We start from the raw sequence: 69,915 nt of genomic DNA, 5'->3' as shown, positions 1-69,915 counted from the left end.
ATAGCAGGGCTCAGGCAGGATCCTTCAGCGAAAATAAACAAAGTCACACACACCCGTCCTTCACACCCCTCAGCCCCTTCCCTGGAGAGGGGCCCGGCCTGGCTCTGCCGACACAGGGACGCCCACCGCCCTGGAGGGGCTGCAGAAGCCGCTGCCCGGATAGAGAGAGGGAGGTCGTGGGGGGGGGGGGGCTCCTGGGAAGGAGACAAAGGTCCCCTAGGGCTGGTCCAAGGGGGTCTGGGAGGAGAGGGGTGAAACCTGAGGGCCCCATCGCACAATCTGGACCAGGGTCTCGGCCTCCGCATCTGCAGAGGAGTCAGATTCAATTCAGGTTTAACCCCGCTTTTCTAAATGCCTGCCACTGGCCAGACGCTGTGCTTGGAGGTTTCAAACACACTTCATTTATTCCTCATCGTTGATCCCAGTAGAATTCAGTTCGACAGATTGCCATTTTGTGTCCACTGCTGCGTGCCCTGCGTCAGGTGCACACGGGACGCGGGACCATCCACGGGGGGCTTTCCAGAGGGGGAGGGCTGAGCTCTGGGACCCCAAGAGCCTGAGGTCGTGGGGGTCATCACGCTTACTTTGCAGATGAGAAAACCGAGGCTCGAATGAGATAGAGAGACGGGTCCAAGGGGAGCCTGGGCCTGGGAGATCAAGGGCATTGGCCGTCTCTCGGGGCATGTTCCTGCTCGGAGGAGGAGGCGGGCAAGGAGCCTGAGCAGGGATGGGGGTCAAGGCACAACTCCACGTCCAGCTTTCCTAGGGCCCCAGAGCCCCACATTCCAGACCTAGAGTGGGGCACACACGCTTCCCAACCCTTGAGGGCAGGCAGGCTGGCAGGCGGGCGGGCGTGAGACCTTAACCAGCTGCCCAGAGAGGAACCTTTCTTAACTAGGTTCCCTGTAGTCTCCTCAAAGCTCCTTTGAGGCAGCCTTGGGTTAAAAAGGCTTCATAAATCAGGCGCATTCCCCGCTGGGCAGGACAGACGTACACAGCCCTCGGGCATCCTGGTCCAGGGAAGGCAAACAACCCACGGCCGCGCCTGGCCGGGGAGTCCACCCAGGCCAGTCTGCCCGCCCTCGGCGGCGCCTGTCCCTGACTCGGGGCAGCCCTCCCCCTGTGGACAGTGAATTCCAGATCGCGGCGTCCACACTAATGACCCTTCCGGAGGAGGGAGTTTCAAAGCCGCCTCGGCCCGGGTACTCATTCTGCTCTTCATGACTAATTGTCCCCAGTTCAGAAGTTTCACGTATCAGCAGGTCGCCTTCTAGTGAGTTCTTGAAGAGCCAGAGGAGCCCCAAATCACCCATTCTGGTATCTGTACTCCCTTATCTCTGAAATGGAGCGAATGATACTTTGGACGGGGTGTTACTAAGAGCTTCTAGATAGGCAGGGATTAGCCCAGCGCCCGACACCCAGTGAGGAGGTCTGAGCTCTTGCTGGCTGGCCTTGCCGAGGACCAGGCTAAATATCCATTCATTCTGCAAATGGTTGTTGAGCACCTGCTTGCGCTGAGTACCTGCTGGGGCCAGGCCCTGGGGGTTCAGAGTCCCCCGAGGCCCAGCTTCCATCCCCCAGGAGTTCACGTAATGGAGGCTGTTCAGACCTCACCTCTGGGGCTCCCAGGGTCAGACAGGAGACGCTGGGGGCCCTTCCAGGACCCAGGGCCTTCCCTTCCCAGCTTCAATACAGGGCATCCCCTTTGAACCCCCTGGTTTGCTTCCCACCCCCTCCCGGGTCGCTGTTTATTATTTTCTTTGAGCGAGGGGCTGACCTCAGTATGGTTTAATGGCCTTTTCCTCCCGCAGCCACTCTCATCTGACACCTGGAATGCCGCTCTGAGCTGCCTCGGGCCTTTCTGTCACTGCTAATGAGGTTTGCGAACAAAGCCATGCATGGCTGGAGTCTGCTCACAGAGGGACCGCTGGACCGCCGCCTGGGGACCCGGGCTCTGTGGGAGGAAGGGGGTGTGGGGGGAGGGCTGAGGGAACAGAGGGTTTCTTTCAGAAAAGGCCTAGGACTGGGGTGGGGGTGTGGGGAGGGAGGGCAGGCACGCTGCTACCTCCAGGCAGGCTGCAGGGTGGCCACAGTTGCTGGAGAATTCATCCCAACCCCAGGCTCTGGAGCTGTCTCTGTCATCAACCCGAGCAAGGGCTGAGGGGCCAGGCCCTGGACCTGTAGGGCACACCCAGCACAGAGCCTGGCAGAAGGAGCCTCTGGGTCAGTGCCACCTGGGGGCCTCTCTCTCTCCCCGCCCCGTCCAGGCACATGGCCTTGCATGTACCCAGGCACTGTCCTGTCTCCACCCATCCGCTCTGGGAACGTCTCACGTGCCACCTCCCCTGCCTCACCCGTCCCTGGGAAGACTCCAGCTATTCTGCCAAACTTGAAAGATAAGAGGTAGGTAGATCCACAAAGAGCCCTGGAGACTAAAGATAACTCAGTCCAGAGAGGAGAAGCCCATGAGACGGCCCAGAAATAGACACTCTTCAAGCCTCCAGAGGGTCCTTAGACCCAGGAAAGGGAACTTGGCTCTCAGGCTCCATGGAGCCTGTGATCAGGAGAGTGTGTAGAAAATACAGCCCAGGACAGCCACGATCAATCAGCCAACATCTATCAAACCCTCCCGGGAAAAGGAGCGCCTAAAGGCTGCTCTTGGCAAGAACTAAACTCAAGTTCAAGGAGGGTGCAGCCCCTGCCATCTACTTGCTGTTCCCGCGTATCTGGTGCTATGCCCGGAGCGTCTCATTCTTCCAACAAATCTTCGAGGAGGTTGATGTCACTGTCATTACCCAGTTATTACAGATGAGGCGATTGGGTAAGAAAGGGTAAGACACTGGCTCAAGGACACACAGCTGGTAAGCAGTAGTGCCGGGATCAGACCTTAAAGCCTGCCCAGGAGCCTTATGCTGTACTGACCGTCCTCTCGAGGGAGAAGGTCTGGGGCCCCCAGAGGAGGTTGAGAAGGAGCAGGACAAGTTGGAGTTCCCTTCAGTGAAGCGGTGTAAGCAGAGGGGAGGCCAAAGGCGGGAGACAAGTTGTCCAAGGAGTGAGTACCCTGGGCCTGGGGCAAAGACTGGAAGGATGGATTAGGAAGGGCTTCGAGTGTCAGGCTGGGGAGTCAGCCTCCTTCCTGCAGGCCAGGGGGACTCACAGAGGGCTTCTGAGAGTTTGAGTGAGACGCGATGAGAGAAGCATTTCAGCACAGCAAGTCCAGCCAAGGGCAGACCACAGGGGACAGACAGAACCACCACCCACAGCTGTGACATGTCCCTGGAGCTCTTTCGACACAGAACAGCCCCCTTTTCTACCCAGCCCAGGGTGGGACCCTCCTGGTTAGATCAAAACCTTGGCCATCAGGCTGCCTTGTCCAGGAAGCTTTAGGTGAGGGTTGCCATCAAGAGGGCAGTGTTCCCAGATCAGCGTGTCGGAGCCGAGGACCCCTGCACTACTTCCCATCATCATTTCCTTAAGTCAATGCTCTCATTCTCTTCCTTTTTGTCTTTTTATGGCCACACCCACAGTATGCAGAGGTTCCCAGGCTAGGCGGCTAATTAGAGCTGTAGCCGGCAGCTTAAGCCACAACTCCAGCGACGCAGGATCCCAGCCGTGTCTGCGACCTACACCACAGCTCACGGCAACACCAGATCTTTAACCCACCGAGAGAGGCCAGGGATCGAATCCGCAACCTCATGGTGCCTAGTTGGATTCATTAACCACTGCGCCACGACGGGAACTCCTCTCTCTTTCTTCTTTACTCAAGTTTGCTTGAAAGGAAAACTCTCTCTCATGGCAACAATGGTCTAGCTTTCCCTCCAATGCACATTAAAATAGATACATTACCGAGTTCCCGTTGTGGCGCAGCAGAAACAAATCCAACTAGTAACCATGAGGTTTCGGGTTCGATCCCTGGCCTCACTCGCTCAGGGCATTAAGGATCCTGTGTTACCATGAGCTGTGGTGTAGGTCGCAGACACGGCTTGGATCTGATGTTGCTGTGGCTGTGGTGAAGGCCAGCAGCTACAGCTCCGACTTGACCCCTACCCTGGGAACCTCCATATGTCACGGGTGCGGCCCTGAAAAAAAAAAAGAAAAGAAAAGATACATTGCCAAAATGTATATCTATTAAAATGAAAAACGCTTACCCACGTTCCACCTAAAATCACCCCAGGGACCTGTGCACTTAGGAAATATTAGTGACCCTCCCCTGGCTCCCCAACTGGAAGTGATCTCATTCAAAGATTTCACATTTGGAAAAAGCCAGTCAGAAGTCACTCAGAGCCAAGGGAGGGGAGGAGGCCAGGCAGGAGGTGGGAGTGCGGCTCTAAACCAGGCCCCACAAGGGATGCTGCTGGTGGGTGTGAGACAGAGGGGCCGGGGGCTGCCCAGGGAGCTGCCTGGGGAAGTGAATGAGGCCTTGTTGAGAGCCATGGCAGCTGGGCCGTGTGCGGAGTCCGTACTGCAAATGTAAAATTTCCCATAAATTTCACGGATGATTTCTTAATAAACACTTGAGCCATCTGTCTGGACGGGGCCATGGATGGTCCCGGGCACCTGGAGATGGGGCTGGGCGAGGGACCGCGGTCTCCTGCACCCTCCCACGAAGTCCCCTCTCCCCGCCCTCACCTTGTCCCCTTGTTCTTTTTTGTCCTACGTAGAACAGCTTCCATTTTCTGAGCGCCACTGAGCCCAGCGAGGTCCGTGATGGCCCACAGTCCCTCTTTCTTTGTTTGTTTTGCTTTCCTTTTTTGGCCACCCTGTGGCAGCTAGAGTTTCTGGGCCAGGGATCAGATCCTAGCTGCAGTTGGAACCTAAGCCAAAGCTGAGGCAAGGCTGGATCCTTAACCTGCTGTGCCAGTCTGGGGACCGAACCTGTATCCCAGCACTCCCAAGATGCCATCAATCCTGTTGCACCACCGCGCAGGTGACACCCAACATTCTGTCTTATTTAGTGCTCATAATTTCCTTATAAGGCAGGTGCCACTTTCCCATGTCAGGAAACATGTGAGCACAGCAGGTTGCAGAACTGTTAAGTGGCAGGGCCTGCCTAGCTCTTTGGGCCTGGATCTGTGTGACCTTTAAGCCCATGCTATGAGCCGCTGCACCCGGATAATTTGTACTGTCTTCCTCTTCCTCGCCCACGTAAGCACACTGCCCGCCCTTCCCTCTGCATCTCCTTTCACAGCCAGTCTCTGCTGGTGTCTCTCCTCTCAAACGTCAATACCTCATCCCCACGTCACCCTGTCAGAACCGGCGCCCCTCAGGAAGACAGCAGGTCAGTCTGTAGAGCCGCTGACCTTTCTGTGATAAGAATTATTATTATTATTACGTAGGATCTGAGCCGCGTCTGCGACCTACACCACAGCTCATGGCAACACAGGATCCTTAACCTGCTGAGCAAGGCCAGGGATCGAACTCGCAACCTCATAGTTCCTGGTCGGATACGTTAGCCACTGAGCCACGACAGGAACTCCTCTGATAAGAATTATTAATCTGATGTTGAGAAACCCTCTTAGCCACTAGGATTATTGCTCTGGCTTCAAACAAGTAGGATAAACTTCAGCCAGAAAGGAAATGGTTTCTGGGAGCTTTCTCTGAATTTGGTACATCAAAGCCATCCAAGTTCTAGTTGAACTAGAACTAGAACTAGCATGAACAACCAGCCAAGTTCTAGCATGATCTTCTTACAAGCACCTTCCAGCAGCGTCCCTTGCTTTGTTTAATTGACGTGTACGAATTGTTAATAGTTTTCTCAAAAAATTGTCCATGCTCAATGGCCTTGTTGGGTCTCTCCAAAGATAGACTGCTGTAGGAGAGGAAAACCCCTCGAGAAGGAAAGTTCCTGGGTGTCAAAAGGCGGGAATGGCAGCCTTAAGCCTTCCGTCGTCGACAGCCCTCGCAAATCCTCAATGCGTAGCTAGCACATGACAAATCAATCCGCTTCTTTGCACCTAATTCGTTAGAACTTACCAAACTGATTTCAACCTGTTTCTTGGGTTTGGAGCTTTGGTAGGGACCATTCGATCTGCAAATATTTAATTTTCAAAATACCTCAGTGTGGAAGAGGCCAGCTGGTAGTTATAACCCACAAATAGGAATTCTGATCCTCTGTGCAGAAAAAAGTCAATTTAGATTATTCAAAACCCTGGATCGACCAATGCAGGTGTGTGTACATCCAAATGCTGCCTCATGGCCTCTCATTTTATATTTGCACGTCGATTACAACCTCCCTTGGGACAGGGACCATAGACTAGAATATCCTTTTCCTTCCATGACGGAGACCAGGGCAGAGAGGGCTTCGGGCTACATGGAGGGCCGTGTCTACACTTCGCGCTCTGAGTAGCATCTGGCTCTCTGGGCTTGGAGCGCCCACGTTTGTCCCACCCCAACATGGTTGAGAAAGAGAAAAGACAGATAAAATGTCAGCCAAGGAATCTCAGCAGCTGATGAGCCCAGGGACCAGCCACCCACTGGATGGAGGTAAAGCCCCAGCCAGGAGGCAGCCTGAGAACTGGTTCAGTTCCTGCCCTCGCCTCACCTGTGAAGGCTGCTCAGAGGGAAGAGGGGTGGACCCAGGCTTCCCTGAAGGACAGAGAGCGCTTGTTACCAGCCGTTCCTCAGGGTTGAAATTCCACTTCAGGTCTCAGCACCGAAAGTCATTTTTCTTCCTTATTTGTGTTTCCTGTGGAAAGTCTGAAGAAAAATCGGTGGAGCATCTTTTGAGCTTGCCTTTGGAAGGGAGAAAATATGCTCCCTCTCTGCTGGACAAACACGGCAAACATTGGTGCTTTCACAACCCAGACACAAGCTGGTTTTCAAAGCCTCCCGCTTGGCAGCCCCGCAGAGCTGGGGAGCTGGTTGGAGGGGTGAGGGGGTGCAGCACCTGGCTGAGGAGGTTTGCTTTGGGAGCAGAGCTTGGAATTTGTGAATTTTCTACTCCAAGCACATCCAAACAGAGCAGCCACAGCCTCCTTCTGCAAAAGCTCCCTCAGGCAACTGGGGCTCCTTCTGCCTGGGAGGGGGCTGGAGGGCCAAGGGCCTTGGATGACCGGCTCCCCGCCCCCACGAAGCTCATGCTGGGGTGTTGGAGGCTTAATAGAGAGGACACAGATGAGCACAGATGGCTTCAGGGACTCTGGTCCCTCTCTCTGGGTGATGCTGAGGATAGAGGGTGGAGGTGAGAGGGAAGGGGACAAGCTTCTGCACCCGCAAGTGTTTCCAGATTTCCAAATGCTAATTAGGGAAACCACTGGGCAAAAGTTATTGCTGTCAAGCTAGCACCGTGACACTGCAGGTACCCCCTGTGGCCTGCCTGGTTCTTTCAATGTGTCTCTAACAAGGATTTCCTCCCTCCCTCCCTCCCTCCCTTCCTTTTTTCCTTCCTCCCGCCCTCCCATGAGAGAATAATATAATAAACTCCCAAACACCCCCTGATCACACTAGCAAGCATCAAATCAACTCAGGGCCACTCTTGTTTCATCCATAATGACACATACCATACCCACTCCATGGCCTCCAAATGGAAAGTTCTGAAGCAAGTCCCAGACATCGTTTTATCACGGGGACCTAGGCTTTCTTTAAGTGTTGCACTCGGGTGAACGTCAAGGACCCTCCTCCCCCAGGCCCGTGTATACATTTTGCAAATCACTGCAGGGGTTCGGGGAACCTCTGAAGCACATCCGAAGGCCTCGAGTTTAAAAGCTCATTTAGGAGTTCCCGTTGTAGCGCAGTGGTTAACGAATCCGACTAGGAACCAAGAGGTTGTGGGTTCGATCCCTGGCCTTGCTCAGTGGGTTAACGATCCGGCGTTGCTGTGAGCTGTGGTGTAGGTCGCAGACGCGGCTCGGATCCCCCGTTGCTGTGGCTTTGGCGTAGACCGGCGGCTACAGCTCTGATTCCACCCCTAGCCTGGGAACCCCCATATGCCGCGGGAGCGGCCCTAGAAAAGGCAAAAATACACACACAAAAAACCCCCTCAGTTATGGGATACTCTCTATCTCCACATCTCCGTTTCCTTTTGAGACTTTGGAGCTATTAGCTATTAGCAGTTCCTTCTCAGGAGATTTACTTTCTTCTTCTTTTTTCCTTTTAGGGCCACACCTGCAGCATATAAGAGTCCCAGATTAAAGGTCAAATTGGCCCTGCAGCTGCCGGCCTACACCACAGCCACAGCAACACCAGATCCTTAACCCTCTGAGCGAGGCCAGGGATCGCGTCTGCATCCTCACGAATGCTCGTCAGGCTCTTCACCCGCTGAGCCACAACGGGACCTCCAGGAGGTTTACTTTCTGGTTTTATTTGCCGTGGCTGCTCATTGTGTCTCGAGGACGTGCTGGGTGAGGGGAGGGTGGAAGACACCAGGGCAGGCAGCTATCTTCCTGGTGTTTTCTGTCCGGTGATGGAGGCAGGAGCGGGGAGCCATGGGAAGGAGCCTGGGGGCCGAAGGAGCAAGAACTCAGCCTTGAGATGGGGAGGAAGCTCTTCTGGGGGTTGTTTATGGGCGGGCAATAGTTAGTCTCTCAGGGCTGTTAATGTGTTTGTTTAGGGTCTGTTGTAAGGTCGCTAAGATAAGGACCGGCTCAGTTTACACTCCACCTTCAAGTACTGGGCTCAGGCTGCAGGGACCCTATGAGGGAAGCAACTGCACTGATCAAAGGCCGTCCCTGGCTCCTGAAATTGGGACGATGCCTGAGAAATCAGGGGAGAAGGGCTTCTCTCCCGGCTGGACAAATAGCCAGCTATTTTTAATGAGGACACAAACTTCTTTGTTCTCTTTTTGATTTTCTTATGAGAGGCGGTATGGGAGTGAAGTCATTTTTGATGCAGGGTTCTTTGGAGAGAGCTAGAAGCTTTCTGACCTTAATATCCGACCTTTTGCCATTCCGCCACCCCGCCCCTCCCCAGTGTCGGCAAACCCAGGGACCTGCAGTCAAGTCCAAGTGGCCCCTGAAGGGAAGACAGAGCATGGGGCTGGTGTTCAGGGCCCTGGGCCAGGGGGGCTGCAGGGGAAACGCCGAGACAGGTGCAGACACGCTCTGCAAGTGACCACAGAGTGAAGACGGCATTTCAACCAGGGAGCAAAGGTAGAGACTTCATAAAAGTTCTGGAACAACTGCATAGACATGTGGAGGAAGAAAATAAAGTCAAACTCATACCTCACACCTTAAAAGGAAATAAATTGTATGTGGATCAAATGTTTAAATGTAGACCTACTCTATAGCACAGGGAGCTCTACTCCACATTCTTTTTTTTCTTTTCTTTTTAGGGCTGAACCTGCAGCATGTGGAAGTTCCCAGGCTAGGGATCAGATCGGAGCTACAGCTGCCAATCTATACCACAGCCACAGCCATGCCAGATCCGAGCCACATCTGTGACCTACACCACAGCTCATGGCAACTTCAGATCCTTAACCCAGGAGCGAGGCCAGGGATCGAACCTAAATGCTCATGGATACTAGCAGGGTTCTTAGCCTGCTGAGCCACAATGGGAACTCCCAGTGAGAACATTTTTAATGTGTCCATATGAAATCATTTCCAAGAGCCCCCCCCCCCCAAAAAAAAAAAGAAGAAGAAGTTCCATGTAGAGCAGGTGTGTGGAGTGTGTTGCCATTTGTGCTAAGAGACGGGAGGGATGGTATTTCCCATTTGTGATGGGAGGGGAGCACAGTTGCTTAGCTACAGCTTGGAATCTCTCCGGAAGGATCCCTGAGAACTAGTCATGTTGGTTCCTTCTGGGAGGGGACGTAGGTGGCTGCAAGGGAGACTTTACTTCTTGTACCTGTGGAATTTTGAGTCATGTGAATGAATTACCTATTAAAGTCAAATTAAAGTTATGGGTTTTTTTTTTTCCTTAAAAAAAAAAGAAGAGAGGGAGGAAATGGTACAATAAAGGAAGAAGAGAAAAAGCAAGTGCCCTTTCCTCTCTTTGGAGCTGATGCAAAGCTGCCCCAACCTGGTTCAGGGGACGATGGCCCCTCTCCTTCTCCCTGGGCTCTCCCAGCAGCCGTGCTCACAGAGATTTTCTGGGAACAGATGCCTGCAAAAGCTCATCACCAAACCATGATTTCCATACATTTGGGTTTCCCAGCCTTTCCTTTGAATGGGCCACCGTTGATTCTATAGCTGGAGACGTGAAACGCAAGCAGCACTGATTCTGGGCAGGGGCTGTGTACTCTGAGAAAAATGCATGCTTTACATGACTGAGCCATGGAGACCCAGGAGAGGCAAACGAGGGGCTTATCCCCAGCCAAAAAGTTAAGGGGGAGAGAGAACAAGAGATGGGGGGTTGGGCAGAAGGAAGGAGAAAGAAAACACAAAGAAGCCACCGAGTGCCAGCACCTGACTGGGGCGCCGCGTTGCATCCGCACAGAGGCACGCCGCAGTGAGGAATCCACACGGAGAAATGGTCACACAACAAATGAAGAGGTGATCCCGGGTGCCCAGTGTTGAAACTGTCCACTCTCCATGTGCCCAAGCCTGTGCTCTAGGCCACAAGCATGGGGTGAGTAGAACCACAGGTATGGGGAGGCTTGATCAAAGAAACACAACCCTTGAAGCATGCCAGCTTGGGTTTGGGAAGGCTGGAAGGGGTTTCCCTGCTTCCAGAGTAGTGCAGGGGAGAAGAGGGCTGGACGGGGGAACTGGTCCACATTTTAGCCTGTGTTCCTATGTATCTTGTTACCTCACTGCTCTATTGCTATTTTGATGCTATCATCAACAGCAGTCTCTTATTTAGAGAATCGCTTTGCAGTTTCTTTTCTTTTTTTCTTTTTGTAGCCATACGCACCACATGCAGAAAGTCCCGGGCCTGGGCTCTAACTCCAGCCATGGCAGTGACAACACAGAATCCTTAACCAGTAGGCCACCAGGGAACTCCCACTTTTGCATTTTCTTGAATTTGCAAATACTGCTTCTCTGATGGGCAATAAACAAGGAAGAGTGTTATGATTCCACAAGTACAGCTACCTGCCCTCTGGAGTGCTCCACTTATTTGGAGAAACAGAAGCTTGCACTTGCATTCGGCAGAGAAGAAAGAGGCAGACATAGCTGGAAGACCCAAGCCCTCATTTTGCCTCTGGTCAAAGCACTGCCCTGGGCAAGTTCCTCCCTTTTGTGCCAGGGCCAGCCTGGCAAGGGTGAGAGTTGAACAAGGCATTTGCCTTTAGTGCAAACTTTGGAGACACACAAAATAAAAATTAATGCAAAAAATACATGGTGAACATAATGTCACCCTTTTTTTCTTTATCACATGAAAGCGAATCAGAGCCACAGCTGCTGGTCTATGCCACAGCCACAGCAATGCCATATCCTTAACCCGCTGAGTGAGGCTAGGCATCAAACCTTCATCCTCATGGCTTCTTAACCCGCTGAGCCACGATGGGAACTCCAGAATGTCACCATTTTAAATAAAGATGGAAGCAGCATTACTGATTTCTCCTTTAGCTTTAGGCTCTGTTATGGCTCACAGCACTGCTTCCTAGGCCTCATTCCTCCATCTCTAAGTCAGGAGGGTTGGACCATTTGACCTCTTGGTAGCCTGCTGGGCCCTGATGCTTTATGGCTTGGTAATGAAGTGCCATCGAAGAATTAGGGAGCATTTAGCAGAGTGCTAATTGTGCAGCCTAGACCACAGTAGAGTGGGTGACAGGGAGTCTTCATCAGGACAGAGGGACAGCAGTGGAGTTGAGATGTTGGAGGAAGTAACATTTAGCCAGCTTTCTCTCCCGCCCTACTCCTCTCTCTCTCTCAACACTGGGCACAACCTAACCTACATAGTCACAGAGGGAAGAAACCCTCCCCTTGCTTCTTTTCCTGATTCTCCTCTGGGAATGGATTCTCATCCTGCTGGAGCAGAGAGAGCTTCATTCAGATGTGGCTTGTGGCCAGGGCCTGCTGGCCGACAAAGTTGCTGAAGGAGGTCAGGGTGTGTGCAGGGTGCTTGCTGACCTGCAGGTGGAGGTGGGCGTGGAGGAGACAGTAGCAGAGGCACTTGCTGGGGCTCTCCTAGGACACCCCCCAAGCCGGCCCTCTCTCCTCCCCTGCCCGCAGGGGGCAGAGCATCATGGCTTGTTCTTTCTCTTTCCTTTTGTTTCACTTATTTGCCATTTATATCCACATGCAAAAATTTGTGGCTATTATTTTCTATTGCTGAAAGGAGTCCATTCTAGAGCGTCTCTATCCGACTTTTTTTTTTTTGTCTTTTTTGTCTTTTTAGGGCCGCACTCAAGGCATATGGAAGTTTCCGGGCTAGGGGTCGAATTGGAGCCATAGCCCCTGGCCTACGCCACAGCCACAGCAATGCCAGATCCGAGCCACATCCACGACCTAGGCTGCAGTTTGAGGCAATGCCAGATCCTTAATCCACTGAGCGAGGCCTGGGATTACACCTGCATCCTCATGGATACTAGCTGGGTTCTTAACCCGCTGAGCCACAATGGGAACGCCACTCTATCTGCTTTTCTACGGATATTGTATTTTACAAAAACTCACCTGCCTTCGTGTGCACACATCGTGTTTTCTGTTTGGGCTGCATCATGATCCCTGTAGTCCTACCTCCCCTTGCATCCTCAGGGTATTCCCATCAGACCTACATCCCTGGCACTTTCATTGCTGGTGATAAAGCCCTGAAGCAGTCATTTGAGGCGAATGGGCTCTAGTCAGTTCAAGAATGTTTTGACCACTAACCTTCAGTTTGAAGTTTCAGGGGACTGCAAACTAGCCTAAAGGAATATTGATCTACCTCTACGAAATGTGTCTTAAAGAGGTTTTTAAACAACTGATGCTCTGCGGATGTTGGGATAGTTCCTCTTCAGTGTTTCTAACTTAACAAATTACATGTAAAAGCCATAAACTCTTTTATGTGATCCATAAACATAGTAAAAATGTCACACCCCATAACTGTGATTTAGTCTATAATTCCAGGCTCAAAGCTTGTTTTCTTGTAACCTTCGTGAGGGCACCCTTGACTTGACGGAGTCTTCTAAGGCCAGCATGGAATGCACGAGCAGAGTTATGGATCCAAAGCTTAAGGGAGTCTATGGATGTGTCGGCACAAAGGATCTAATAATCATTGAGCTGTGGATCCTATTTGTTCCTTCCTTCCCTCCCTCCTCCTCCTCCATTCTCTTTCTGGGAGTCGGTGAGGTCTTCTTCTTTCTTGTCTTAGGGCGGGAGGGAGGAGGAGGGGGGGGGGAGCTTTCTGGATTGCTTTCTTTCGGCCTTCCTTCCTTCTTCTGGCTTTCTTCTTTCTCTCTCTCTTTTCTTTTTGTTCTTTCTTTCTTTTCCTTCCTTCCTTCCTTCCTTCCTTCCTTCCTTCCTTCTCTCTCTCTCCTTCTTTTTTTCTTTCTTCCACACCAGCAGCGTGTGGAAATTCATGGACCAGGAGTCGAATCAGAGCTGCAGCTGAGACCAACACCACAGCCACAGCAACACTGGATCTGAGCTGCATCTCTGACCTATGCTGACGCTCACGGCATCACTGGATCCTGAACTCACTGAGCGAGGCCAGGGATCAAACCCATACCCTCAGAGAGACAGCATAGGTCCTTAACCCACTGAGCCACCATGGGAACTCCTGCGGATCCTGTTTCTACACTGCATCACTTGCGTCTCCACATCACCCAAGTCAAGGATGCCCCTCCTTGGTGAGACGTTAGAAGTCAATGCTCCACGCAGGAGCTGCAGAGCCATCACTTGGGACAGCCATGCTGCTCAGGGGACCCAGTTTTCTCAGAGCCTGATTTCAGATGTGCTTTTCCTAAGGCCTTGCCAGCTGGTCTCATCTCTGAAAATGTCCTTCATCACTAGAAAGTGGCTGAGGCCTTTGAGGTCCGATTCGAATCACCAGGATGAGAGAGTCCGGCTCTTCAGGAAAACCCACCTTTTCTCTTTGGCCCCAGTGACCCTCAGATGTTTGCTGTGCTGCAGGGAAGGGCAGCTGAAGACAAGTGGCATCAGAAAAACCAACCGCCTCCACCCTGGATGGGAAGAATAGCTCCCTTCATGGCCCTGCTCTGGGAGGCCGGGGTCATCCAAGTCCAGGGGTGAGGAAGTGAATCAGCCCTTCCCAGCCCTTCAGTCACCAGGTCTGTTCAATACCCTCTGGTGGTGTGGCATTTGGATGTGTTTTGTCAAAAATTAATGAACATCTCACTTAGGCATTGGAAACAAACACAAGCCCCGGCCAGTTCTTACACTTGCTCAGGATGAATAACTCCCTTTGGCCTCCCAGCCAGTTGGGCCCAACAAGTGAATTTAGAGGCTGAGAAGTGAGTCGCTGGCCCTCACACCAATTCATCCATCAGCCCACGACCCAGGCTGGCTGTAGGGCCCAGGCGCAGCCATTCCCAACCCTGGGCGCACATCAGTATCACCTGAGGAGGAGGCTTAAAAAGCATGGGTGTGTGGGTCCCACCTCCTAGAAATTCCGATTTAGCTTTTCTAGGGGGCAGTCACAGCATCGGGAGTTTTAAAAGCTCTCCACATTAGGATCTTAACATACAGTCAAGTTTGGGAAGCGCTGCTCTGGACTAGTGCTTCTCAAACTTAATGTGCAAACACGTGACCTTGGGGTTATGTTAAAATACAGATTCTGACCCAGTAGGTCTGGGATGGGGCCTAATGTTGTGTATTTCTTTTATTTTTTTCTCTTTTTAGGGCTGCTCCTATGGCTTATGGCTGTTCCCGGGCTAGGGGTCGACTCAGAGCTGCAGCTGCCAACCTATGCCGCAGCTCACAGCAATGCCAGATCTTTAACCTACTGAGCAAGGCCGGGGATCGAACCTGCATCCTTGCAGATACTACTCAGGTTCGTTACCACTGAGCCACATTGGGAACTCCACATTCTGCATTTCTAACAGGCTCCCAGGTGACATGATGCTGCTGGTTTGCAGACCACAATTTGAGTAGCAAAGATGTGATGCGTGGTCCAAGATGGTAGCTACTAGCACATTTAGCTAATTAATTAAAATTAAAACCAATTAAAATTAAGCAAATTTAAAAAGTTGGTTCCTCAATTGCTTTAGCCACATTTCAAGTTCTTGATCATCACAGGTGGCTAGTGGCTAACATATTGGATAGCACAGACTAGAATGGTTCCATCATCATAGAAAGTTCTGTGAGGCAGCTCTGCCTTAGAGCATCTCTTTGTTTCTGAGGCCATGTCAGAGCAGCCTTCTTTTGAAATGCGGCTTGAAGCTTTCTTGGTGTGGGGACCACAAAATTCCTCTTTTGCACTCCTCACTCCCATGCATTGGGCCTGTGGAAGGTGCTTGGTTAACTCAGGTTAGTGAACTCATGCTTTTGTCCACAAACAAGTGTCACAAAAACACTGGCTGATTGACTGATGCTACTTGGGCATCAATTAGCATTCTCATGGAGCTGTATCCAGGATAGCTCAGTGGGCTTGACAGGTCAATGACCAGGTTGCACTGGGAGTGCCTCCCCTACCTCTGGCTGGCCCATGATGCAGGCAATAAATGCAAGGCCTCGAGTGATCACCTCTCAGACCATTATTATAGCCTGGAAGGTGGGCTGGAATGAAACTGATGGGGCACTTTGTCTTCTAAGCCCAACTCAGAGGTGACAAATCTAGACCTTTCTTTTAGGGCGTTTTTCCTGGGTCTTGGGAGAGGGAAGTGCTGGAGATGGACTGCTTCCTATTCCTGGGTAAGTGCTCTGCTCTTCTTTGGGTGACTGGCATGGACCCAGGACACAAATGGAGCTGGGAGACTTAGCCCACAGGGTTAAATTAAACCCTCAGCCGGTTGATCTGTTATCTTCACAGTGGTTGATTTTCAGATTCAATTGATGGGTCGCTGATAGTGAAACTAAATTCTGCAAGGATTAGTGTGAAGTAGTAGAGAAAAAGAAATTGAAACTGATGCCGCTCATCATGAAGATACCTCGTTTTACAGGTGAAGCATCTCAGGCTCATGGAGTAAAGCAGTTGTATCAAAATCACCAGGCAAGTTAAGGGCATGGGTAGGTGTAAGCTTATGTTTCCTGACTCCAAGGCCAGGGTTCTTTCCACTGCTCCATGCCCAAGATATTTGCAAGGATGCATAAGCCATTCGAGGGAAGAAATAGAATTTAACCTAAAGGTTTATCTCTAGTACGTAATATAAGGTAGGTGTTCTTTAAATGTTTCCTAGTAAGGATGATAATGAAATCGCTTTTTTCTTTGTCTTCTCACTCCCAGCCTCCACATCCTACTGCTGGATTCACCTTGTGCATATTGCTTCTAGGATAACTAAACTTCCCCCCTCCTCAAGCATATGTCAGTAATAAAACAGCACTTTTTTTTTTATGGCTGTACCCATGGTATATGGAAGTTTCCAAGCCAGGGATTGAATCTGAGCTGCAGCTTAGAGCCACATCACGGCTACAGCACAATGGATTTTTTAACCCAATGCACTGGGCTGGGGATCAATTGAACCCGCACCTCCACAAAGACCAAAGCCACTGCAGTCAGATTCTTAACCTACTGTGCCCCTGTGCCAGTGTGTTTAGGAAAAGGAACTCCTAAAACAGCATCTTTAGTGAGTAAAACCCTATGCATAAAGAAAGGTGAGGTGATGAGACCATTACCACAGGAAATATTTCAAAGATGGTAAAGAAATTTCAGATACAGCATCCTCTACATTTACAAGCCATGCAGCCCAGGGCACCAAAGTGGTAAAAAGTCTGCTCTTGATAAATGCATGAACTTATATCAGCCAACATTTCTCAAAATCTCTCTACCTCCTCCCAACCCCAGCCCTGATCATATTACTCACCAGTTCTCAGGTTAGAAAACTATGCCAGAGTTATCATTATTCAGTGTTATTGCCACTGAGAATCAGTGAAGACAAAGTAATAGCTGTCTTTTAATGTCAAGGACAAACATATCAAAGTGGAAAGACACACATTATTTTAGGGGAAACTAACATTTCCTAAGTACAAGCATTTAATCAAAATCAGTAGGTGCAATCTCACCAAGAGTTAGCATATTAAGTAAATTCCCAAGTAGAATATAAGTATTTACAACCCATCTAGAAAAGGGAGGGATGTGCTGTGCCATTAGCGTGCATTTGCCAAATCCCTGCTCTTCAGGAGATTGGCTTCTGTGCACTTTGCCTGCAATTGTGCCACCAGGTGGCTGCTGTCCTATCTGTGGACAGTCTTGATAATCTAGAACAATAAATTTTCTACTTAGTTAGTTTCTGGGTGTGCCCATGACATGTGGAAGTTCCTGGGCCAGGGAATGAACCTGTGCCACAGCAGCAACCCAAGCTGCTACAGTGATGCCAGATCCTTAACCTGCTGTGCCACAGGAGGACTGCAGAAGGTTTGTTTGTTTGTTCTTTTTAGGGCCGAACCTCCAGAAGTTTTCTATTAAAAACTTCTTCTTTGATGAACTAGAACCCTTTATTAACCCAATTAAATATAAAGATCACAGAGGACCAGTCCTTTATAAATGAAGTTACACAACTCCAAGCAAGCTGTAAAGAGATAGAAATGCCTATAAACAACCAGGTATCTTTTTCACTCCTTCTGAACTGTTCTCCCTGGCTGGGAAATATAGTTAACCTTTGAACATCGGTGGGTCTGGACCGCACAGGTCCACTTAGGCATGGATTTTTCTAACACTGTATACTACTACACAATCCGTCGCTGTAGAGGAGCTGCAGATGAAGAACTGAATGTATGGTGTTCCCATCGTGGTTCAGTGGGTTAAGAACCCAACTACTATCCATGAGGATGCGGGTTCGATCCCTGGCCTCTCTCACTGGGTTAAGGATCTGGCATTGCCGTGAACTGTGGTATAAGTCGCAGATGTGGCTCGGATCTGGCGTAGCTGTGGCTGTGGTGTAGGCCAGCAGTTGTGGCTCCAATTTGACCCCTAGCCTGGGAACTTCAATATGCTGTAGGTGCCCTAAAAAGACAAAAAACAAACAAAAACAAACCAAAAAACACCCAAAGAACTCAATGTGTGGAGAAATCGCAGATGCGAAGGATCAGCTGTAAATTATACATAATTATATTTTCAGCTGCCAGAGGGTTGGTGCTACTGATGTCTCTCCCCTTCAACTGGAGAGCGTTGGTGCTACTGTAACCGGAGAAGAACCAGGTTTGCTCTCATGTCCTTGAGTGAGATCCTCTGAAGCGTCTCATCAAACTGGATCAAAAAGACCTGCAGGTAATTTCTCCCCAAATCTTGGTCTTCCCACAGTTATGTCAAATGTCTTTTTGTTTAAACTGGTAGTTATTTGAGAAGGTTAATCACTATCCTAGTCTTCCTAGTTTTCATGATAACCTTAGATGCTCCTGTTCTCCTTCTCAGGGAGAAGCTGTGCCCAACTATAGGGTCCACGTATCCCCAAGTTTCCCTTTCAGGTAAGAGTAAAAGTTTGTGAATCTCGAGTTTGTGTTACTTCAAAACAATGAAAACACCGTCAATTCTATACTTCATCCATCAACTAAATTAAAAACAGAGAAATGAGATTATTTCTTAATGGTACGGAAGGCAGGTGGAGCACATGTCAATAAATCGGGTGGAGACCACAGAAAGCAGGGCTGAAGATAATGAACGTGACCCTGAGCCTCCTCTGCAGAGCCAGCTGCCGAGGCTCCACATCTGCACTTCATTCACCCTCACGATGAGCCCGAGAGCCAATTGCTGGTATCCCTGTTGTGTGGATGAAGTAACTCACCCAAGGGGACAGAGCTGGGAAGTGCAGTTGCCATGTCTAACCCGGGCAAGTTAGGGTTCGTAACGGCAACAGTGAGCATATGTGTGTTTGTTTCTAGGAATTTTTAGGATGAAGTTAGACAGGCACCTTGACGGGCTGGCATAGGAGGGAAGCCGGGTGCAAGTAGGAGACTTCACTCTTGTTCCCATGAGGATGGAGCCCTTGAACCACAGGCTGAGGATTCCTGGGCAGGGTCTCCATGTGAACAACGCCAGTGGGGGGGCCTCACTGGCATCTTAAGCTGCCAGAGGAAGAACCTTACAATTGGGGATGGAGAGTGGGTAATGGCAGACTCTGGAGAGTCTAACGACTAGTTACACTGGGCCTAGATGTGACCAAGCCACCGTCGCCAGCCAAAGCTGCATGAAGAGCTATTCTCCGTTAAATGCCAGACAGAGTGCTTCGGTTTGTGGTGTTGCACCGCGCTGGTGTGATACGTTGTATTGCAACTTGTTCACCTCGGAGTCTGGCTCTTTCTGTGTCTCTCTCTTCCCTGAGGTGGCATCTCCTTAAGGGCAGGGTCCATGTCAAATAGATCTTTCGATGTTGGTGCTCAGCATGGGCAATGGAAGGAATGCTGGCCAAGGCACCAGAGGGGGAGGGGCACAGAGTGAGGGGAGACAAAGAGGAGGCCCTGGCTTTGAGCCCAGGAGCCTGGGGGTAGGTGTCAGGGGCGGTGGGTGGGTGTTGGGCAGAGGGCCTGGCCTGCAGACTGGAGCCGGGAGCGGGCGTGCAGAGCGGCGTGGTGCCCTGTCTGGCCCTGGACAGGTGCCTGGCTCAGTAGGGCAGATGAGGTGCCTTCACTGGGTTTGCGGATAGGGAAGGGCGCACACATGTCCGTCTGCTCCCTCCTGAGGTTGTTTTTGGCAGAGGAACCCACTAGAAGCTTACCACATGTTCCCTGGAGCTTTTCAAGGACTTCCTGGAGGGCAGGTCCACCCCACCCACCAGGGTAGGATAAACTTGGTTTCCAGGCAGCAGGCTTTCTCGAGGTGGGGGTGCGGGGTTATGTACCCTGTTAAGCCCAGGGGCATCCAGTCCAGCTCCTTGCTTTCTGTGATGCTTCTCACCCAGGAAAAGTTCACAAGTCATGAGTCCCCGAGAGACGAGAGACAGGGCTGGTGAGAAAGAGCCTCCACCCCAGTTCCCCCAGCACTCTCCAAGGGGTTTGGAACTCGGGTGCTAGAGGGGGTCCATCTCTTCCTCGCCTGACCCCACTTCCCATCAGAGAAATGGAACATAAGGAAAGTGACCTCCCACCTCCTGCAGGAGGAAATGGCCTTTGAGACGTGACACACACACACTCCAGCAGCAGATTTTCCAAAGTCCCGCATCTGTCACCTCCTTGGCAACCCTCTGTCTACCCTTCTCCTTCATCTCACTTCTCCTTTCTGCTACCTCTTAACTGGAGCCCCTTCCCTGCCATGCCTGCAGTGCATGCAGGATCCCAGCTGTCTGGAACTGCAGATAACACCCGCTCTATTAGCCAGGGCCACAAAAACTATCCTCAAACAAATATTTAGACTATTACTTCTTCAGCCCTAATGGGCACATGAGTTATCTGGATATCTGGTAATGCTAATGCTTTTTTTTTTTTTTTTTTTGCTGCTCCTGTGGCAAGTGGAAATTCCTGGGCCAGGGATTGAACCTATGCCACAGCAGCGACCTAAGCCACTGTAATGACAACACTGGATCCTTAAACTGTTGGGCCACCAGGGAAGTCCCTAACATGCCAACCCTGACTGAGTGGATTACATGGGCCACTCTTCCAGGAGCAAAAATTTAGACTACTTAATCCACGACAGCACTCTGCTAGATAGACTTGGGTGCTTAAGACTGGAAATGTAAAAATAGAGCCCCTGTTCTCAAAGAGGTGTGCAAATACACGCACAGAGGCTTTTTCCACATGGTTGTGGGATAGATGGATGAATGAATGATTGAGGGCATAACCCCATGGTACAGGCCATGTGTTAGTGCAAAGAGTTTAAGGGAGGAACCTATATGGGAGATAGAAGCCACTCACTTTCGTACATCTGACAGGTGGTTGACCCCTCAAGGCGTTTCCCCTGAAGCCACTGTGCTGGGCCATTGCCTGAAGAGTGCCCAGAGCAAATGCTCCCTGGCTCTTGGGGACAGCTGTGGCTGGACAACCATGATTGCTTCACATATGACCTCTGTTGGGGGTGTTCTGATATGTGTGCGTTGAGGCACTGATGTTTTCCCCTTCACCCTAGAACCATCAAGAGCTGATGAGAGACACACATGTTCCTTAAAGCCAGAAAACCTCGTGCTTAAAGAAAATACCAAGAGTTTGCCTGAAAGGGTTTGGTTGGTTGGTTTGTTTAAAAAAAGTGAAATGGGAAGGCCATTTCTGTATAAAAGTACAGCTATTTCTTCAAAAAGTAAGCCTTTAGAAAATGCAGACATGTTTTTCTTTTGTCCCAAAGGCCTATCTAGTAGGAGATAAGTAGAAAAGGGAAAAATGAGAAGAAAGGCAAGTCTGAATCAGACCCAGGGACAACTAATGACATTCATGGAGTCCTCTGAGTCTGGCCTAATTCTCACCTCTAGTGCTATGCCTTATTCCCACTGGACCCATGGCTGACCCCACACTGTTTGGGGGCCCCTGCCACATCTTCTGGTTCATCTGTCCTTCTTTGCTTTCTTATAGGTGCCATCCTGTCCTCTTAGTTACCTCCACATTTCAAAGCTCCGCTCATCCTTGGAGACCTAGTTCTCCTGTGAAAACTCTGGAAGCTCTATGGCTTCCAGAATGCTGTTCTTTCTCATTTTAATTTGTCCTGTGTTATTTTATTTTATTTTATTTTATTTTTAGGAGGGTACCTGGCTTGCAGCATTTTTCACAGTCTTTTTTTTTTTCTTCTTTTTTTTCTCCTTCAGAGTCAAAGACAGTCTTTTAATCCTCCCTGAATCCCCATTTCATACAGAAATGGGCATTCAGTCTGAGTGCTCAACTGAATTCGTATGGTGCTGGGACAAGCCTGAAGAGACAGGGTTGGATTCTAAATGCTGTTCATGTTGAGAATACATAGTGACACGTTTGTGCTCCTGTGTTGGAACAGGCACCATAAATCTAGAAACCCTATCCTGGACAGTCCTGATCCTGTTCCTCTGCCCCCAAAACGCCAAAGGAAAACATAAACACATCTTGAAAGGATGTCTGACCTGAGCCCAACCACCAACAGAAGCTGAATGACATTGAGTGAGCTGGCCTGGCTCTCCCTCCACCTTGGCCATCTGTGTCAAGTGTGTGCATTCACCACCTGCCATATTTGGGGCAGGCTTACCTCTTTGGAATGTGACTCCTTCCTCACTTTATCACTATTTTTAAATGGGATTTGTGTAGAGGGAGAGAAAGAGATATTTTCTTTACGGTCTACCTACAAATATCTTTCCCAATAAGGCTGGGTCTATACGACATCTAAATTTACTATCCCCATAGAAAAGAGAAAAACAGTGAAATACTTACTTTGTCCATGCAACACGACTAGTTTAATCCACCTGTCTCACTGAGTTGGTCTGATTTGGGGTAGATACACTGATTGTGTCTGTTTAATTTCTTTCTCTTTCTTTTATTTTATTTATTTTTATTTTTTTATTTTTTGGTCTTTCTAGGGCTGCACCTGCAGCATATGGAGGCTCCCAGGCTAGGGGTCGAATCCGAGCTACAGCCAATAGCTTACACCACAGCCACAAAAACATGGGATCCGAGCCACGTCTGCAACCTACACCACAGCTCATGGCTCATGGCAATGCCAGATTCCTTAACCCATTGAGTGAGGCCAGGGATCGAACCCCAGTCCTCACGGATGCTAGTCAGGTTTAACCGCTGAGCCACGACAAGAACTCCAGTGTCTGTTTAATTTCTAACTGTTCTACCTGCTGTGAGGCCTGCTGTGCTTAAAGGCCTGCTGTACTCCTGTAAGTGAATGAGGAAAGCCATGTGGGACCTTCATCCTTAGCCACTGGTGTCCTTCCACGAAGTGGGGGAAAACAGCAGCTCCTTGTTTCCAGGTCTAGAGAGTTCTAGACATTGCGGTTCTTCCTCATCTATTGAACACTGCTAGGATATAAGATTTTTCACATTAAATGAATGAACATTTATTTTCATTATGTTTAGTGGAGATCTTTCTAAAATGGAATACAGATTTCCCTGTCTCCCCGAAGAGACCATATTAAACTTGAGTTAACAATTTATTGGGCATTTAAGTTCATCATTATGGACCACAGGGATGGCAGCCGATGCTATAAACCAGGATACACCCTGGCACTATTGAGGACTGTCGGGCTCTTGATCCCTATCCTATTGCCCCTGGGTTATCCTGGTTTTTTTTTTTTTTTTTACTTTTCTGTCTCCTCTCTTATTGTCCTTTCCTGCTTTTCCTACTGTGTTTCATCAACTGCTCTCCTCTTACCTCAATGTTTCTGCATCTAATTGGTGAGATCAGATGACTACCTGTTAATACAAGCTCTAAACTACGAATTGATAGACACAGGGTAAGAAGGACACTCCTACACATGAAATACATAAGCTTCAGTACATAACGCAAATTCTGGCTGCTCAGAATTCCGAGTGTTGCTTCTCCCTCAGCTCACAGGTTTATTTCTCCTTCTTTTCTGTTTCTTGACTATGTGCTGGCTCATAAGATTGCCAGGTAAGCAAGCCCCAAATCAGTGATTTTTTTTTTTTAATTATTGAACCCACATATAGTTTCAAACCCAGTCTGAGTCACAGATTAGAGGTTTTGAAATTGTAGTTTTTGGATTCATGGGTGGCTAAAATACTAATATTGGTGTTTAGTTGACTCTAGAATTTAAATAATTTCTATCATTTATTTTGGTTTTGCCAATTTCAACTTTAAATTTTATTTTGCTTTTGTCAGTTCTTATCTCTGATGAAAAAACTTTTTTCCATGGGGAGTGGAGAACTAAATTTTGTATTCACAAACAAACCATGATTATTGGAAAGACTCTAGAGCTCTTACATGTAGATGTAGTTCACTGAAAAGATGAATCACAGAGTCTGAGGATGAAATCAAGAGCAACTTAGCAACAGATGTATCATTTTGTTGCCCACTGGAGTAGATCACTTTGAAACAGGTTTCAGTTTTTTCACATATTTTAGTGTTTTCATCAAAGCTCTTTTTTTGGTTGAATTTTTAGGGCCACTTCGTTTTTCCTTTTTCTTTTTTTTTCTTCCACACCCATGGCACACAGAACCTGGGTATCAAACCTGCAAAACAGCAGTGACAATGCCAGATCCTTAACCCACTAAGCCACCAGACAATTTCATGGCCACTTGTATTTGAGGTCATTTGTATAAATGTCTAGCTTTATAGCTGCATATATATTGCTTGTATCATAAAATAAATTTTATTTTGCATCTAAATGCATTAGTCCACAGGGGTTTACCTAAATCCTCCTTTGTGCTAAAATTGTGCCAGGCATTGTTCTTGTCCCCAAGGAGATTCTAGGCTCATTGGTAAGATAAGACAAATGAATATGGGGTACAGGGGAATCAAAACAGCACACACAAATATATGGCTTAGAGTATAGCTGTGGATACAGTCTATAAATGCCAGGGGGATTCAGAAAGGCGGGGAGACACTGTATCCTAGAAATATTAGAGAAAGCTCTCAGAGTAGCTTTAATGCATGGGTCTTAAGAAACGTGTGAGATTTGGTCATTCCACCTTCCAGGTGGGGAAAATAGGACCTGTGGCTTCAATGAGGGCATAGGACACTATGTGAGTGAGGCTTGTTTTCTCCTGGCAGAGACCAGGGCTGGGGAAAAGTTCAGAGCTTAATGCAAAGCCTTGAGCAGGAGGATGGGAAAAGAGTGAAGGAAGGAATCGTAGGTAGAAGAGAATTTGGAACCAGTGCTTAAATCCTTCACCAGCCTCCATCCAGACCAGACAAAGCATGGAGGGATTTCTTTAAAAAAATGAATGTTCCTTCACTTTCCAGGCAGCACACTTGCACAGTAGTTAAATTTTGCACACTTGGAATTTGGGGCTCTACTCTGAGAAGCTTAGACTCAGGGGCGGGTGGAGAGAGGGAGGAGAAGCCTAGAGCCCCCAGTGAAGCCTGGGTGGAAGCAGCGGCTTTTTAGTGCTTTCAGCTTCAAGGAGCAAAGCTCTGCAGGAGCCCTACTGCTGGAGAGGGGAGTTCTGGTTAAGTCAAACTCCGAATTCTGAGTTTCATGAAAGTTTGCGTTTTGCCAAAATTCTTTGGGGGGAATGTTACAATCCTCAGGGACAGAGAACCATTTACTCAAGAGGAAGAGGTTCTCTTCAGGGGCTTTTCCTTCCTGGCATTAACGGAGACACCTGGAGCCAAGAGAGGAGGACAGCTGGGCCAAGGTACCAGAAGGCGCTCGCTGGGGAAGGTGAGATGAGGTGGGAAGGGATGCCTGGGGGCCAACTAGGAAATTCTGGCTTCTTCTCTGGCTCAAACAACTTGGTCCTGCTGGAGTGGCCTCCTCCCTCCCTATGGTCCCTGGCCAGAGCTGTTGGAGCCCGGAAGGCAGCACCCACTCCCCCCACCCCACCCCGACTCCCCATCGACCGGGGCCACGAAGAGCAGACACGGTGTCTGAGCCTGGAACTAGACCATCCCCCACATCTGTAGCGCGCATGGTTTCGTCTGGCCTCTCTCCGTCCTCAGTGTCTCCTGCAGCCCCTTCCCCCGGTCTGCCCCCGCCCCCCACACCTTCGCATAGGTCTCCCTCTGTGGTGGGACACTCAGGCCCCTTTCCTGGCTCGGCTCCTCCTGAGGTTCCAGAGGAGGCTCCTTCATTGCACAGCTGGATGGGGGAGGAGGTGGGGGTGGGGTGGGGTGGGGGCTGTCTTTCTGAGCATCCAGGTGGGCGCCCTGGGGCCAGGTGCTCCGAGAAGGGGCTCGAAGAAGGTCAGGACGACTCCACCCCTTCAAGCTTGGCCCAGCTGGCCAGCCTCCAAGATTTAGAGCTCTAGGTACTTCGTGGGCTCCCCCGGCTCTCTTTTCCTCGCCCCCCTCGCCCCCGCCCAAGGTCCCAAGGTGCTGCCCCTCTCTCCCTCCCCCGCTGCTCCTTTCTACCGCTTCCCCTCCTCCTTCCCAAGTCTTTTCCGTCCACCGTCTAGGGCTCTCGGCCTGCGCCTCTGCAAACACCCCCCGCCCCTCCAATCCGGGCAGAACTCCGAGGGGAGGGGCCGGAGGCCCCCCTTCCCGCCTGCGGTCGGAGAGGGCAGCGCCGCAGTCCTGAGTTCGGGTTGTGGGGGGAGCATAGGGGCCGCCTCTGCGCCCCGCCCGATCAGGCCACTCGGCACACTAGGGGTAGGGGGCGGGCGGCAGGGCTAGCGGAGAAGGGGGGGTCCAGCCCGGGCAGGTGCGGGCTCCGGCTGGGCCCGGGCGGGCTCCAGGGGCGGGGTCTCAGGTTACAACCCCGCGGGGGGCCTGGGGCGGCCCGCGGTTTGGGCGAGTTCGCCAGCCTCGAGAGGGGCCGGGCGCATATAACGGCGCCGCGGCGGAGAGAAGACGCAGAGCGCTGCTGGGCTGCCGGGTCTCCTGCCTCCTCCTCCTGCTCCACGGGCTTCCTGCATGAGGGCGCGGTAGAGACCCGGACCCACGCCGTGCTCCTGCCGCCTCGCTGCGCTCCGCCCGGGCCCGGCTCCGCCAGGCCCCGCGGTGAGCCATGATCCGCCTCGGGGCTCCCCAGACGCTGGTGCTGCTGACGCTGCTCGTCGCCGCTGTCCTTCGGTGTCACGGCCAGGATGTCCGTAAGTCGCCCACCGCCCCTGCCTGCCACCCTTCTGTGCCTTCCCTCCGCATCCTCTTCCCAGGCCCTCTCCCCCTCTGGAGCCCGCAAGTCAGTGTTAGAGAGGTTTCCTGGGCCGAGGCGCGCCAAGACGGGCGCAGGATGCCCAAGGGCTCGCCGCGCGGATGTCTGCAAGTCAGGGGCTCTGTTCCAGCGTCCTCCGCTCCAGTCGCGGTTGGAGGCATTTGCAGGTCCCTACGTTGCGCAGGAATATTAAGCAAGCAAAGTATTGGGTCCGAGTTTTGCGCACAGATTTAAGCGAGCTTTTTTCCCATCAGCTTTGATAACTAAGCGCACACGCACCCAGCTTGCGTCTTCGAAGCACTCAGAGTTCAGCAAAACTGGTTGTGGCCCATCAATCAGGAGAAGTAGAGCGAAAGGCACGAGCGAAGGAGCCAGCAAGGGCCAAAGGGTTGCCTTGGCAGTCGTGTCCAGGGGTTACTGTCTGGGGGTTCAAAGGGGAGTTAGACAAAGGAGATGCTCTGAAACTAGTGGCTTGAAATTCGAGGCCACAAAGAAAGGCTTCAGAAAGACGCTCTGGGACCTCAGCGCCTCTCGCGGGTTCCCTCCCCCTCACGGCTGGCCCAGGAGCCAGGTGCAGCCCTGTTCATCTCGGCTTTCCCCTTGCCTCTAAAGGGTACAGAAACTTACTGTAGGAGAGGCCATCTGAAAGGCGATAACATTCCAACCAGACTGTGCTTTTCAAACGCCCCGGAAAATAGCGCCCCCTCCCAGCAGTCTTCCCCCAACCCCAACCCCCACCCCGGCCAGGTACTACAATGAGTTACTTTTCTAAAAGTTTCTGGAACTAACCGAGGCTCTGCAAGAGGGGTGTGTGTGTGTGTGTGTGTGTAGCAGAGGAGGGGGACATGGTCGGTGGATTACTTTAACAGTTTCAACCGAATATAGTTAGAGATGGCAGTTTTACAGTCCAGGCCAAAGGCTATTCGAACCGTACCTTTCCATCCCTTTCCATCGCCTCCTTTGGTAAAGTCCCACTGTCTGGGATTATATTTAGGACAAATGAAGCCTGGAAAGTGTATTAGGTAGAGAAGATTTTTTTTTTTTTCCATGTGTTTGGGCACGTTTCCGACGGCTGGGATTCCAGCCCTGTCTTTGTATGTTACAGATTGTAAATCAATCGCAGGGGAAGCTTTTTTTGAAGGGGTCAGTGTATGGGAATTTCAGTCCCTCTGCCGCTGGAGGCTCCATGCAGTCTCGCTTGCCACCAGGCTATCTCCAGAGACAGTTTAGAAGGCTGCGGGCCCAGAAGACTTTCCGTTCATTAGAGTAGCTGACTGGGGCAGGGGCAGGACTGGAGCGGGTGGCACAGCGCAAAGAGCCGGAACAAGGGCGGGGGCCGGTGGCCCGGAGTGTCCAATGGTGCGCTAAGCTGGAGGCGCGCTCCGGGCACTTGTTGGACTACGGTGTGTCTGTAAGCGGCTCCAGCTCGGACTGACTGTATATTTGTCCTAAATTTGCATGTACACACTTAAAAATCTGTCTTCTTTGCTGACCACTGCCTTAGTGCCCAATGGAATTAGCTAGGTGACTCTAAAATAACTTCCAAATTCTCCATCTGGTATTAGAGGTGCTCACTTAAGTGGCAGAGCGTTCTCCGTGTCGCAGCTTTCCTGGGAGGGAATGAATTCCGCAGTTTCTTGGGCCCAAATCTTACAGTCACTCCTCCTTCCCCCAAGGGGAGAGTCTTGGAGCGGCTGACTTTGCTCCCTGGCGCATCCCAGCTCTGTAACCCTCTCCCCTGGGTCAGCGGACCCAAAGACGTGACGTGGGGGAAACGCAGCCTGCGTGGAAGTCAGGAATGTCAGAAACCTAGGGCTAGGGCGCGCCCCTCCTCCACATCTTTCCACGAGTTTGAGAAACATTGGCGGCGGAATCTTTGACCCACATCTGCATTTCACAGTCCTCGCCTCCGAAAGTGCCCCTCAGCTCGGAGGAGAGACCTCAATCCTCCTTTGTGAGGCTTGTTTGCGTTGGGAGATTGGCAGCGATGGCTTCCAGATGGGGCTGAAACGCTGCCCGTATTTATTTAAACTGGTTCCTTACGGAGACCTGTGAATCGGGCTCTGTGTGCGCTCGAGAAAAGCCCCATTCATGAGAGGCGAGGTCCGGTGGGTTCCCCTGGACTCCCCGACCCCCTCTCCCACAATGCCCCCCTGTGCCTGCCCGCCGCCACCTCCCGGGCTCCAACCCTGAGCAAGGAGGCTGAGAAGCAAAACAGTTCCCCGAAAGAGGTAACTTTTTAATTGGCCTGCTACAAAGAATCACTTATACTGCGTTGCGGTAATGAAGGGAACCCGATCAGGCGCGCGGGGATGCTATCGGCAGCAGTTTTTCGAACAGCAATTATGGTGGCGCTGGGCTCTTCCATCCACACCTAGGAGATCCGGTTACGGGGCTGGCTCCTTTCTGGGGCAGTCATTTAATCCCACTTTTCACCCTCCCGGTGTCTGTGGGCAAGCCGTGGCCAGAATCAAAGCCACAAAGAGTCACCAAACGGCTCTCACACCCAGCACTGCCGGGCCGGCCCATACGCCCCGCCTGCGCATCCAGGGGCGGCCCTTCGGAGGGAAATCCGATCCACATTCGGGGCGTACCCCCTTCTCCCAGCACTTTGCTCTCCTCCCCCTCGCCCCTTCCTCTAGAGTGAGGGTGGATTCTTCGTCGGGACTGGTGACCAATAACCTCTCCTCCCTCCCCATCGCTTGCTTTCTACAGCTCCACCTATTTTAGCGGTGGGTGTGTCCCAGCAACATCTGTATAGACCCTCGGACCCCTCTACCCTCCCGTGATTATCTCGCCTAAAGGCTGAGTGGGATTTTTCTAGTGGAAAAGAAAAAGAGAAAGGTTTAGCTTTCAGCGCCTCTTTAAAGAGCAGGGGACAGGCGGCTTTCTTTCTCCGCCCACCTGGTTTGTGGCCCTTTCCTATTCTTCATCCCCTGCCGCCGCCAGTGCTTTGGGGATTTTGATGAGAAAAACAGCACTGGGCGCTCCCTAGCACGTGGTGCGGGCTCTGCAGTGCTTGGCGCTCTCCGGAGCGCTCTTGTCAGCACAGGCTTCGTTTGCAGGGTGAATTCCAGACGGCAGGGCACTCGTGGAGAGGGACTCGTCCATGCCATTCTTGGTCTGCGTTCTTGGAGGAGGCCAGGCACGGACTGGCTAATTTTAGCTGGCACCGGACAGTCAAAGCCCTCTTCTGTCCCCTTGACACGACCCCGCCCCCCCCCCCCAAATTGGGCTTTGGTTTTTAGGTGGAAGCGAGGTCGCTCCTTTCAGAAAGGGCTACAGCTGGAGGTCAAGGCAGGCAGATGGGAGGGGTTCTTTGGCCCTCCTTGCCTCCCAGGGCATTTTATTAGCATCCTTGGGTCCAAAGCGGTGTTATTTGACTGGGCCTATCCCCCTTCCCCAACTGGTTCTAATCTGCTGATTTAAAGCATGGGACAAGATCCTGATTCTCATAGCTCCTCCTTCCACCCCCACTCCCACCCGCATATGTGCATATCCTCTTTTGGAGCCTGGCTGTTTGATTTATAGAGTCTAATTTTTGTGAGGAGAATTTTCCACATGCCTTCTGAATTTTAGCTGTCAGTTGTACGTAGCAAATCCCATAATTCCTAGAGGAAGGCAGAAAAAAGCCGGCCCCTGTTCCTGTGCTGGGGGAGAAGGGGTGTCTCCCCCTTTCCCCCCCCCTCCTCTATCTTGACAGTCCCCAAGTTCACGTTCAGAGGCTCATCTCAACCCAATCTAACTTGCCCCCGACCCCCACATCCTGGGGCACAGTCGGCCTGCTCACCTTCCCTGCTGGGTCAGGACGTTCGCTGGTGAATAGACAGCAGAGGGCAAGGCGCACAGCACATAGCCATTGACTACATGGAAGCATGGGTGATATCTCAAGGGGAACAGCGCTGGAGTTCTCTCTATTCCGGCGGCCCCAGCCCCCATTCTTCAGCCTTTGAATTATGCCAAGTTGACATGCATCCCCTTTCTCTTTTTCTCTTCTGGCTCCTCACCCCCGCCTTCCCTGGGCTCTCTGCTTCCCCCGCCCCCACCCCTGGTGCAGAGAAGGCTGGCAGCTGCGTGCAGGACGGGCAGAGGTATAATGATAAGGATGTGTGGAAGCCCGAGCCCTGCCGGATCTGTGTCTGTGACACTGGGACTGTCCTCTGCGACGACATAATCTGTGAAGACCTGAAGGACTGCCTCAGCCCCGAGACCCCCTTCGGAGAGTGCTGCCCCATCTGCTCCACCGACCTCGCCACTGCCAGTGGTTGTAATTTATTTATTTCCTATTCCACATAAATAAATTACTTGCCAGGGCAGCAAATGCCCTGCCATGGATGCCGGTCACCTCTGTGAAGCCGAGGCCCTGGTTATCCATGGCACCCCAGCAGCCGAGGCTGAAAGGAAAGGCCGCTTCTCGCTTGCAGGTTGAGACTAAGGGAGCCTGATGCACTTAGAGGGGTCCCTCCTCCCCTAAGACCTCCGAAAAATAGGCTTCCAAGAGCTGGAGCATCCTGTCTGGAACCACCTCTCCAAATGACCAGAGCCACCGTGGTCATTCTGGCCAAACCAGCTCTATTCTCCTCTGTAACCCACACCCCTAGGGGGCCTCCAGGTCCAGGGCCTTCAGAGCAGAGAAGCCTCTGCTGGTTTGAAACCTTTGAAACACAGAACATGGGGCGGCGGGGGGCGGGGGGGGGGGGGAAGTTTCCTTTTGTTTTGGCCTCTGTTGGAGGCAAGTTACTAGGAGGAGGAGGCATTGAGGAAAAGGGTGGAGATGGGGCCACCTGCCCTCTGCTGGGTTGTTGTTAACTCCCAGCTGGCACAGGGGCTGGCAGCCCTCTCCCCAGCACTCCAGCATGGACCCTGTCCCCCTGTAGTGTGGGTGGTGACACATGTCTAAGCCTCTTGGGGACCCTCACTGTTCCCTTCCTGCTCAAAGAGAGAAGACAGTTGAAAGGGAAGCGAGCAGTGGCCTTTCCTTCAGCCCCCTGCTCCCCCCACCGCAAAGCTGCTTGGGGAAGCTGCCTTTATGGGCCAGATTCCCCAGCTGGTTTCTGGGGGGCCCTATGAGTGAAGCGTTGACAGCCTTTACTCCTCCGCTGCTACAAAGGGGGAGGGGGTTCTGATGGGGGTGGCACTGGCCCCCACACCCTCTGTAACTCCTGTGCTCTGCTGTTTTTCTGTGCTTGCTTCACGGAGACCCAGCTTGAATGTAAGACCTTTCTAACTACCTATCTCTTTTTCTGGGGTGGAGAAGGGGAGGAGGTAGGGAGCTTGGGCTCTGGGAAGGACTTCTTCCCCTGTGGGGAAGAGGAGAGAATGACTCTCTCAGTTTCTCAGGTTCAAGTGCTTTCTTTCTTGGTGGCTGATTAGATCTTGAGTTCTTCATTTTCTCTTTGTAGCCCCCCCCCCCATTATTTTGCATGCTGACAGCTTTTTGAATAACAAAGTCTGGGTCATCTCTGTTCCTCACGGGACCTCAGCGACTCCAGGACCCTAACACCCTCAACAGAGGGGTTCACCGGAGTAACAGGAAGCTGCCTCCTTCCCTGGTTGTGTCCCTTTCTTTGTTTGAGCCCTTGAAGTGTGCTTGAGTGACAAGAAGTTGTACTCACCCATCTCACAAATCTTACCTTCTCCTTCTGTTTTTTCCCATTTGCAGGGCAACTGGGACCAAAGGTGAGGATTCTTGTTGTTGTTTGCTTTTTCTTTTGCCTTTATATTTCCTTCTTCAGAAGCAATGCTATGCTCATCTAGCCTGTGGTTTTCGACATCAACACAGATCAAGGCCACCTCGATGCAGGGGCTGCTGAGCAGGGTTTTGTGCTTGGGGCTTGGTGGGCTTGCTTGGTTCAGTCCTGACAGTGTTTCATATTTCAGGGACAGAAAGGAGAACCTGGAGACATCAAAGATGTAAGTCCGAATTATACACCCGTGGAGCATCTATTACTCTCCCTGGGTCTTTTCCTTGTGGTCCCCTCTAACTTGCCACCCTGGGGGGGTGTGTGTCTCTCTTTTACAGATTGTAGGACCCAAAGGACCTCCTGGGCCTCAGGTAAGAGCAGGAGACGTCCCTTCCACCATGCCTTCCTTGAGTTACTGATCTGCAGGCCCCTGGTCTTGCTGTCATCTCAACATTTTCTTCATCTTCAGGGACCTGCAGGTGAACAAGGACCCAGAGGTGATCGTGGTGACAAAGGTGAAAAAGTAAGTAGAGAATGTAAGAATGCTCCCTGACCCTTGTGGACAACCGGGCTCTCCAAGCTCCCTCCCCCAGATGCCCGACCACCTCCTCCAGGGCGGTCTGTGGACAGATGGGTCTTGCCCAAACACTGCTTCACATTGGGGCCTCTTTCTCTTTCTTCCAAGGGTGCTCCTGGACCTCGTGGCAGAGATGGAGAGCCTGGAACCCCTGGAAATCCTGGGCCCCCTGGTCCTCCTGGTCCCCCTGGTCCCCCTGGCCTTGGTGGAGTAAGTATCCTTGTGTCCCCCCTTCCTTCAGGCTGTCCCCCCCAGAAGCGTGGCTTCTAAATTACTACTCACACTTACCTGGCTGGCTCCCAGGGCCGCCAGCCGTGTGAGCACAGTCTGTCCTTGGGCTTCTCCCCCAGGCCTGTAATTTGGTAGAAACACAAGTAGGCATGAGCCTGGGGCGCTAAGGGACTTTTTTCACTCACTGGGGTTCTGCAAAGAAAGTCTTCAGTTACCTGGCTTCCTGGCATCTCTACTGTGTGGCTGAATCTTGGGAGTGGGTGTGGGGTTAGGGGAAGGATGACTAGGCACTTAGAGTTCCCTGGAAGAAGAGTGACCACTGTCCTTGGAAAACATTGAGTTTTCATCTTTGCCAAGTACATTCCAAGCCACTCTTTATTCTCATGAAAGAGCCCCTGTGAGTGGAGGTGTGTGGCTAAAGTCATTTTTGGAATCAAACCAAACAACAAATTATATTATTGCCCAGTTTTTGCAGGTTTGCCATCTTGATGTTTGCTATGATGTAAATTTTTAAACTCAAATGGCCCCAGATGCCTTATTTCATCCCCTGCTAAAATACTTCAGGACTGTTGATTTTAGTCTTTTTGCAGGGCAGTAAAGTCTTAGAAAAGAAAAAGAAAAAAAAAACTTTAAAAGTGATATTTTTTAGTTAGGTTTCTCAATTTATATTAAATAATGTACCTCATATTTTAGAATTTAGGAAAAACCTTACAGAGTTAAATGCAAGCAGTGGATACTCTTCCCAATAACACTTCATCTCCCAGGGAAGTGATTATGCCACTGTCATCTAATAACCCATTTCCCAAACTATTTTTCAGGAATCATTAGTAATTTTGCTCAATGCTAGGTTAGTCTCCAACAATTAGAGTTTATCTAAATAGAGTTGGGTTTTTGTTTGTTTGTTTGTTTGTTTCTATCCAGATATGGCTTACCTAGTCGAGTAGGAGAAACATAGGGCCTCTCAAGCTTTTCATGTGGTTGGGTTTATTTGCAGAACTTCGCTGCCCAGATGGCTGGAGGATTCGATGAGAAGGCTGGTGGCGCCCAGATGGGAGTCATGCAGGGACCAATGGTAAGAAGAGACGCCAGTTCTTTGCAGCCAAAATGGCAGGAGGTGGCCCTGAGCAGAGCCAGAGACTCTGACAATCTCACTTGATAGATAATTGCTGAGAGCAGCTCGTCCCCATCAGTTACATAACCTCCCGTTTAGCTAGCCCAAAGCATTTGGTTTTTAATGGTGACGGATGCCAGTTTTAATGATGCGCTGGAGTGACTAAGAAGAATGAGGGTGGAGAGAAGCATATAGGCTGATCTGTTAGAAGGCCAGTTGCTATTGCTCTTGGAATGAGAACTGAAGAATGCAGACAGCAGCCACTGTTCTCCAGCATCCACAAGACTTCCAGCAGGAAATCTCAGCCCTGCAGCTCCCACTTGGCACATGCTAAATGAAACTCAGACTTTAGTAAACATGGCTGCTGTCCAGGAGAAAGCCAGGCCAGCTTCTCCATCCAAATGGTACCTATCAATAAAAATAGATTGTTGCGCGGGGAGCGGGAAATGAGAGGGAGCAGTGGTGGCAGGCCCCCTGCCCAGAGAGTCACTCCTTGTCCATTGTCTGGGCTGTTAGCTGGGAGGAGGTGGCACCCTGGAGGCGGAGGGGGAGGCATTTCCAGTAAATGCCCTCATTTTCTGTCCCAATGCAGGGCCCCATGGGACCTCGGGGACCTCCAGGCCCTGCTGGTGCTCCTGTAAGTACTGGGTCTTTGCTCTCGGGAACTGGAGACAACAGATGCTTTCAAGCACCCTGATATAGCTTGTGGGGATCAACTGGGTGTCCTCACTTTACTTTTTAGGGACCTCAAGGATTTCAAGGCAACCCTGGTGAACCTGGAGAGCCTGGCGTGTCGGTGAGTACCAGCCGGGGCCCTGCCCTCCTCCATGGGGGCTTCCCGCATGTACCACTCAGACCCCGGTCCTTTCACCTCCCTGGCTCTGCCTGGCTCTTTCCCACGGTGGAGGGCCCAGAGGAAACCCAGACGTCCCCTCTTAGCTCTGGGAGAGCTCTGACAGAGACCCAAATGTGACAAGGACGACCCGGAACTCTGTCATCTCCGTCCTCTTTCTGGGTCACCCCTGGCCCGTGCTGTCCGCGGCCTCCCTCTGTGATCCGCTCTGTACCTCTGCTCTCTCTCGGCACAAAGTGGGTTCTTTCATCTTTTATTCCTTAGAAGATAACTCGCTTCCAAAAGCAACAGTCCCAAAGTTTTGTCCATGGATTAGATGTTTTCCCTCTCCAACACTCTCTTTTTAAAAAAGTTTTTTTAAATTAAAATATAATTGATTTATAATGTTGCTCCAATTCTTTTTCTTCTTCTTCTTCTCTTTTTTTTTTTTTTTTTTGGCCATGCCTGTGGCGTGTGGAAGTTCCCAGGCTAGGGATCGAACCATTGCCACAGCAGTGACCTAAGCCACAGCAGTGACAGTGCCAGATCCTTAACCGCTTGGCCAGTAGGAAGCTCCTTGCTTAAACTCTCTTCTTTTGTTTGTAGGGTCCCATGGGTCCCCGAGGTCCTCCTGGCCCCCCTGGAAAACCTGGTGATGATGTGAGTACACCTGAGAAGTCCAACACGTGGCCGCCGCACTTGAAGGGCCCTGGAGAGGGGGTGCTGGGCAGTGACGCAGAGGCACCCTTGGGGCGGCCCGGGGTGCAGGCATCCTAGGGGTGCAGACTCGGACTCTGACTACTGTCCACATGGCCACCAGCAACTTAGCTTGCAAGTGCCCTGGGGAGGGCTTTGGACCCACTGGGAAGGGACATCATTAAAACATCATTAGCTCCAGGAAGGGAAAGTGAGACATGAGAGAAGGGAGAGGGAAACACAAGGGGAAAAGATGTAGAGAAGGAAAAACAAACCCTCAGGCGGCCCAACGTTATCTTAATTGTAAATGCGTTAGGAAAAGCTCAGCCCAAAGTCAGGATGTCTGCAAGGGATGCAAACGAAGGGAAGCGACAAGAGTTGGCACTTGAGCTGTTGTGAGTCTCATGAGACAGTGGAAGTGTCTCCAGGTTAGGGAGCAGGAAGCGGGTCAGCAGCGCCACCGAGAGGAGGGAGGGAGCCCATCAGCAAAGGCTGGAGGCCATGGGGACGGAGGCAGCTGACCCAGGAAAGGCACTGGGGGGGGTCAGGGATCTGAGGGAGGTGGGGCAGCTGAGGAAGCAGGCGCGAAAAGGCATGGCAGGTGAAGGGGGAGAGACGCCCCTCTGCTGTGCTAATGTGTCTTCTGGGGAAGCTGAGGTATGTCTCTCTCCCTGCAGGGTGAAGCTGGAAAGCCTGGAAAATCTGGCGAGAGAGGCCCTCCTGGCCCTCAGGTAAAGCTCCGCCTTTCCCAGCCTCAGACTCCTTCCCAGGGGCTCCCTCTTTGTAGCCACAGCTGTGGTCTCCTACCAGCTCTCCCTTCGCTCCCTCCTCAAATTCCAACAGTCCCCACTCCCTCCTGCCTTCATGCTGATGACCAGGTCTCCTAGTGCAGGCCCTGGGAGGCTGGCAGCTCTTTATAGCTACTTTGCTCAAGATGGGGCGAGGCACAGGGAGGGCGATTCTGGGATGAACTGATGGTCCCAGTGCTGGGCTTCTGCTGCTCCCGGGCAGCCTAGGGACCTGGCTCCCAAGGCTCTCCAGCAGCCCAGGGCAGCTTTGACTCGGATCTGCTCGGTGCCCTGAACATCTCTTTGGATTGCAGGGTGCTCGCGGCTTCCCAGGAACCCCAGGCCTTCCTGGTGTCAAAGGTCACAGAGTAAGTATCCCGGGCGAGGGTGTTGGAAGGAGGGGAATGACCAAGGGGGAGAAAGGCTTTTGGGGACCTGAATCTTCCTCTTCGGCTTCCCCGGAAGTGTGACTGGATGTCTTCTCTTGTCCCGTAGGGTTACCCAGGTCTAGATGGTGCTAAGGGAGAAGCTGGTGCTCCAGGCGTGAAGGTAAGGGCCAGAAAGCCTATGGGGATGGGGGACGAATGATGAGGAAATGCCCTTGAGCTTGGTGGCGTGAGGACGTCCAAAGAGTTTGGATTAGGAATGACCAGCACTGCATCCTAATGGATAAACAGCCAGTCTGGAAGGCTCTGGAAATTGTCCCTCACAGAACTACAGCCTGGGGGCATCAGTGCTAGCTGAAATAACCAGAGCTTTCAGCTTCTTCCACGGGAGTTGTCTGGGGCTTGGCCGCGGGGCCCCAGTCACTGACCCTCGGCATCTCTTTTCCAGGGTGAGAGTGGTTCCCCAGGAGAGAATGGTTCTCCAGGCCCAATGGTGAGTATGAGCATCCCCCTGGGGGTGGGGTGGGGGGGTGAGGCTCCAGACATTCTTCAGGCACCTTCTAAAGCCTGGCAGATGGTGCCGCTGTAAATGCCACTGCTCCCTTTGTGCAAAGTAGATATTCAATTTTGTAGGTTGATCTGATGATGAGCAAAAAGCTAAATGTATCAACTAGATGATTTGTTCAGGGTTCCCCAACACTTCCTCAAAAGAGTCCTGTTAACACTCTTAAGGTGATGCTTCAATGTATACAACTATTTTCAACATTTGGGGGGTTCATCTATCACAAGAAGCAAGATGGGCCTATAACAAGGCTCCTGATAGGTAACAACAGGAGCATGTGTTGTGCCCCGGGGCAGAAAGACCTTTGGGGTGATGCAAGGCCTCCTGATGAGTGAGGAAGGTGGGATCAGGGGCATCCACACCTTTGCCTCCTGAGCATGCGTGCCCCTTCCCCTCCGGCGTCTGGGAAGGGCCTGCAGGTTAAGTGATGGTTGCAGAGTGTTGTTGAACCAGCTCACGCCTGTGTCGTTCTGGGGTGTGTTCCAGGGTCCCCGCGGCCTGCCTGGTGAGAGAGGACGGACTGGCCCTGCCGGCGCTGCGGTGAGTAATTGACAAGACCCAGAGCCAGGACTTTTGAGTTTACAAGGCACTTGCACTTGGCTTATTTCGCCCGACCCTCAAAACAACCCCGAGAGGCGAAGACTGTGTCATCTTTCCACGAGGATTCGCTCTCGGCACGCTGGCCACAAATTCCCGGGCTGGGTCTGCTCTAGTCCGAGGACTGGGAGCCGGCTGTGGGAGGGCTGGCTGGTGAGGGCCGGCGTCTCCTTAACCAGTGTGATGATTCAGATCACCCCCTCGGCAGCTCCACCCACATCCCAGTCAATCCCATTTGAACTGATGCTCTTTTTTACTCTTTCTGGCTGCTCAGATGCTGCTCTAGAAAAGTAGAAGAGTTAGTGTCCACTTTGTGTCCTTGACATTGCTGCTTCGCTGGTGACTCTGACACACCAGTGGCTGCCGCTTTAAGGGCACGTCCTTTGTTTAATACCTGAGATGCTTTGTCTCATCTAATCTTCCCTCACATCCTCTGAGATTCTCTGGTCCTCCCCATCTGAGAGAAGCAGCAGCTGAGGCACGGAAAGGTTGAGTAGCTTAAGAAACAAAGCGTTGTAGCCTCGGACTCTGGTGGCTGCTTGTTAACGGGGGAAGTCAAGTGTGGGATTTGCAGGGATGGGGATGCAGGCGTTTAGCTCTCATCCCTTAGCAAGAAAGAGCCCTTGGGGCGGGGGGGGCGCCTGGCCAGGCGAGTGATATGATGAAAGCTGCGTTGAAGAAAGATTAACTCGCTGTTGATTTTGTGCCCCCCCACCCACCCAAGCTCTGAGACCCCTCCTCACGGGTCCTTGAGGGGCAGCCAAAGTAAATCAATGTCACTCCGTGGCACTGCTTTCCAGATAATGTATCTGTTTTGGCAGAAATTTCCCTCAAAAGCAGATCAGTGGAATAACAAGCAGCCTCGACCCCCGTTTGTCAGCCAGAGCTGCTGAAGTGGCTTGTCCCAGGGTCCCTTTGTGTGAGGGGATTAGGGAGCGCTGGGCCTGCCAAGAAACACTGTGATTTCTGCAGATCCTCAAGACCTGGCTTGTGGCTTTTGGGCCAGGCTTGGAGCCATGGTGGCCACACCCCGTGAGGGGTACAGATGGGCTGCACCTCTGTTCCCCTACTTTCCTGGGCACAGGAGACCTTGCTTCTTGCTTCTCCTTGCTGGTTCTATCCCCACGGTAGTCAGGCTGGTAGGACGGGCACAGGATTTGGCAGGAGCACACTGAAAATGTCACGTAGTTCCAAGTGCAGGCCTGGTGTCAAGACTGGACCTGGGATGGGGGCTGGGTGGGCCTCTGCCTGCAGTGGTCATGTGCCACCCCCCTTCTGGGCCAGATGGTGCCCACTCCCCAGCCTTGCGGCCAGGGGAGCCCTGGATGCCAGCCAGCCCTCATAGCCAGCCTGGGCCTCTCCTCTGGCCAACCCCTGGAGGGAGGGTACTTCTTGAAGTGGCCAGGCTGGTCCAGAAGGGGCTCTGACCAATGCTTTATGTTCCCCCTGACATTTTGTTCTGTTAAGTCTTCTCCTGCTTCCCTGTTTAATGCCAACCTGGAGAGTCTCAGTCAGGGGAAACGGACCACTGCCAGGAGGAAGATCTGACTCTTATTTAAAACAGGAGCTCCCCCTAAAGCATCCTTCTTCAGCCTCCGAGGAGAGGCAGAGGCAGGCAGGCGGGGCTCAGCTCAGGAAGAGTCACCCCCTGGCCTGCTCCGTCCCCTCCAAAGACCTGGTGCCTTGGTGCCTTGGTGCCAGGCCCAGCTTTACCTAGCTGAATGGTGCCCTGGGAGGCCTTGAGAGAGATACTGGAGGTGCTCACCACAAACCCCGGACGGGGTGGGGGGAGCCCTCAAAGAGCAAATACTATATAGGAAGAGCCGGCAGCCTTGGTGTCCTGGGGGCCTGAGCTCAGATGTGGTCCTCGGGCTAATCCCGGTGCCCTGTCCCCATCACACAGCTTCTTTCCGGGCTGGGGGCAGACATCCTGCTGCTTCTCTGTTTTCCTTTGAAGCAGGTTGTCTTGTGGGTTGAGAGTGGGATTCGGGGTGCAGATGCTAGAGTTAACCAAGCCTTAACCAAGGAGGTTAATGAGCCCTGAAAGTGATTTCCTCTGTGACAGGCAGGAAGAACCAAGTCAGGATTGCTGGTTGGCTACTTCATTTCCCTCTGGCCCATTTCACTGAGTCCTTAAATGATAATTTGGCCTTGAAGTTGGAGATATTTGGGGTCTAAATGGAAGTTTAAGAAACAATGGAACCGGAGTTCCTACTGTGGTGCCATGGATTAAGAATCCTACTGCAGTGGTTTGGGTCACTGCAGAAGCTCAGGTTCCATCCCTGGCCTGGCTCAGTGGGTTAAAGGACCCAGTGTTGCCACAGCTATGGCATAGGTAGCAGCTGTGCTCAGATTCAATCCCTGGCCTGGGAAATTCCATATACCACGGGGGCGACGGTAAAAATTTAAAAAAAAAAAAAAAAAAGAAAAAGGAAGAAAGAAACAATGCACTAGATGGGAAACGACCCAAGCTGTGTTACGGGGAGAACAGGCCCATTGATTGCTTGGTTCTCAAAGCCCCCACGGAGGGTCCTGGGGCTGCTTCCTCCCGCAGCTCACACCTCTCCAGCCTCCTGCTCAGCCCAGGGCCCCGTGTGGATAGGCCAGGCAGGGAGGGACTGGACCGGAGGACATGTCTCACCAGGCTGCTTCCTTCTCGCTCACAGGGTGCCCGGGGCAACGACGGTCAACCAGGCCCTGCAGGGCCTCCGGTAAGTTCACTTTGTCATGGGGCGTTTTACCTGAGTCCCGGTCAGCAGCCCCGTGAAGCTGCAACGTTTGCTCAGTACCCACGCGGTGCTCTGGCTCCTCCTGGGAAGGGGAAGGAATAATTTGTCGCTACTCTGAGAACATGCTGATGTCCAGCCTCGAAGCAATGCTTCCTTTTTCTTGGCCACCCCTCTCGGCAGGTTTTTTTTTTTTTTTTTTTGAGGAGGGATGTAGAGGGAGGTGAAAGAGTCACCCGCTTCTCACTGTGGACATAGTCAGAAACATGCTTTGCCTTATGAAGCCAGGCTTGGGGACACTGGCAGTGGGGACAGTTTTCATCCAGGGACGTTCAGTTACAATGGAGGTAGCACAAGATCCAGCACAAAGGTGGGAAGGCATGTGCGGTGTGGGGGTGGCTCACTTTGGAGGCTGGAGAGAGGCATTCACCTCTCCACCCGCATCTTTCTTCCAGGGTCCCGTGGGTCCTGCTGGCGGTCCTGGCTTCCCAGGTGCTCCCGGTGCCAAGGTGCGTGTCCTGCCCTCTCCCTATAACCCCGGCTGCTGGCCCCTACCCCACAATGCCCCTCCCCTTCCGAGGCGTGCCCCGCTGCACCTGCTGCCGCTCTTCACGGAGGCAAGGAACAAGCTAGGCATTTCACGGAGTCACCAGCTAGAAGGGAAAGGAAGGTGGAATGATAAAAAAAAGCTGGAGGTGCAGTTATAGCTTCAGAGTGGGGAACAGCCAAAGATGGGGAGACAGCCAAGCCCTGAGAGGGAGCAGAAGACCAGGAGCTGAAGGATAGAAGGCAAAAGCTTAGCTGACTTTAGACCCGGCAGGGAGTTGGAGGGAAGCAGGCTTGGAGATGGTTCCAGGCTTCCTCTCACCCCTGCTTCATTTGGGAGGCCTGGCTCTTCCAAGCCGTGTTAATAGAGTTCTTCCGAGGATTAAGAGAGGCCAGCGGGAGGTCAGCCAGTTCAGGGAAAGGCCCCTGTGCCTGTGGCCCAGGAGGGATTCCAACGCGCGGTGTGTCCCTGGGAATTCTCTCCCGGTGCCGCCAGGACATGAATAAGGAGCCTCCATGTGGTCACTGGCATCAGGTTGCCTTTCCCCTCGGGGGGGGGGGGGGGGGGTGTTCCCATGGCAACCAGACAGTGTCTGAGGCCCCAGGAGCCGGGTGAAGGAGACCCATTGTGAAGAGGGATGGCGGAAGGTGAGGGGGCCTGACCCCTAGAAAATAATAATTACAAAAGTGAAGCAAGAATGTTCTGAAAAGAAACCTGAGGAGCCTCTGCCCTCTCTCCAGGTCAGCAGTCCTCCCCGGGGACTTCACCGTCCAGAGAGCCCACATCGCAGCCAGTTGTAACTTTCAGGAAAAAATGAAAGGAAAAGCAGAGGCCATTTTGGGAAAAGCAGAGGCGGGGCGCTGGTCCCGGCTTGCTTTTGCCTGGCTTTCTGGCGTCCTTCAGGCAGGCTTGGACCAGAGCCTGGTTCACACATCAGCCAGATAAAAGCCAAGTGGTGCCCTGAGCTGAGATGTTTGAGGGCCTCAGTGAAAGAGGAAATATGTGGGGAAGGGGAGGTAGAGATGCCTGCCCATCTCAGCCAGCCATCCTTTATCCCGTGATGCTGGGCTGGCAGAATCGCCCAGCTCCGGCTTTTCTGATGGGTGTTGACGGGCCCAGCATGACGCCCGGGCTGTGGCATGAAACCGTGTATTCACTCGTCATGGTCACAGTCTGGCGGGAAGATGGAGAGTAGAGTGGGTGAGGCAGGAAGTCACCAGAGCTGCAGGCTCAGCCAGGCGGCCCACGTGGGAACACGGGTGGGACCCCGAGTGCTCACATGCCAGGGGCACAGGTGCAGGACCAGGCTTTGTGGTGCATTCGTATAGCTTGTCCTGAACTGTTGCTGGCCCTTGAGAGATCTCTGTCTCCGTGACCTGTCCTCACTCCATTCCTCCCTGTCTCTTCTCAGGGTGAAGCTGGCCCCACTGGTGCTCGAGGTCCTGAAGGCGCCCAAGGTCCTCGAGGTGAACCTGGAAATCCTGGGTCTCCTGGGCCAGCTGGTGCCTCTGTAAGTGTAGTTTTTCTTTGGCCTGAAGGGTCTGGGGTCTGAGGCCTTGGCACACTTGACCCTGTGCCTAGCTAGGAGGAAAACAGTGCCCCAATCATCAAACCTTCTTTCCAGCTCAAAGCCTGCCACCCCTGCCCCTGTCTCTAGAGACATCGCCCTCCATCACCCGGCCTCCCCTTGAAATGTCCAGCGGGGCCATACCTGGAATGGGCCGCTGCTGGCCCACCCCTGAACCTGCGGCCTGGGATGGCTGGGAAGTGGCTGGCGTTTATTCTTTGCTGCTTGTTTTATAATGACACTGTCTCCTTTTTCAGGGTAACCCTGGAACTGATGGAATTCCTGGAGCTAAAGGATCTGCTGTGAGTTCTGCCCTCAGACTTGGCTCCTCCCGGTGGGGTCAGTCCCTCCTCAACCTCTTTCCTGATGCCCCTCTTTCTGCTCATGCCGACAGGGTGCTCCTGGCATTGCTGGTGCTCCTGGCTTCCCTGGGCCCCGTGGTCCACCCGGCCCTCAAGGTGCAACTGGTCCTCTGGGCCCGAAAGGTCAAACGGTAAGACCCAGAGGGAACCCCAAGTCCTACCAACGGCCCTGGAATCACACCTGCGTTTCCCCTTCCTGAGAGCACACCGAGTCCTTCAGTGGATGCCTTCAAGGGTCTTGGGAGGTGGGGGCAGGGTCACGGAAAGAAGAGAATGTGAGAACCTGCCTTTCTCCTTTGTCAAGGGTGAGCCTGGAATTGCTGGCTTCAAAGGCGAACAAGGCCCCAAGGGAGAACCGGTGCGTATCTGCCCACCAGCTCTTGTCTTTCCAAGTCACTGCTCTGTGGCCGCCGCTGGCCCACTGCCCACCTCTGCAGTAGCCCCCAGCCCCTCATCTGGGCCCTCACAGGCTGTGCCTGGAGCAGAGCTACAACCAGGTTGAGAAGCTGATGCAGCTTCAGCTCCCATCTTTGGCTTGACCAGCTTGACTGATTCGAACTTTGTAATCGCTTCCCACTGGGCCACATCTGCCCTTCCCCATCTGATCCCTCATGACCCCTTTTCCCCAGGTCCCCCCCACCCTGAAACTGTAGCCACAACCACTACCTCTGCAGGCCAGGCCCGTGCTTGCTGCAGCACCAGGCGAAGACTCATCCTGTTTCTCTGTGCTGGTTTTCAGGGCCCTGCTGGTCCCCAAGGAGCCCCTGGTCCTGCTGGTGAAGAAGGCAAAAGAGGTGCCCGTGGAGAGCCTGGTGGTGCTGGGCCTGCCGGTCCCCCTGGAGAAAGAGTAAGTGAGCCAGGAGCCCCATGCTCAGGGGCGTGACCCAAGGATGGGAGCTGAATCCCTGTGGCTCTGGGGCTCTGCCAAGTCTGTGGCCTTCTGGACACCATACTTCTCTTTTCTCCACCCACCGCCCATCTGATGGGGATAGGGCACCTTCTTATTTGTATCCCTCACCCCCAGGATGACATGAAACAGGGGATCTCCTTCCCAGAAAGTTAATCTCTCACAAGCTTGTAGGCTGTAGCTACTGCTCCAAGAAATTGTGGGCGCAGGGTTGGTGGGCTGGACCCTCTGGCGTCTGGCTAGGCTCTTTGCAGCCAGGGTTGGGCCAGGGGCCACTCTAACCCCCTGCCTCTCCTCTCCACTTCTTCCTAGGGTGCTCCTGGCAACCGTGGTTTCCCTGGTCAAGATGGTCTAGCGGGTCCCAAGGTAAGTGGGGGAACAGGGCCTGGGGTCGGTCCCTGCATCACTGGTCAGATGGCTTCTGCTGACCCTCTGCCTCCTTTTGTGTAGGGAGCCCCTGGAGAGCGAGGGCCCAGTGGCCTTGCTGGTCCCAAGGGAGCCAACGGTGACCCTGGCCGTCCCGGAGAGCCTGGCCTTCCTGGAGCCCGGGTAGGTGGCCGATCTGCCTTTGTCCTTGAACAGACTGCATCTGACTCCCAGCAGACTCTGCATGCCCCTCCAATCCCATGCTGCCAGCACTGAGAGGATCTGGGGCTGCCCTGACACATATCCTCTTCTCTCTCCTGAACAAAGGGTCTCACGGGTCGCCCTGGTGATGCTGGTCCTCAAGGCAAAGTTGGTCCTTCCGTAAGTCCATCATCCGGGGTCGCTGGGAGGGGTTGGGAGATGTGCTTGTGGAGGCAGATGCGAGGAGACAGGAGTGACGCAGGGGAAGCCCAGGAATTTTGAGACTTGGGGAGGGGGACGATGGCCAGTAAGAGAGCCAGGTGTGGCCTGTGTGGTGGCAGTGAGTTCTGAAGATGCCGCCCCCTTGTGCACTGGGGCCTTCCCCTTGGGGACGTCCGATGTGCACTTTCGGGGATAAAACTTCTACGCTAAGCAGTGCCTTGTCGCTGACGGGGCCCGTGGGTGATGTGGGCTGCTGGTTGCAGCCTTGGTTGATCCCACAGGCTGTGTGTCTGGCCAGTGCCTGGCCCTGTGCCCTCTCCACAGTAGGCACTTAGCAGATACTGGATGGAGGAATGTCCATGGCCTGAGAACCATGTCCTCTCTTTCAGGGAGCTCCTGGTGAAGATGGTCGCCCTGGACCTCCAGGTCCCCAAGGGGCTCGTGGGCAGCCTGGTGTCATGGGTTTCCCTGGCCCCAAAGGTGCCAATGTAAGTAACCGCCTGCCCTTCCATTTCCTTCCACATGGTGCCACTACCTCCCTGCCCCTGGGGAAAGGGCTGGCCCCTCAGCAGACTGGGATCTACTGGCTACAATGAGCAGGATCCACAGTGCCCTGGGCAGCCTGGCCCTCCACACCCTGCAAGAGTGCATGTGATCAGGGGAAACCCAGCGCTTTTTAGAGCCTTGGCACATCTCAACCCCAACAGTCTTCCATGGGGCAGAGCTGCTGGGGATACTCGGCATTAGCCTTTGTTGTCCATCAGGCCGTGGCCCCAAGCCCCAATCTCCCCAGCCTGCTGCATCTCCAATTCCTCTCAAAGCCTTCAGCTCATGGCCCTTCTCTCTTTCTTCCAGGGTGAGCCTGGCAAAGCTGGTGAGAAGGGACTGCCTGGTGCTCCTGGCCTGAGAGTAAGTACCCTCCCCACTGCCCGTGCCTTGGTGTTTGCTGGACACCTATGAGGAGAGCAGCCCTCCGGGCACGCTCCTGGGTCCCCTAGTTGGCAGTGGATTCCTTGGGCTGGGCCCGTGCTGCTCTGGCCCTGGGGGAGTCCGTTCGAGAGGACTTCTGGTTGCTGATAGCTGCCCAGGGCGATGGAGAAAGCGCCCATGCTGAGAAGCACTGAGGGGAAGGAAGAGGCCAGGCAAGGATGGGAAGGGAAGGAGTGTTTGAAATGGAGTTCAGGTGGGGGATTGTCTAGAAGCTCTGGCCACATAGTGCTCCCACCCTGGGGTCTGTAGAACTGAAGAAAAGTATATCATGACATCACCCCTTTTTCCCCCCTCTAGGGTCTTCCTGGCAAAGATGGCGAGACAGGTGCTGCAGGCCCTCCTGGACCCGCCGTAAGTACCTGCCCAGTCTGTCCAGGTGGCCAATGGGCCGGGGCTCGGTGGGCACCGGTGGGGAGCAACGGAGCTGACACGTGGATCTGTGTTGATCTGGGATGGCTGAGCCGAGGCAGGGTATCCTAAGCAGCAGTGTGAACCCCACGGGAGTGTGGGTCACCAGTGGGAGGACAGCGAGGCACGCACTCCTTGCTTGGGCAGTGTGGGAAGTCCCCAGGCCCTTCTAGTCCTAGATGAGGCTCCCGGGTTCTCTGGGGTGCTGGCTCAGCTCACCTTTGCCTTCTGCTGCAGGGACCTGCTGGTGAACGAGGCGAGCAGGGTGCTCCTGGGCCATCTGGCTTCCAGGTAGGTGGCGAGACTCCTGTCCTTACCCAGGGCCCTGGGGCAGCAGCAGGTGCTGTGGGGGAAGGCCCACCCCTCGAGGGGGACCAGGGGATGAATTGTCCCTGTACCCCCAGCTCTTGCCTTGTGTCAGCCTCCCTGGAGGGTGGGGCAGCAAACTCAGCTCTTTGCCTAATGAAGTCACTTTGGCTTCTAGGGACTTCCTGGCCCTCCCGGTGCCCCAGGTGAAGGTGGGAAACCAGGTGATCAGGTGAGTAGGGGGCTCTTTGAACCTGCAAACTGTTTTGAGTGGGAAGGTCTATTCTGAGGCTCAGGAGGGGGCAGGAGGGCACTAGGAGCCCCGGGAGTAACTGGGGCCTGCTGCCCAGCTCAAAGGCGACAGTCTGAGCTCAGCCCCCAGCGGGAGGCCAAGGCTGTGGGACAGAAAAGCCTCTGCTCGCCCGCTCATCCTGCTTTCTTCTTCAGGGCGTTCCTGGTGAAGCTGGAGCTCCTGGCCTCGTGGGTCCCAGGGTGAGTGTCCTGTCACCCTTTTCTGGGTGGCCTCCATGGGCCTGCTCTCTCCCTGCGCGGTTCTGCAGGCCTGTCCCAGCAGCATGGGGCCTGGGTCCCGCTCTGCCCCTACCTCCCTGCTTCTCCCTCTCCTTGGGCCTCGGCCCCATCGCTCGCCTGACTGCTCCTTGGTGTCTCTGGCGCAGGGTGAACGAGGTTTCCCAGGGGAGCGTGGCTCTCCCGGATCCCAGGGTCTCCAGGGGCCCCGCGGCCTCCCCGGAACTCCTGGCACGGATGGTCCCAAAGTAAGTGAGGCGGGTCCTGCTGGCAGAGGACCTCTGGGCTGGCCTCGGAGGCCCTGCTGAGGGAGGAAGAGGAAGGAAGACGGAAGGAGGGAGGGGTGGAGGATGAGACAGAAAGGGGTCTGGGCAGAGGAAGAAGGGAAGGGGTCTTGGGGCTGGGCTGCCCACCACAGACTCCTTCCCCCCACAGGGCGCATCTGGCCCAGCTGGCCCCCCTGGGGCTCAGGGCCCTCCAGGTCTGCAGGGGATGCCCGGTGAGAGGGGAGCTGCTGGTATTGCCGGGCCCAAGGGAGACCGGGTGAGTACCGGGCGGAACGTGCTTCCCCATACGCCCCCCGCTCCCCACAGCACCTGGGAACCTGGAGACCGCCCTCCAAGGCCCTTCGTTTGACCTTTAGTGATGTCCTCTCCTGAATCCACCCCTCCGTCTTACTCACCCTGAGACCACAGCAAGTCCCTCTTGGCCAGGCTCTGAGCTCCACCAAGAGCCCCCTTCAGGAGGGCACTCACTGAGCTGGCCCGTTTCCTTCATCCCGCAGGGCGATGTTGGTGAGAAAGGCCCCGAGGGAGCCCCCGGGAAAGACGGCGGAAGAGTAAGTGACGCTGGTTGCAGGGGACTGTCATGGATCTCCAGCCCTGCACTCAGGGGACAGAGGGTCCCTGGTCCTGTCTCAGCTGTGGGGGCTGGGTAACTGCAGGGATCCCCCCTGTCAAAACCGGGGGCCCCACGGTAAGAGGGTTCTGGGGGCCACGGGAGGATGTGCCAAGGTCCATGGGTGGGGGCCCCAAGGCTCCCTGCTGGGCTCTCCACACCCCTGGCTGCCTCTGCCCCTCACCTCCACCTTCTCTCCCCAGGGTCTGACTGGCCCCATCGGCCCCCCTGGCCCAGCGGGTGCTAACGGTGAGAAGGTGAGTCATGGGTCGCCTTCCTCACCTCCCCATCAGGCCTCCTCCTCCCCTTGCTCTGTAACTGTCACCCTCCTGCCCTTGAGCCAGGGCGGCGGGTGAGGGTCTTCTTAGAAACAAAGTCATGGCTATGCTGGGTGCATGGGTGAACTGTCAAGGGGAGCAGTTGGACATGGGGATACAGGTGTATCAGCAAAGCCCCCAGGAGGGTGTATGCGTGGCTGGAGCAACAAGGAGAAAACAAGCTGTGGGTTGGTGGGGAGACCAGAGCCCCGTCCGCTGTCAGGGCTCTGGATGCACTTTGTGCTGGAAGGGCCCATTCTGACCCCTCTCCCCTCATCCTTGGCACTTGTCCCTGCTCCTCACTTTAGGGAGAAGTTGGACCTCCTGGTCCTGCAGGAACTGCTGGTGCTCGTGGCGCCCCGGTGAGTATCTGGCCCTGGCCAGGCCCTGCAGGCCCCCCTCGCTGGCTCCCTCCTGCCCTCTGGGTCTGGGAAAGGAAGAGAGAAGGCACGTCACCCCCATGCTGCGATCGGGTGGGAGGGCCTTCGGGTCCCCAGATCCTTTGACCAGGGGAGGCTTTCTGACCTGGGCCCCTGACCCGCTTCTCTCCGGGGGTGGCTGTGCAGTAGGCGAGGCCAGGCCAGAGCCTCTGTGCTCCTGGGAGGGAACAGAGCAGCCAGAGGACTGAGCCTCACCCTTCCTGTCCTCTCCTCTCAAAGGGTGAACGTGGAGAGACTGGACCCCCCGGACCTGCTGGATTCGCTGGTCCTCCCGTGAGTATCTCCATCCACCCTCCCTCCAACAGCTGTGCAGCCTTCCCAAGGGCACCGTCCGTCCTGCAGCGGGGGAGAGGGACAGGATTTCAAGAGGGAAACGGCTCCTCTCCCCCTACCCCTCCACACTGGTGTAGCGATCCTTCCTCATTCCCAACGTTCAGGCCCACGTGGACACACACAAGTCCCCAACCCTTTTGGAAGAATCTCCAGTGTTGGCCCCCACTCACTGGCTTCCCCCTTCCCGTGACAGGGTGCTGACGGCCAGCCCGGTGCCAAAGGCGAGCAAGGAGAGGCCGGCCAGAAAGGTGACGCTGGTGCCCCAGGTCCTCAGGGTCCCTCTGGAGCTCCTGGGCCTCAGGTGGGTTACACTCAGCTCCCCAGGAACTGATCCCCCAGAGCAGAGGGAGGGGCCTGGGGGACACTTGCCTGGGTTTAGGGCCCTCCGCCCAGCAGACTCTGCAGCCTGCTGCTGCCGCAGCCACCAGAGGGGAAGGCTGCAGGGAGGAGAATCTGTACCCAGGGATGAGGCTCAAGTAGCTAAGTTGGCTTCACTGTCATGGGGGTAGGTGTGTTGTGGGTGTGCTGGGGGATGGACACAGGGTACCAGCTGTGTCTCTCTGAGGACACGCAGCCTGGGACAGAGCAGCTGGTCTCCTGGGAGACCTCGGACCGGCTCTGAGGACACCCAGGGGGCTTCTCCTCCCCCAAGTCTCCTAAAACACAAGCCTCCTGTGGCTCAAGGTGGCAGGCCTGCCTGTGACTGTTTCTCCAGGCTAGGATTTTTGTGCCATGAAAGCTGCATGTTTGAGAGCCTAGCTCTCAGGAGTCTGTTGTCAGGGCTGACGCCCTCAGCCCTCCCCTGGGGCGACCAGGCCTCACTGTCTCTCTCCTTCCTCCCAGGGTCCCACTGGTGTGACTGGTCCTAAAGGAGCCCGAGGTGCTCAAGGCCCCCCGGTGAGTGAAGCCCCCACTCTGCCACCACTGGGTCAGGTGGAGGGCATTGTGGGGGCGGCAGCTCCTCTCCCGCCCATCCCTGGCCCCAAGAAGAAGGCCTGGCCCCGAGGCTCCACCATCCCTCCTTCCTTCTCAGCCCCACTTTTGCCCCCAGCCCGAGCCCATCCCACAGCCGGGAGTTGGTTGGGCGGCGGAAAGAAGGCACCCCTCTTGGCTGGTGCTCAGTGATCCTGGGAGTTTCCAGACCCCAGGCTCACCCCGATCAGCTCCCTGCAGCGCCAGATGTGCCCCTGCAGGAGCTGGAGGCAGAAACACTGTAGCTGTACTGGGCAGTGGCCAGACCCTAGGGGCCCCTTCTTCCTCTCTAGCTCCCCTTGCTGCTCTGCAGCCCCTTGCCCCTTTCCACACCAACCTCTGAGACACATATGCCCCCAATTTGATTCTTGGGGTTCTGAGGGCCTGAGGTACTCAGACTCTCCCCTCTCCTCACATAGGGAGCCACCGGATTCCCCGGAGCTGCTGGCCGCGTCGGACCCCCAGGCTCCAATGTAAGTGCTGCTCCTGGCTGGTGCCTACCTTACTCCTGGCATGGAGGCACAGGCAGAGGTCCAAGAGTCTGGCCCAGCCCCCTGCATGTCGTTATGCCCATTCCCACTCCTGGGAGGAGTAATTGATGAAGGGGACAATTGGGAGCAGGGGGTATGCCCCTCTTGTTGGCCATGGGCTTCTAGCTCAGCGGGCAGGACGGGGCTGGTACAATTGGCTTCATCATAGACACACATTTCTTGAGAAATATCCACACAAGAAAGTGCACATCTGGCCATTGGGGAGTTTGCCGTGGAGGGAGGAGAGATGGTGAAAAGTCACCCCCTCACCAGTACCACCAAGTGCAGGGGGAGTGGGCACAGAGGGGCAAGGCTGGAGCTGTTCCTTGAGGCCTGGTGGTGGGATTGAGGCCAGAGGAGGACCAGAAAAAGGAAAGTGGAGAAGCCAGGCTGGCTGCCCAGAGCTCAAATGGGAGAGGACAGAATAGGTTGACTGGGGTAGAGACCAAACGGCCTTAGGGGAGAGAGCCCCCAAAGGGTCATGGTGGCTTTGGCAGCCTGGCTAGGTGGGGAAGGGTGAGCCAAGTTCTCACTTCCTATGTTTTCTCCTTCTAGGGCAACCCTGGACCCCCTGGTCCCCCTGGTCCTTCTGGAAAAGATGGTCCCAAAGGCGCTCGAGGAGACAGTGGCCCCCCTGGCCGAGCTGGTGACCCTGGCCTCCAAGGTCCTGCTGGACCCCCTGGCGAGAAGGGAGAGCCTGGAGAGGATGGCCCCTCTGTAAGTCCTGCTGCGGGCTGGGGTAGCCCAGAGTCAAGGTCACTGGGGCAGGGATGGGAAGGGCATGGGGGCTCTCAGAGCCCAGAGTCAGGGAGCAGGGCTGTGGGGCTGCTGGGGAGAAGAGCCCTGCCCGCAGGAGTGCTGAGTGCGATCCCTGCAGCAGGCAGCCGGCTGCTGCTCAGAGCCGGGACAGCTCCATGTCTCTTAAGTGCTTACCTCTCTCCTCTCCTCTCCCAGGGTCCTGATGGTCCTCCAGGTCCCCAGGGTCTGGCTGGTCAACGGGGCATCGTCGGTCTGCCTGGACAGCGTGGTGAGCGAGGATTCCCCGGCCTGCCTGGCCCATCGGTGAGTGAGGATGCCCCGTCCTCTGGGCAAGCTGGGCCCAGCCTGGCTCCCACAGAGGCTCTTCACCCAGTGTTCTGGGTGCAAGTGACCTGGCTGCCACCCGCTCCATACTCAGAACTGACCCCTGGTCAGCCCCCTCCCCAGAAAGGCTCAGCAGGGCCTCGGAGGAACACTTACCCCCTTGTTGCTGTCCCCAGGGCGAGCCTGGCAAGCAGGGAGCTCCCGGAGCATCTGGAGACCGAGGTCCCCCTGGTCCTGTCGGTCCTCCCGGCCTGACTGGTCCTGCTGGTGAACCCGGACGTGAGGTGAGCAGAGGGACCCACTGTGGCTGGCTCTTTCTAGGCAGAGGGGAGCCCTGGAGAAGGAGGTGACAGAATGGGCCAAGCACAAGGGCCAGGTGCAATGGGAAAGTGGTCGTGGGAGAGAGAAGGGCACAGGCTAAACACTGGGCACACGGGAGGGAGGGAGGATGCTCAGTGAGGAAGCTTTGGCTCTGAAGCTTCGGCTGGACAGACAGAGGGAACAATCCTGGGTTCCAGCTGGGGAGGGCGGGGAGCAAAGGCAGGGACAGTGGGCAGCTCTGATGGCCCCTTTTCCCTTTGCCCAGGGAAGCCCTGGTGCTGATGGCCCCCCTGGCAGAGATGGTGCAGCTGGAGTCAAGGTGAGTACAGGGGTCTCTACGTGCACTCGGGCAGAGGGACGTTCCAATGGCTTGGCAGGCCAGCTTGGGTTGGTATGTTGGGGTCACAAAGTTAGGGCTCTCCTTGTCTCTTCTGGAACATTCTTCTCTGAGCCTGAGACCTCTTTTCTAACAGGGTGATCGTGGTGAGACTGGTGCTGCGGGCGCTCCTGGAGCCCCTGGGCCCCCTGGCTCTCCTGGCCCCGCCGGCCCCACTGGCAAGCAGGGAGACCGAGGAGAAGCTGTGAGTATCTGTGACTCAGTGAAAGCCATGGTGGAGGAGGCTGGCTGAGGGGACAGGGAGCTCTTCCCACCCACCCTCCCCCTCCCCAGGCCCTGGGTTCAGTGCCCAGCAGGGAGACAGAGGCAGAGGAGGCCCATCTCTGTCCTGACTTGCTCTGACGCTGCTCCCCCTCTCCCCACAGGGAGCACAAGGCCCCATGGGACCTGCAGGACCAGCTGGAGCCCGAGGAATGCCAGTGAGTATCTGGGTGTCCTGTGCGAGGTCCCAGCAACAGGGACCTGGGGCTCCTTGCCAGCAGAAGGCTCTTTGCTCTGGCCTGAGCTGACCCAACCTGTGCCCGTGTGTCTTGTTCCCAGGGCCCTCAAGGCCCCCGAGGTGACAAAGGAGAAGCTGGAGAGGCTGGCGAGAGGGGACTGAAGGGACACCGTGGCTTCACTGGTCTGCAGGGTCTGCCCGGCCCCCCTGTGAGTGCTGCTGTCTGCGCTTGTCTCCCCAAGGCCTCCCACTGTGCAGAGCCCCCCTTGAGTTTCCTGTGCTGCTAAGATGACTTAGGGTCATCCTAAGAAATGTCCAGGCCCTCCTTAGGGTTGGAGGGAGGAAGGGGCATGGGGATGGGACATGCATCTGCACCCCCAACACCCACTGTATATATACCCACTACACATGCATAGTCAAGAAGATGGGGCTCGGTGCTGACCTTTGCCTCTTCCTTCTGCCCAGGGTCCTTCTGGAGACCAAGGTGCTTCTGGTCCTGCTGGTCCTTCTGGCCCTAGAGTAAGTGATGGAGTGAGCCCTTCCTCTGGGGTGGGTCCAGGGTGCTGGCCAGGTGCTTGGTGAGAAGGCTGATGTGGCTGCTTCTAGGAGAGCCTCGGGCCCAGGGGGCCTCACTCAGCAGCAGAGCTGGGACTGGCTTGGTGAGACAATGGCCTGAGAAGTACCTGAGATCATGGGGTGAACATGAGAGCAGCTCTTGACTGTCAGACCCCCTGGGAACAGGTTTTTACAGAGGGGAGTTGAGGGTAGGAGAGCCAGGAAGCCATCCTGCTGGTTCTTGGCCACACAGAGAGCAGCGTGGGGTTCTATGACAGAACCAGGAAGAATTGGGAATAGACCGGCCAGGATGGCCACCTCCCCAGCCCCTCTCCTCCTCAACCTTCCCTTTGTTGATGGCTCTTTTCTCACCGCCTCTCTCCCGGCCTGCAGGGTCCTCCTGGCCCCGTCGGTCCTTCTGGCAAAGATGGTGCTAATGGAATCCCTGGCCCCATCGGACCTCCTGGTCCCCGTGGACGTTCTGGTGAAACTGGCCCCGCTGTAAGTGTTCTGACGTCTTCCCACTGTCCTGGGTGCTCCCAGCGCTGAAGGCCTGAGCTCCCAGGTGCTAGGGGCTTCTTTCAGGGTATCATGCTGAGGCTAATGCAACGGCATCCTTTATCCTGGGGCTCCCAGGAGGTTTAGAGGGTCCATGGGGAAGAGAAGAGAGGAGCTAACAAAGAAACAGGAAGTGGGCTCTGGTTTTCTTGGTCCATGGCCTGCTGCACACACGCCCCTTTGCCCAACCTCGTGGTCTGGGAAGGACATACTCTAGTACATTCTAGCGGTGGGATGGACACAGGAGGGCCTCCTCTCCTTAATTCCTGGCTGATTTCTCTCTTTCCTGCTTCAGGGTCCTCCTGGAACTCCTGGCCCCCCTGGCCCCCCAGGTCCCCCGGGTCCTGGCATCGACATGTCCGCCTTTGCTGGCCTAGGCCAGAGAGAGAAGGGCCCCGACCCCCTGCAGTACATGCGGGCCGACGAGGCGGCCGGCAACCTGAGGCAGCACGATGCTGAGGTGGATGCCACGCTCAAGTCCCTCAACAACCAGATTGAGAGCATCCGCAGTCCCGAGGGCTCCCGCAAGAACCCTGCTCGCACCTGCCGGGACCTGAAACTCTGCCACCCCGAGTGGAAGAGCGGTGAGCCTGGAGGGCAGGTCCCCCCCCGCCCCCCAGCACCCAACAGAGAGCAGGAAGTCAGCCTGCTGGGCCTGGCCCCCTTCAGAACGAGGAAGCAGATGCCTCTCAGTGCAGGGCAGAGTGGGGCCTGGAAGGTTTTGGCGTGTAGCAGCTCCATTTCACAGCAGAGAAACTGCAGCCTGACCTCTGCTGCAATGGCCACATGGCAGGAATAGCAGGGCCCCCGCCCCCAGGCAGGTCCTACACCTGGCTTTGTGCTTGTTCCCCAGTTGAACACTAGATGTTCCCAGCCAGCTCTCCTTGGCCCGATCTCCTTCTGCCTTCCTTTGGTCGCATGCGGCCCCCACACCCTGCTCCTCACTGCCCCCTGCCCCTCCGTGTCCCCATAGGCTTTTGTCTCCTCCAGGCAGGCCTGGCCCTCTAGGGAGCATGTGTCTGTACCCGTCTGAGCCCCGATGGGGTGTTGCCTCCCTCCCCCCGCAGGAGACTACTGGATCGACCCCAACCAGGGATGCACTTTGGATGCCATGAAGGTTTTCTGCAACATGGAGACTGGTGAGACCTGCGTCTACCCCAGCCCAGCCAGCGTTCCCAAGAAGAACTGGTGGAGCAGCAAGAGCAAGGACAAGAAACACATCTGGTTTGGAGAAACCATCAATGGCGGCTTCCACGTGAGTACCTGCTTGCTCTAGGCCCGAGATAACTCCTCAAAACCTTTCTCTGCTTTCTCCCTGGCAGTTTTTAGCACTTGCCCACCTTCTCACCAGTATTCTTTGGCACTTACAAAGAAGGAAAGAGGAGATTTTTTTTTTTTTTGGGTCCCATTTAGAGGTGGAGGAAGAGGTCTATGGAGTCTTGCTCCACTCCCTGGAAGCAAAAATGTCTTTGCAGTGACCCACGGGCCCAGCCCCTTCAGCCTCTCTGAATCCTGGTCAGTTGGCAGCCCCTGCAACCCCTATGCATGGGCCTCATACCACTGCTCTCTGCCGTACAGTTCAGCTATGGAGATGACAATCTGGCTCCTAACACTGCCAACGTCCAGATGACCTTCCTGCGCCTGCTGTCCACCGAGGGCTCCCAGAACATCACCTACCACTGCAAGAACAGCATTGCCTACCTGGACGAAGCTGCTGGCAACCTCAAGAAAGCCCTGCTCATCCAGGGCTCCAACGACGTGGAGATCCGGGCTGAGGGCAACAGCAGGTTCACGTATACTGTTCTGAAGGATGGCTGCACGGTGAGTCAGGCCAGCTGAGTCACCAGAGCGATGAGCTTCTCGGGGCCTGGGGCTCAGGCTGGAGCAGGTAGAGGGTCGGTCCACAGCAGGTGGCGTAGTCCTAAAGGGGCGTGAGGGTGAGGGGCCACGTGGGGATGACACGCAGGGTGATGGGTGAGGGAGAGGCGCCTGCTGCCCTGTCTCCTCCACTCCCTGGGCTCCGCGTGTCCAGTGCCTGTTATAGGAACGTTTGTGCGGTGCGTGTGGGCCCTGTCCTCACAGGCCGGGTGCTCACTGTGGGGAGTGGGAGCGGAGGAGAGCAGGGGGAGGCGGCCCCGCCGCTGAGGACCAGAGTGGAGGTGGAGGTCAATCCAAAAGAGGTCTGGGGTGTGTTCTGCGATGCTGGCCGGACTGCAAGGCATCCGCTGACCCTCCTCTTTTTTCCCCTAGAAACACACCGGTAAGTGGGGCCAGACTATGATCGAGTACCGGTCACAGAAGACCTCTCGCCTCCCCATCATTGACATCGCGCCTATGGACATAGGAGGGCCCGAGCAGGAATTCGGTGTGGACATAGGGCCTGTCTGCTTCTTGTAAAAACCTGAACCCAGAAACAACACAATCCATTGCAAACCCAAAGGACCCAAGTACTTTCCAATCTCAGTCACTCTAGGACTCTGCACTGAATGGCTGACCTGACCTGATGTCCATTCATCCCACCTTCTCACAGTTTGGACTTTTCTCCCCTCTCTAAGAGACCTGAACTGGGCAGACTGCAAAATAAAATCTCGGTGTTCTATTTATTTATTGTCTTCCTGTAAGACCTTTGGGTCGAGGCAGAGGCAGGAAACTAACTGGTGTGAGTCAAACGCCCCCTGAGTGACTGCCCCCCAGCCCAAGCAAGAGGACCCCCTTCAGGTGCCGGGCGCAGGAACTGTGTGTGCCCTACACAATGGTGCTATTCTGTGTCAAACACCTCTGTATTTTTTAAAACATCAATTGATATTAAAAACAAAAAAATTATTGGAAAGTACATACTGGCTTGTGCTTTGTTCTTTACTGTCCATTAGTCCTGGGTCTGCGGGCAGGACCCAGTGGCTGTCCGCAGGCCTTCTCTTGACTAAAGCCACCCCGCACAAACACGAACTTGCCTCTTTTCGTAAACCTTGGCACTGTGTGGAACCCAGGGTGAACCGGGACGGAGGTTTGGGAAGGGAGGTGACCATTCCTGAGCACAAACCCAGACACAGCTCCAGGGTGGAGTCATGTGAGGGAAGGCTCGTGCTCTGAGCGTGGATGGGGATGCGGGGCTGCCTCCTGATCCCTGGCAGAGATAAGAGATGCTCTGTGGGAGGAGGGTGCATGTGGGGGAAGGAGGGGGAGGGCAGTGAGGCCGCCGTGATCAGTGCACACAATCAATCTTGGTGACCTTATCTGTGTCTTACCCCAAGACTTGACTTTGAGAAGTGTTAGTGCTCTAGGCTAACCTTCCCCCTTACTCCTGCTCCTGTCCCTCTACTGCCCATTCCTCACCTCCTGGGCTGGCATTTAAAGCTTACTGGATGTCGTTTCAACACCAGGTTTATGAATGGACAGCCTCCCACTTCTTGCTTTCCAAAGACTTGAGTATGTGAGGCAAAAATGAAGAGGCAGTCACCTTCTCCACTAGAGGGAGCTAGTGCATGACAAACAGAGTAAAGTGCAAACACAATGAAGAACACATAATTCCCACAACTATCTCATAACTTAAACAACCCTTCTGTATACCAAGAGAGCTAACAGGGGCAAGGGGGAAAGGTACAGAGGTGCTTATGAAAACCTCCTCAGACCACATGTGGAGCTAAATGGTTGAGCTTGGTTCCAACCTGTCAGCCACACTCACAGCCCACCTGCTCCCTGACTCACCTTACTGCCCACAGTGGCATCAGAGATACTTCTAAAACAGCTCAGTAGATTGTGATTGGTCAGAGGAGCTCAAATCTTGGTCAGAGGAGTTCCATCTGCACCAGGATATCAAGCTGATCCCTCGAAGTCTACCCATCTCCCAGGTATCCAGTACAACCAGCAAATAATAGCAACTGCTGCATAGGGAACTGATGAGTGAACCAGAAGGCAGAGCACGAGAGAAGAGAAGCAGCAGGACAGGAAGCCCTGCATCTGTGGTCAAATCAAAACATACCGCCTGGGGTGGCAATGCTACACTACAGTGTTACTGCCCCCTTGTCCTGACCTACTAATTCCCATGATCCCGATGGTTCAGGAAAGGCAGAAGGCCCTCCAGGCGGAATAACCACTCCAACCACATTCTGACCGCAGCAGGACTGAAGAGACTGACCTGGCTTACTGACTGGGCCTCAGTCAGGTTACTGTGCCTCTCTTAAGCTTTCTTATCTCTATGAAAGTGTCCGGTCTCAAAGGTTTTTAGCTTTTGGCACTGCATGGAGCCCAGGAATCTGACTCCAGCCTGGAATTACTCAAGTCCCTGGCTCCTGGGTAGATCACAGACCAATTTCTGAAATAGTTTTCCCTGCCAAACAAGAGAAGAAACACAGTATGAATCTCAAGATGATGAAGAACCTTACTTATAATGGCAAAGAATAAGGATTGTTTTGCCCAGAGAAATACTGGGACCCCTCAGTTTCATGTAGAGCTTTTTTTATGAATAGGCTGATTCCTTTAGTAATTTGTTTCACGTTTGGGTCTAGAATTCCTAGGACAGTTGGCCCACTGTTCTCAGGGATCCTGGTTTGGAGTAACTGGTGTTGAAGAACAGGTGGTGGAGGTAAATTGTGGCCTATGTAGGGCCTGGTGAGTATCAAAGTCTTGTGAATGGCGTTTGAAACTTCTAGCGATAACTCTGGACAAAAACACATAGAAAATGCAATCCTTAGCATATAGCAGGTGCTCAATAAATACTTTTTTGGAATGAATAAATGAACAAATGAAGATTTCAATGAGGTCACATGGTGTAAGTACTTCGAGAGTAAGAAAGAAGTCATAGTAGGGGCCAACTCAGAGGCTACAGAGAAGAGAGATCTCTGGCAAAGCTTCACTTCCAAGAAACACATTCCTTCCAAATCTTGATCCCCTAGAAATATAATAGTAACAGCAATGACACCTGAGCCACACTTCCCCTTTCTATTTTGGTGCTGCTGAGAGCAAATTCTTTGCATTCGTTCAAGAATTAGTATGCATCAATTAGCATGATACAACTACACAGAGTATCCCAAAGTGCAACAGGGATGCTGAGGGTATAAACAGGTATGAGAGATCGCGGCATCATGAGATCACATCTACTGCTATATGTTTAAAAAATTTAACTGCTCAGGAGGGGACAAGATGGCAGAGTCAAAGGATCTTAGCTTACCACCTCTCACAAGCATACCAAAATCACAACTAACTGCTGAACAACCATTGATTTAAAAAAAAAAAAAGACAGCAACCTACCAAAAAGACAGACTATATTCAAAGACATAAAGAAGAAACCCAACAAGATGGTAAGAGGAGCACTCATGACATAATTGACTCCCATACCCTGCCCAGGTGACCCACAAAATGGGAAGTAATTATTTTTCTTCTCTTATAGGAGTGAAAGTTCTCCTATAGGGGTTAGAGTTCTGAGCCCCACATCAGACTCCCCACCCTGGGGGTCTGGAATTGGGAGAAGCCCCAGAGCATTTGGCTTCGAAGGCCAGCAAGGCTTGATTCCAGGAGTTCCACTGGACTGCAGAAAACAATGGCTCTGCTCTTGGAGAGCACACACACACAGTCTCATGCATACTGAGACCCAGGGTAAAGACAGGGACTTCACAAGAGCCTGGACCAGACCTACCTGCTGATCTTGAAGAGTCTTCTGGGAAGGCATGGGTTGAGGGATGGCTGTGGCTCACTGTGGGGCAAAGACACTGGTGGCCACCATTTTGGCACTGAGATCTGGATCCACCCAACAGCCAGTGCTGGGATGTTTCAGGCCAAACAATCAACAGGGCAGGAACCAAGTCCCACTCATCAGCATAGAGGTTGCCTAAAGACTTCCTGAGCCCACAGCCACCTCTAGACATGCCCTTTGACATGGCCCTCCCCACCAGAGGGCTAAGACTCAGCTCCACCCACCAGTGGACAAGCACCAGTTCCTCCTACCAGGAAGCCTGCATAGGCCTCTAGATGGGACTCATCCACCAGGGGGCAGACACCAGAAGCAAGAATACTATAATCCAGGAGTTCCCGTCATGGCACAGCAGAAACAAATTCGACTAGGAACCAAGAGGTTTCGGGTTCAATCCCTGGCCTTGCTCAGTGGGTTAAGGATCCGGCATTGCCATGAGTTGTGACGTAGACTGGCAGCTGAAGCTCCAATTGGACCCCTAGCCTGGGAACCTCCATATGCCGCAGGTGTAGCCCTAAAAAGACAAAAAAATAAAAATAAATAAAAATAAATACTACTACAGTCCACCAGCCTGTGAGAACAAAGATCAGAATGTACCCTGATTCCAGTTGGTTCCTGGCCCTTCTGTGATGAGAGGGGAGTATACTTTTGGGACACAGATGACATCCACCATAGAGGGTCACTTCTCTTTAAGGGCCGCACCTGTGGCATGTAGAAGTTCCCAGGATAGGGGTCGAATCAAAGCTGCAGCTCCCAGTCCACACCATGGCCACAGCAATGCCAGATCTGAGCCATGCCTGCAACTTACACCACAGCTCGTGGCAATGGCTGGATTCTTTAACTCACTAAGCAAGGCCAGGGATCAAACTCACATCCTCATGAATACTAGTCAGGTTCTTAACCCACTGGGCCACAACAGGACTCCTAGAGGTTAAGAAACATAAATCCAAGGTTAAGAAACATAACTGGCCATTTGCATACCAAAAAAATTCAAATATAGATCTAGACAAAATGACATAGCAGAGGAATATGTTTTAGATGCAGGAACAAGATAAAGCCCCAGAGGGGGGACGGGATTAAGATGGCAGAATAGAAGGACTGGAGCTCAACTTCTCTCCTAAAAACAACAAAATTCATAACTAAAGGCTGAGCAATCTTCACTTGAATGGACCAGAAACCTAAAAAATGATACCTTTTTCCAGAAGAAAAAGAGGAGGCCACATCACGAGGTAGGAGGGGCGATTTTGTGATATAAACAACCCCATACCTCCCGGGTGGGAAGCTCCACAGACTGGAAACTAAATGGTTCACAGAGACTCACCTACAGGAGTGAGAGTTCTGAGCCCCACATCAAACTCTCACGTGTGGGGGATCTGGCACAGGGAGAAAGAGCCCCGGAGCATCTGGCATTGAAGGCCAGTGGGGCTTGTGTGCAGGAGCTCCACAGGACTGGGGGAAACAGAAATCCCTTTCTTGAAAGGTGCACACAGAGTTTCACGTGCATGAGTCCCAGGGCAAAGCAAAGTCTCCATGGGAATCTGGGTCAAACCTGACTGCAGTTCTTGGAGGACATCCTGGGAAAACAGGGGTGAATGTGGCTTGCTGTGAGGGAAGGACATTGGAAGCAAAACTCTTGGGAATATTCCTCAGCATGCCTTTCTCTGGAGGTGGCCATTTTGGGAAAACCTAGCCCCACCCATCAGTCAGCACTGAGAAGCCCCAGGGCAAACAACAATCCAGGTGGGATCACAGCCCCACCCCTCAGTAAACAGGCTACCCAAGGACCCCTCAGGAACACAGATGCCTCTAATTCCATCCAGAGACTAAGCCCCACCCACCAGAGGGATTAGAATCGGCTCCTCCTACCAGGGGGCAGGCATCAACCCCTCCTATCAGGAAGCCTACACCAAGCCCCCATACCAACTTCAGCCACAAGGGGGGCAGACACCAGAAGTAAGAGAGGCTACAACTCTACTATCTGTAAAAAGGTCACCACACCAAAAACCTATAAAAATGAAAAGACAGAGAACTATAACTCAGATGAGGGAGAAAAGAAAAACCCCAGAAAAACAGCTAAGCCATGAGGAGATTCTCAGCCTCCAGGAAAGAGGCTTTAGATTGTTGATGCTGAAGATGATGCAAGACATTGGAAATAAACTGGAGGCAAAGATGGATAACTTATAGGAAACACTGACCAAAGAGATACAAGATATCAAACTTAAACAAGAAGAGATGAAAAATACAATAACTGAAATAAAAAAATTCACTAGAAGCAGCTAACAGCAGAATACAGGAGGCAGAAGAATGAATAAGTGAGGTGGAGGACAGATTAGTGGAAATTACGGATGCAGAACAGAAAAGAGAAAAAAGAGTGAAAACAAATGAAGAGTCTCAGAGAACTCTGGGACAACATTAAATGCACCAACATCCGTATTATAGGGGTGCCAAAAGGAGAAGAGAGAGAGGGGGGGGTCAGAAAAAATATTCCAAGAGATAATAGCCAAAAACTTGCCAACCATGGGAAAGGAATCACTCACTCAAATCCAGGAAGCACAACGAATACCATATAAAATAAACCCAAGGAGGAACACCCCAAGACACATACTAATCAAACTGACCAAAATTAAATACAAAGAGAAAATCTTGAAAGCAGCTAGGGAAAAGAACCAAATAACATACAAGGGAACCCCGATAAGGTTATCGGCAGATTTTTCAACAGAAACTCTGCAGGCCAGAAAGGAAGGGAGTGGCATGACATACTTGATGTGATAAAAGGGAAAAACCTCCAACCAAGATTACCCAGCAAGGCTCTCATTCAAATTTGAAGGAGAAATCAAAACCTTCACAGATAAGCAAAAGCTGAGAGAATTCAGCAACACTAAACCAGCCTTACCACAAATACTAAAGGAACTTCTATAGGCAGAAAAGAACAAGAGAAGAAGGAAAGGAAAAAGACCAACAAAAACAAATCCAAAGCAATTAATAAAATGGCAATAAGAACACACATATCAATAATTGCCTTAAATGTTAATGAACTAAACGCCCCAACCAAAAGACATGGACTGGCTGATGGATACAAAAACAAGACCCAGATATATGCTGTCTTCAAGAGGCCCAATTCTCTTCTAGGGACACATACAAATTGAAAATGAAAGGATGGAAGAAAATATTTCATGCAAACGGGGATCAAAAGAAATCTGGAGTAGCAATACTCATATCAGACAAAATAGACTTTAAAATGAAGAATATTTTAAGGGACAAAGAAGGTCATTACATAATGATCAAAGGATCAATCCAAGAAGATAACAATTTTAAGTATCTATGCACCCAACATAGGTTCACCACAATATATAATGCAACTGCTAACAACCTTAAAAGGACAAATCAACAATAACACAATAATACTGGGGGACTTTAACACCCCACTTACAGCAATGGGCAGATCAACCAGACAGAAAATCAATAAGGAAACACAGGCCCTGAATGATGCATTAAACCAGATGGACTTAATAGATATTTATAGGACATTCCATCCAAAAGCAACAGAATACACATTCTTCTCAAGTGCACATGGAACATACTCTAAGATTGATCATATCCTGGGCTACAAATCCAACCTTGGTAACTTTAAGAAAATTGAAATCAGGAGTTCCCGTCGTGGCGCAGTGGTTAATGAATCCGACTAGGAACCATGAAGTTGCGGGTTCGGTCCCTGCCCTTGCTCAGTGGGTTGATGATCCGGCGTTGCCGTGAGCTGTGGTGTAGATTGAAGATGCAGCTTGGATCCCGCGTTGCTGGGGCTCTGGCATAGGCCAGAGGCTACAGCTCCGATCTGACCCCTAGCCTGGGAACCTCCATATGCCACAGGAGTGGCCCAAAGAAATAGAAAAAAGACAAAAAAAAAAAAAAGAAAATTGAAATCACATCAAGCATCTTTTCCAACCACAACGCTATATGACTGGAAATCAACAAGAAAAAAACCGCAAAAACCACAAATACGTGGAGACTCAACAACATGCTACTAAATAACCAATGGATCACTGAAGAAATCAAAGAGGAAATTAAAAGATACCTAGAAGCAAATGACAACCAAGATACGACACTCCAAAACCTATGGGATGCAGCAAAAGCTGTTCTAAGAGGAAAGTTTACAGCAATACAAGCCCACCTCAGGAAACAAGAAAAAGCCCAAATAAACAAGCTAACTTTACATCTAAAGCAGCTCAAGCGAGAAGAACAGACAAGACCTAAAGTTAGTAGAAAGAAAGAAATCATAAAGATCAGAGGAGAAATCAATGAAATACAAACAAAGAAACCACAGAAAAGATCAGTGAAATGAAAAGCTGGTTCTTTGAAAAGATCAACCAAATTGATAAACCCATAGCCGTAGACTAATCAAGAAAGAAAGAGAGAGGACTCAAATCAATAAAATTAGAAATGAAAAAGGAGAGGTAACAACAGACATCACAGAAATACAAAGGATCATAAGAGACTACTATATGCAACTATAAACCAATAAAATGGAAAACTAGAAGAAATGGATAAATTCTTAGAAAAGTACAATGTTCCAAGACTAAACCAAGATGAAATAGAAAAGATGAGTGGACCAATCACAAGAAATGAAATTGAAATTGTGATTAAAAAAAATTCCAGGAGTTCCCGTTGTGGCGCAGTGGTTGTAGAATACAACTAGGAACCATGAGGTTGCGGGTTTAATCCCTGGCCTTGCTCAGTGGGTTAATGATGCGGCGTTGCTGTGAGCTGTGGTATAGGTTGCAGACGCAGCTCATATCCTGCCTTGCTGTGGCTCTGGCGTAGGCCGGTGGCTACAACTCCGATTTGACCCCTGGCCTGGGACCCACCATAGGCCATGGGAGCGGCCCAAGAAATAGCAAAATACAAAAAATAAATAAATGAATAAATAAAAATAAACATAAATACATTCCAAAAAACAAAAGTCCAGGCCGAGATGGCTTCACAGGGGAATTCCTACAAACATTTAGAGAGGAGCTAACACCTATCCTTCTGAAACTATTTCAAAAAACTGCAGAGGAAGGGCTATTCCGGAACTCATTCTATGAGGCCACCATCACGCTGGTACCAAAACAAGACAAAGACTCCACAAAAAAAAAAACTATGGGCCAATTACATTAATGAACATCAATGCAAAAATCCTCAACAAAAAACTAGCATATTGCATCCAACAATACATTAAAACTATTGTACAATATAATCAACTGGGATTCATACCAGGAATGCAAGGATTCTTCAATATCCACAAATCCATCGGTGTGATACACCACATTAACAGACTGAAGAATAAAAACCATACGATCCTCTCAATCGATGCAGAAAACGCCTTTGACAAAATCCAACACCCATTTCTGAAAAAAACCCTTCATGAGGTGGGCATAGAGGGAACCTACCTCAACATAATAAAGGCCATATATGACAAACCCAGAGCTAACATCATTCTCCATGGTGAAAGGCTGAAAAAATTCCCACTGAGATCAGGAACAAGACAAGGATGTCTGCTCTCACCACTACCATTCAACATAGTTTTGGGAGTCCCAGCCATGGCAATCAGAGAAGAAAAAGACATAAAAGGAATCCAAACTGGAAAGGAAGAAGTCAAACTATCACTATTTGCAGATGACATGATACTGCACCTAGAGAATCCTAGACTCTACCAGAAATCTCTTAGCGCTCACCCGCGAATTTGGCAAAGTCGCAGGATACAAAATCAATGCACAGAAATCGAGTGAATTACCATATACCAACAATGAAAGATCAGAGAGAGAAATTGGGAAAGCAATCCTGTGTACCATCACATCAAAAAGAACACTTAGGAATAAACCTACTAAAGAGACCAAAAACCTGTACTCTGAAAACTACAAGCCACTGACGAAAGAAATCAAAGATGACACAAATAGATGGAAAGGCATACCATTTCTCCTGGACTGGACGAGTCAATATTATCAAAATGACTATAGCTACCTAAGGCAACATACGGATTCAATGCGATCCCTATCAAATTACCAAGGACAGTTTTCACAAAACTTCAACAAAATGTTTTCACGTTTGTCTGGAAGCACAAAAGACCCAGAATAGCCAAAGGCATCCTGAAAAGAAAAATGGAGCTGGAGGAATCAGGCTCCCAGGCTTCAGACCACACTACAAAGCAACAGTCGTCAAAACCGTATGGTACTGCACAAAGACAGAAACTTAGGTCAGCGGAACAGGGTAGAAAGCCCAGAATTAAGCCCACGCACCCACAGCCCACTCATCTATACAAAGGAGGCAAGAGTATACAATGGAGAAAGGACAGCTTGTTCAATAAGTGGTGCTGGGAAAACTGGACAGCCACATGGAAAAGAATGAAATTACAACACTCCCTAACACCATACACAAAAATAAATTCCAAATGGATTAAAGACCTAGATACAAGACCAGACACTATCAAACTCCTACAGGAAAACATAGGCCAAACACTCTCTGACATAAATGACAGCAACATCTTCTCAGATCCACCTAGCAGAGTATTGACCATAAAAAACAAAAATAAACAAATGGGACCTAATCAAACTTCAAAGCTTCTGCAAAAGCAAAGGAAAACCCTAAACAACACAAAAAGACTACCCACAGAGTGGGAGAAAACCTTTGCAAGTGAATCGACTGACAGGGATTAATCTCTAAATCTATACACCACCTTCTGCAGCTCAATATCAAAAAAAACAACAAGCCTATCAAGAAATGGGCAGAAGATCTACACAGACAGTTCTCCAAAGGAGACATACAGATGGCCAAGAACACATGAAAACATGTTCAGCGTCACTCAGTATTAGAGAGATGCAATCAAAACCACTCTGAGGGTACCACCTACCCCAGCCAGGATGGCCACGTCCAGAAGTCTACAAGCAATAATTGCTGGAGAGGGTGTGGAGAAAAAGGAACCCTCTTACACTATGGTGGGACTGTAAATGGGTGCAAACCACTGTGGAAAAAGCAGTATGGAGATGCCTCAGAAACTAAAAATAGAACTACCATTTGACCACAATCCCACTTCTGGGCATCTATCCAGAAAAACCACGACTCGCAAGGACACATGTACTCCATGTTCATTGCGGCACTGTCTGCAATAGCAAGACGTGGAAACAACCTAATGTCCATCGACAGAGGAGTGGATCAAAGATGTGGTGTACATGTACACAATGGAATATTACTCAGTCATTAGAAGAAGGAAATACCGGCATTTTTTTTTGCAACATGGATGGACCTAGAAACTATCATGCTAAGTGAAGTCAGCAGTACAATGACACACCAACATCAAATGCTTTCACTGACATGTGACTCTGAAAAAAGGACAGATTGAACTTCTTGCAGAACAGATGCCGACCCACAGACATTGAAAAAACTTATGGGTCTCCAGAGGAGACAGTTTGGGGGGTGGGGGGATGTGCCTGAGCTGTGGGATGGACATCCTGTGGAAATCGGATTGTTGATCACTATAAACTACAGATGTGATAAAATTCATTTGATAATTAAAAAAATGAAAAAAAGAGATACACCCAGGGGAACTGAGTGACATGGAGATGGGGAATCGTCATACCTGAGAGAGAATTCAGAGTGATGACTGTAAAGGTGATCCAACTTGGGAAAAGAATGGACGCACAAAGTAAGAAGTTACAAGAAGTCTTTAACAAGAGTTAAAAAATATAAAACAGCCAAACAGAATGAAGAATAGCTGAAATGAAAAGTACACTACAAGGAATCAGTAGCATAATACATGAGACAGAAGAACAGATACAATGAGCTGGAAAAAAAGAGTGGTGGGAATCATTGCCATGGAACAGAACAAAGAAAAAAAGAATGAAAAGAAATGAGGACAGTTTAAGAGACAACATAAAATGGGATACATTATAAGGGTCCCCAGAAAGCAAGAAAGGCCTGAAAAATATCTGAAGTGATGATAGCTCCAAATTCCATAAAGGACTAAAATTGAATCTCTGAATTTAACAAACTTAAAAACAACAATCCAACAAATAAAAGTCCAGGATCCTATGTACACAGGCAAATTCCATCAAACATTTGAGAAGAGTTAACACCTATCCTTCCGAATCTATTCTAAAAACGGCAGAGAAATGAACACCTCCAGACTCATTCTATGAGGCACCACCTCAGATACCAAAACAGAAAAATATGCTGCACGAGTGGGATTTACCCCAGGGATGCAAGGATTCTTCAATATCCACAAATCCATCGTGTGATACACCACATTACAGACTGAAGAATAAAAACCATACGATCCCTCAATCGATGCAGAAAACGCCTTTGACAAAATCCAACACCCATTTCTGAAAAAAACCCTTCATGAGGTGGGCATAGAGGGAACCTACCTCAACATAATAAAGGCCATATATGACAAACCCAGAGCTAACATCATTCTCCATGGTGAAAGGCTGAAAAAATTCCCACTGAGATCAGGAACAAGACAGGATGTCCGCTCTCACCACTACCATTCAACATAGTTTTGGGAGTCCAGCCATGGCATCAAAGAAGAAAAAGACATAAAAGGAACCAAACTGGAAAGGAAGAAGTCAAACTATAACATTTGCAGATGACATGATACTGCACCTAGAGAATCCTAGACCTACCAGAACTCTTAGCGCTCACCCGCGAATTTGGCAAAGTCGCAGGATACAAAATCAATGCACAGAAATCGAGTGAATTACCATATACCAACAATGAAGATCAGAGAGAGAAATTGGGAAAGCAATCCTGTGTACCATCACATCAAAAAGAACACTAGGAATAAACCTACTAAAGAGACCAAAAACCTGTACTCTGAAAACTACAAGCCACTGACGAAAGAAATCAAAGATGACACAAATAGATGGAAAGGCATACCATTTCTCCTGGACTGGACGAGTCAATATTATCAAAATGACTATAGCTACCTAAGGCAACATACGGATTCAATGCGATCCCTACAAATTACCAAGGACAGTTTTTCACAAAACTTCAACAAAATGTTTCAAGTTTGTCTGGAAGCACAAAAGACCCAGAATAGCCAAAGGCATCCTGAAAAGGAAAAATGGAGCTGGAGGAATCAGGCTCCCAGGCTTCAGACCACACTACAAAAGCAACAGTCGTCAAAACCGTATGGTAGCACAAAGACAGAAACTTAGTCAGCGGAACAGGGTAGAAAGCCCAGAATTAAGCCCACGCACCCACAGCCCACTCATCTATACAAAGGAGGCAAGAGTATACAATGGAGAAAGGACAGCTTGTTCAAAAGTGGTGCTGGGAAAACGGGACAGCCACATGGAAAAGAATGAAATTACAACACCCCTAACACCATACCAAAAATAAATTCCAAATGGATTAAAGACCTAGATACAAGACCAGACACTATCAAACTCCTACAGGAAAACATAGGCCAAACACCTTCTGACATAAATGACAGCAACATCTTCTCAGATCCACCTATCAGAGTATTGACAAAAAAACAAAAATAAACAAATGGGACCTAATCAAACTTCAAAGCTTCTGCACAGCAAAGGAAACCCTAAACAACACAAAAAGACTACCCACAGAGTGGGAGAAAACCTTTGCAAGTGAATCGACTGACAAGGGATTAATCTCTAAAATCATACACACCTCTGCAGCTCAAATTCAAAAAAAAAAACACCATCAAGAAATGGGCAGAAGATCTACACAGACAGTTCTCCAAAGGAGACATACAGATGGCCAAGAAACACATGAAAACATGTTCAGCGTCACCAGTATTAGAGAGATGCAAATCAAAACCACTCTGAGGTACCACCTTACACCAGCCAGGATGGCCATCGTCCAGAAGTCTACAAGCAATAATTGCTGGAGAGGGTGTGGAGAAAAAGGAACCCTCTTACACTATTGGTGGGACTGTAAATGGGTGCAACCACTGTGGAAAGCAGTATGGAGATGCCTCAGAACACTAAAAATAGAACTACCATTTGACCCAGCAATCCCACTTCTGGGCATCTATCCAGAGAAAACCACGACTCGCAAGGACACATGTACTCCAGTGTTCATTGCGGCACTGTCTGCAATAGCCAAGACGTGGAAACAACCTAAATGCCACGACAGAGGAGTGGATCAAGAAGATGTGGTACATGTACACAATGGAATATTACTCAGTCATTAGAAGGAAGGAAATACCGGCATTTTTTTTGCAACAGG

At 52.1% G+C, this 69,915-nt stretch overlaps 1 protein-coding gene across 3 annotated transcripts; it reads left to right on the top strand.

The window, feature by feature from the left end:
• Positions 1-26,207: 26,207 nt before the first annotated feature.
• On the top strand, positions 26,208-56,611 carry COL2A1 (collagen type II alpha 1 chain). 3 transcript variants are annotated; one of them, XM_047788082.1, is made up of 54 exons: positions 26,208-26,510; positions 30,630-30,836; positions 32,235-32,251; positions 32,453-32,485; positions 32,595-32,627; positions 32,726-32,779; positions 32,942-33,043; positions 34,059-34,136; positions 34,768-34,812; positions 34,918-34,971; positions 35,614-35,667; positions 36,381-36,434; positions 36,806-36,859; positions 36,987-37,040; positions 37,326-37,370; positions 37,926-37,979; positions 40,703-40,747; positions 41,218-41,271; positions 42,721-42,819; positions 43,134-43,178; positions 43,271-43,369; positions 43,543-43,596; positions 43,978-44,085; positions 44,458-44,511; positions 44,596-44,694; positions 44,839-44,892; positions 45,324-45,422; positions 45,790-45,843; positions 46,222-46,275; positions 46,570-46,623; positions 46,817-46,870; positions 47,086-47,130; positions 47,316-47,414; positions 47,602-47,709; positions 47,951-48,004; positions 48,267-48,320; positions 48,689-48,742; positions 49,040-49,093; positions 49,347-49,454; positions 49,997-50,050; positions 50,545-50,598; positions 51,211-51,372; positions 51,610-51,717; positions 51,915-52,022; positions 52,325-52,378; positions 52,533-52,640; positions 52,822-52,875; positions 52,997-53,104; positions 53,361-53,414; positions 53,844-53,951; positions 54,304-54,592; positions 55,076-55,263; positions 55,587-55,829; positions 56,259-56,611. In XM_047788082.1, exons 1-54 carry the CDS (start codon positions 26,426-26,428, stop codon positions 56,403-56,405), a joined length of 4,464 nt encoding a protein of 1,487 aa, XP_047644038.1. In that variant the 5' UTR covers positions 26,208-26,425; the 3' UTR covers positions 56,406-56,611. The 3 variants fall into 3 exon arrangements, with proteins under 3 accessions (XP_047644038.1, XP_047644037.1, XP_047644039.1); XM_047788081.1 differs by having other exon boundaries at positions 30,630-30,839; XM_047788083.1 differs by lacking the exon at positions 30,630-30,836 and having other exon boundaries at positions 26,209-26,510.
• The last annotated feature ends 13,304 nt before the right edge of the window (positions 56,612-69,915 follow it).

The sequence above is a fragment of the Phacochoerus africanus genome, chromosome 7 (assembly GCF_016906955.1).
Source record: "Phacochoerus africanus isolate WHEZ1 chromosome 7, ROS_Pafr_v1, whole genome shotgun sequence".
In the NCBI taxonomy this organism is placed as follows: Eukaryota; Metazoa; Chordata; class Mammalia; order Artiodactyla; family Suidae; genus Phacochoerus; species Phacochoerus africanus.
The sequence above is the reverse complement of the archived record's forward strand: the minus strand, read 5'-3'. Positions and strand labels throughout refer to the sequence as shown.

Bases quoted from the DNA above. Each gene is read 5' to 3' on its own strand.
- COL2A1 (XM_047788081.1), top strand. From the start codon at position 26,426: ATGATCCGCCTCGGGGCTCCCCAGACGCTGGTGCTGCTGACGCTGCTC. The intron at 46,871-47,085 runs GTGAGTAGGGGG...TTTCTTCTTCAG, and splicing joins GTGGGAAACCAGGTGATCAG to GGCGTTCCTGGTGAAGCTGG. The intron at 55,264-55,586 runs GTGAGTACCTGC...TCTGCCGTACAG, and splicing joins CCATCAATGGCGGCTTCCAC to TTCAGCTATGGAGATGACAA.